Source organism: Pristiophorus japonicus, chromosome 1, assembly GCF_044704955.1.
Source record: "Pristiophorus japonicus isolate sPriJap1 chromosome 1, sPriJap1.hap1, whole genome shotgun sequence".
Taxonomy (NCBI): Eukaryota; Metazoa; Chordata; class Chondrichthyes; family Pristiophoridae; genus Pristiophorus; species Pristiophorus japonicus.
In genome coordinates, this window is record NC_091977.1 from 490495358 (window position 1) to 490567446 (window position 72089).

The following is a 72089-nucleotide window of genomic DNA, read 5'->3' on the forward strand; positions in this document are numbered from 1 at the left end:
TTGCAAATCAACTAACCCATTTACTGAGCCTTGTCGCTTTCCTCATACCCATTTGCTTCTAATCGCGGCACTGTGACTCAATAAGATTTGTTACAGTCCAATTTGCTAAGAAGAAGAAGGCCTTGAGGTATATATTTAAAAGTATTGAAGGGATTGGTGCTAGTGAAGTCATTAACTTTCTTTCGGAGATATATATGTATGTTCACGTTGGGGGAGGGAGTGGGCGAGAGATGGATAAAATTCAGCCACTTAACCAGCCTTACTTATTGCGCCAGCTCTTGTGGTTAATGTGCTCCTTGCACACCCCATAAGGACGGTGAGGAGAGTTCAGTAGCTTCATCAGCAGCAACCAGCCTGCGTCAAATCCTTAATAAACCGTAACAGGATGTAAGTAACACCATTACCCTTCAATCCATGTAGCTGCATCTCTCAGTAGCTACCAGATCCGAAAGAGAAATTACAGCTCATATTTTTTTCACTCGAAGTAATTCCCTGATATCTTGCTCTTTAATCTGGGTAGTATCTAAATACAAACTACCTGATCAGCACATAGAGCACATGTAGTGAAGGCACGAAGGAAAAAATAATAGATATCATTCTTAATAGGATCTATATAATTATATATTTTTTCTCTAAAAGCAATAATTATATCACTACCAGCAGCTGTCGGTTCACCGTATTTGAGAAGATCAGAAACTCAGACAATTTTTTTTGGGGGGGTGAAGTTTTGGTGTTCGTTGAGGAGAGGAATATTAGTGCTGAGGAATGGAATTGTTTTCCCATCTCGGGCACTCTGTGTCAGCAGCCACTTAACCGGTTTTACTCCCAGTTATTGAAAATGCTTCTTTAGGTACAACATTCTGGAAATGTGAGGCAGGTCTATCAGCATCTGAAAGAAGTAAGGCAGACAAAACTTTTCAATAGGGCACCTTTGTTGTGAATTTGTAACATTTTATCTTTTAATTTCAGATTTCCAGTACCTTTCTTTTTTAAGGCAACTTATCATTTTATCTGTTAGTTATTCAAATTTTATTCTATTTTTTAACCCCCTTCGATCTGTTTTTCATAATTCACTAACAGCTATTCCATTTATATTACATCAAGGCTAAGACATTTTAGATTTTTAATATTATCTCGTTAATTAAATGTTTCACATAGAATGTCACAAATTGTGAAATAGGTTCAGATTTCACAGAGTGCCATCTAATATTGGGCATTATTATATTGGGTACTGACATAGTTTACACCAGGCTGTTTCAGGTTATATTGAGTATGAAATATATTGGGTACTAGTTATATTGGGAACTTGGTTATGTTGGCTACTGGGTTATTTAGTTACTGGGTTATATTAGACACCAGATTATTATATACCAAATTACATTGGATATCAGGTTATATTGGGTACCAGATTATATTTTATACCAGGTTATATTGGGTATTGGCTTCTTTGGATTTAAACAAATTTGTATTTATATAGTGCTTTCACAATTGCAAGACATCCCAAAGCACTTTACAATCAATGAGGTACTTTTGCAATGTAGGCACTTTTGTAATATTGGAAATGCGGCAGCCAAACTGCGCACAGCAAATTCCCACAAACAGCAATTAAATAAATGACCAGATTATCTGCTTCAGTGATGTTGGTTGAGGGATAAATCTTGGCCATGACACGAGGAATGTTCCCCTGCTCTTCTTTGACATAGTGCCATGGGATCTTTTACATCCACTTTAAGGGCAGAAAACGCATCGGTTTCACATTTCATTTGAAGGACGTCACCTCCGACAGTGTAGCATTCCATCAGTGAATTGAAGTGTCAGTTTAGATTATGATTTAGAATTGTGATATAACTCCCACTCGTGGACTACTGCTTCACCTAGTGGACTACTGATGTACTGCAACTACTGATGTAAATAATAAAGGATCATGTGGCATGCTCAGATGACATGATCTAAATTCTGTTTAGAGCCATCTTGTACAGTGTATTTGTTAGTGATGTAGTAAGAATATATCATATTGGTGATGAAGATAGGTTTTCTGGATTCCCTAGCTGAAATTTATTTTGGTGGATGCTCTTGCCAACCAACAGAGAGACTCTGAGAGGTTCTTTGTTTTGCAGAACAGCTAAAACTCCAAGGCAAAAGTTAAGCACACTTGGCTGAATTGTTGACATTGCCAGAGTCCAGATGGCCATGCCTATGGGAATAATAGGGTGCTTGGGTGAATTCCATCGTGACCGAGAAACTTTCAGGCATATGTGGAGCGGCTAGAAATATTTTTCACCGCGAATAGTACCGTCGAAATGCCCGATGATGAAAACTGTAACCAGGTGGTTTTAGAAAGGAAAAGGGCTATTTTCTTGACTGAAGCAGGCCCCGAGGTGTATGAAACCTTGAAAAATGTGCTTGTTCCTGTCACGCTGAAGACACGCCATTGACAGAAAGAACAGCACTACATGGCCTTCTTCAACCTCACAAAAGCCTTCGAAACTGTCAACCGTGAGGGATTATGAAGCGTCCTTTTCAGATTCGGCTGCGCTCAAAAGTTTTTCACCATTCTCCGCCTGCTCTACGATGACATGCAAGCCATGATCCTGACCAATGGATCCATCTCAGACCCCTTCCATGTTCGAACTCGGGTCAAGCAAGGCACCAACGCTCTTCTCGATCTTCCTTGCTGCAATTCTCTATCTCACCCTCGGCAAGCTCCCCGCTGGAGTGGAGCTAAATTACAGGACAAACAGGAATCTGTTCAACCTCCACTACGTCCAGGCCAGATCCAAGGTCGTCCCATCTTTGGTCATTGAACTACAGTACGCAGACGATGCCTGCGTCAGCACACACTCGGAGACCGAACTCCAAGCCATCGTCAACACTTTACCGAGGCATACGAGAGCATGGGCCTTACACTAAACATCCATAAGACAAAGGTCCTCTACCAACCTGACCCCACCACACAGCACTGCCCCCTGGTTATCAAAATCCACAACAAGGCCCAGGACAACATGAACCATTTTCCATACCTCGGGAGCCTACTGTCAACAAGGACAGACATCAATGACGAGGTCCAACACCGCTTTCAGTGTGCCAGTGCAGCCTTCGGTCGCCTGAGGAAGAGAGTGTTTGAAGACCAGGACCTCAAACGGGCACAATCTCATGATCGACAGAGCAGTGGTGATACCTGCCCTCCTATGTGGCTCAGATACATGAACTATGTACAGCAGGCACCTCAAAACACTGGAGAAGTAACACTAACGCTGTCTCCGCAAGATCCTGCAAATAAATTGGCAGGATAGGCGCACCAATATCAGTGTCCTTGCTCAGGCCAATATCCCGAACATCGAAGCACTGATCACGCTCGATCAGCTCTGCTAGATGGGCCACATCAACCACATGCCTGACACGAGACTCCCAAAACAAGCACTCTACTCGGATCTCCGACACGGCAAGCAAGCCCCAGGTGGGCATAGGAAACGCTACAAGGACACCCTCAAAGCCTCCTTGAAAAAATGTAAATCTCCACTGACACCTGGGAATCTCTGGCCCAAGACCACCCAAGGGCAGGAAAAGCATCCGGGAAGGCGCTGAACACCTCGAATCTCTTTGCCGAGAGCAAGCTAAAGCCAAGCGTCGTTAGTGGAAGGAGCTTATGGCAACCCAAGCACCCCACCCACTTCTTCCTTCAACCATGGTTTGCACGACCTGTCACAGAGACTGTAGGTCCCGCATTGAACATAAGAACATAAGAACATAAGAAATAGGAGCAGGAGTAGGCCATATGGCCCCTCGAGCCTGCTCCACCATTTAATATGATCATGGCTGATCTGATCATGGACTCAGCTCCACTTCCCTGCCAGCCACCCCATAACTCCTTATTCCCTTATCGATTAAGAAACTATCTCTGCCTTAAATTTATTCAAGACCCAGCTTCCACAGCTCTCTGAGGCAGTAAATTCCACAGATTTTCAACCCTCTGAGAGAAGAAATTCTCTCCTCATCTCAGTTTTAAATGGGCGGCCCCTTATTCTAAGATTATGCCCCCTAGTTCTAGTCTCCCCTATCAGTGGAAACATCCTCTCTGCATCCACCTTGTCAAGCCTCCTCATAATCTAATATGTTTCAATAAGATCACCTCTCATTCTTCTGAATTCCAATGAGTAGGGACCCAACCTACTCAACCTTTCCTCATAAGTCAACCCCCTCATCTCTGGAATCAACCTAGTGAACCTTCTCTGAACCGCCTCCAAAGCAAGTTTATCCTTTCTTAAATATGGAAGCCAAAACTGCACGCAGTATTCCAGGTGTGGCCTCACCAATACCTTGTATAGCTGTAGTAAGACTTCCCTGTTTTTATACTCCATCCCCTTTGCACTAAAGGCCAAGGTTCCATTGGCCTCCCTGATCACTTGATGTACTTGCATGCTAACCTTTTGGGTTTTATGCACCAGGACCTCTAGGCCCTGCTGTACTGCAGCACTTTGCATTTTTTCTCCATGTAAATAATAACTTGCTCTTTGATTTTTTTCTTTCCAACATTATACTCCATCTACCAAATTTTTGCCCACTCATTTAGCCTATTTATGTCCTTTTGCAGATTTTTTGTGTCCTACTCACATATTGCTTTTCCTCCCATCTTTTTATCATCAGCAAACTTGGCTACATTACACTCTGTCCCTTCATCCAATTCGTTAATATAGATTTAAAATAGTTGGGGTCCCAACATTGATCCCTGCTACACTCCAGCATTTTGGATACTGTTGGGGGAGATGACTTACCAGGGGAAGGCACCAGCAGCCAGGTTTATGGCACCATGGGTGGCTCTGCTGCACAGAAGGGCGGGAAAAAGAGTGGGAGAGCTATAGTGATAGGGGACTCTATTGTAAGGGGAATAGATAGGCGTTTCTGCGGCCACGACCACGACTCCAGGATGGTATGTTGCCTCCCTGGTGCAAGGTTCAAAGATGTCTCGGAGCGGCTGCAGAGCATTCTGGAGAGGGAGGGTGAACAGCCAGTTGTCGTGGTACATGTGGTACCAACGATATAGGTAAGAAGCGGGAAGAGGTCCGACAAGCTGAATTTAGGGAGCTAGGAGTTAAATTAAAAAGTAGAACCTCAAAGGTAGTAATCTCTGGATTGCTACCAGTGCCACGTGCTAATCAGAGTAGAGGGAGCAGGATAGTTAGAATAAATACATGGCTTGAGTAGTGGTGCAAGAGGGAGGGATTCAAATTCCTGGGACATTGGAACCAGTTCTGGGGGAAGTGGGACCTGTACAAAAGGGACGGTCTGCACTTGGGCAGGACTGGAACTGATGACCTGGGGGTAACATTTGCTAATGCAGTTCGGGAGTGTTTAAACTAACATGGCAGGGGGATGGGAACCTATGCAGCGAGACAGGGCGAAGTAATATGGAGTCAGAAACAGATGATAGAAAGGTAAAAAGCAATAGTGGAAGGCCGAGTAAACAAAGGCAAGAAACAAAAAGGGCCACACTACATCATAATTCTAAAAGGACAAAGGGTGTTAAAAAGACAAGCCTGAAGGCTTTGTGTCTTAATGCAAGAAGTATCCATAATAAGGTGGATGAATTAACTGTGCAAATAGATGTTAACAGCTATGATGTGATTGGGATTACAGAGACGTGGCTCCAGGATGATTAGGGCTGGGAACTCAACATCCAAAGGTATTCAACATTCAGGAAGGATAGAATAAAAGGAAAAGGAGGTGGGGTAGCATTGCTGATTAAAGAGGAGATTAATGCAATAGTTAGGAAGGACATTAGCTTGGATGATGTGGAATCTATATGGGTAGAGCTGCAGAACAACAAAGGGCAAAAAACGTTAGTGGGGGTTGTGTACAGACCTCCAAACAGTAGTAGTGATGTTGGGGAGGGCATCAAACAGGAAATTAGGGATGCATGCAATAAAGGGGCAGCAGTTATCATGGGTGACTTTAATATGCATAGAGATTGGGAAGCAATACGGTGGAGGAGGATTTCCTGGAGTGCATAAGGCATGGTTTTCTTGACCAATATGTCGAGGAACCAACGAGGGTGGAAGCTATTTTAGACTGGGTGTTGTGTAATGAGAGAGGATTAATTAGCAATCTCGTTGTGCGAGGCTCCTTGGGGAAGAGTAACCATAATATGGTGGAATTCTACATTAGGATGGAGAATGAAACAGTTAATTCAGAGACCATGGTCCAGAACTTAAAGAAGGGTAACTTTGAAGGTATGAGGCATGAATTGGCTAGGATAGATTGGCGAATGATACTTAAGGGGTTGACAGTGGATGGGCAATGGCAGACATTTAGAGAATGGAAGGATGAACGACTACAATTGTACAACCCTGTCTGGCATAAAAATAAAAAAGGGAAGGTGGCTCAACCGTGGCTATCAAGGGAAATCAGGGATAGTATTAAAGCCAAGGAAGTGGCATACAAATTGGCCAGAAATAGCAGTGAACCCGGGGACTGGGAGACATTTAGAACTCAACAGAGAAGGACAAAGGGTTTGATTAGGGCAGGGAAAATAGAGTACGAGAGGAAGCTTGCAGGGAATATTAAGACGGACTGCAAAAGCTTCTATAGATATGTAAAGAGAAAAAGGTTAGTAAAGACAAACGTAGGTCTCCTGCAGTCAGAATCAGGGGAAGTCATAACGGGGAACAAAGAAATGGCAGACCAATTGAACAAGTACTTTGGTTCGGTATTCATTAAGGAGGACACAAACAACCTTCCGGATATAAAAGGGGTCAGAGGGTCTAGTAAGAAGGAGGAACTGAGGGAAATCCTTATTAGTCGGGAAATTGTGTTGGGGAAATTGATGGGATTGAAGGCCGATAAATCCCCAGGGCCTGATGGGCTGCATCCCAGAGTACTTAAGGAGGTGGCCTTGGAAATAGTGGATGCATTGACAGTCATTTTCCAACATTCCATTGACTCTGGATCAGTTCCTATGGAGTGGAGGATAGCCAATGTAACCCCACTTTTTAAAAAAGGAGGAAGAGAGAAAACAGGGAATTATAGACCGGTCAGCCTGACATTGGTAGTGGGTAAAATGATGGAATCAATTATCAAGGATGTCATAGCAGCGCATTTGGAAAGAGGTGACATGATAGGTCCAAGTCAGCATGGATTTGTGAAAGGGAAATCATGCTTGACAAATCTTCTGGAATTTTTTGAGGATGTTTCCAATAGAGTGGACAAGGGGGAACCAGTTGATGTGGTGTATTTGGACTTTCAGAAGGCTTTTGACAAGGTCCCACACAAGAGATTAATGTGCAAAGTTAAAGCTCATGGGATTGGGGGTAGTGTGCTGACGTGGATTGAGAACTGGTTAGCAGACAGGAAGCAAAGAGTCGGAGTAAATGGGTAGTTTTCAGAATGGCAGGCAGTGACTAGTGGAGTACCGCAAGGTCCTGTGCTGGGGTCCCATCTGCTTACATTGTACATTAATGATTTAGACGAGGGGATTAAATGTAGTATATCCAAATTTGCGGATGACACTAAGTTGGGTGGCAGTGTGAGCTGCGAGGAGGATGCTATGAGGCTGCAGAGTGACTTGGATAGGTTAGGTGAGTGGGCAATGCATGGCAGATGAAGTATAATGTGGATAAATGTGAGATTATCAACTTTGGTGGTAAAAACAGAGAGACAGACTATTATCTGAATGGTGACAGATTAGAAAAAGGGGAGGTGCAACGAGATCTGGGTGTCACGGTCCATCAGTCATTGAAGGTTGGCATGCAGGTACAGCAGGCGGTTAAGAAAGCAAATGGCATGTTGGCCTTCATAGCGAGGTGATTTGAGTACAGGGGCAGGGAGGTGTGACTACAGTTGTACAGAGCCTTGGTGAGGCCACACCTGGAGTACTGTGTACAGTTTTGGTCTCCTAACTTGAGGAAGGACATTCTTGCTATTGAGGGACTGCAGCGAAGGTTCACCAGACTGATTCCCGGGATGGCGGGACTGACATATCAAGAAAGACTGCATCAACTGGGCTTGTATTCACTGGAGTTCAGAAGAATGAGAGGGGATCTCATAAAAACGTTTAAAATTCTGACGGGTTTAGACAGGTTAGATGCAGAAAGAATGTTCCCAATGTTGGGGAAGTCCAGAACCAGGGGTCACAGTCTAAGGATAAGGGGTAAGCCATTTAGGACCGAGATGAGGAGAAACTTCTTCACCCAGAGAGTGGGGAACCTGTAGAATTCTCTACCACAGGAAGTTGTTGAGGCCAATTCACTAAATATATTCAAAAAGGAGTTAGATGCAGTCCTTACTACTAGGGAGATCAAGAGGTATGGTGAGAAAGCCGGAATGGAGTACTGAATTTGCATGTTCAGCCATGAACTCATTGAATGGCGGTGCAGGCTCGAAGGGCCGAATGGCCTATTTCTGCACCTATTTTCTGTTTCAAGGGTTCTATGTTACTGATTGCCAACCCGAGAATGAACCATTCATCCTGACTTTCTGTTTTCTGCTAGTTAGCCAATCTTCTACCTGTGCTAATATATCACCCCCAACTCCATGAACTTTTATCTTGTGCAGTAACCTTTTATGTGGCAACTTTGGACTCTTCAGTCACCTAAGAACTCATTTCTAGTGTGGAAGCAAGTCAGCCTCGACTCCGAGGGACTGCCTATGATGATGATGACAATCCTGAGCCCCTGGAAGTTGCTGAAAGTTATTTTTTTGGAATACAAGATCAATTAATTGATGAGTGTATCAGTGAGTACATTATAGCTTTCAAAAAGCTATCCATTCACTGCGATTTCGGAAACTTTCAGGACTGAGCATTGTTTGTGGGATGCAAAATGAAGAAATCAGAAGAAAATTGTTGGCAATCCTTTGTTAGGTATGTAAACCTGTAAATACCATGTCCAACCATGCCCTGGAGTCCCAAGTGATCCCACAATCCCTTGGGAGCATCTGTATATAAGGAGTCCTCACAGACTGCAGAGGCACTCTGAGATCTGTAATAAAGGACTACGGCCAGACCTTACTTTGAACTTGCAATATCTAGTCTGACTCTTTATTCAAGACTTAACATCCCTAACTTGGCTTTTGATTTAGTTTGTCAGACAGCTATGTCAATGGATATGGCTGACCAATACTCCCGAGAATTTTGTGCCATTTTCAATCGTCAGACAACTGAGGTGAATCATCTGCAGGTTACAAGTTAGAGGAAGTTGGGCCCCAAGGCCTCAGGAACCAGCCAAGATAACATTACATTGAAATTGTGCTATCAGTGCCTGGGACAACACATCGCTCAAATCTGTCCATAAGCTGGACATTTTGTGAAGGCATGCTTAGACCTTAAAGGGGAGGATGCACTACCACTGCCGCCATGTTTTTTTTTTGTTGGCCAACTACTATATCAACCCGAAAATTATGCCCCTGGGTTCGGCCGGGCCACCAACAGGCAACCTGGCATGCCCTCTTGGGTGGCAGGCTGCTGGCCTGGCCGAAACCCTCCTTGGTGGCCCAGTGGACCGAAGTTTTAAAATCACGAAGGCTCTCCCCTTTAAGTGAAGGGGAGAGCCGTGGTGATGCGGTGCCGTGATTACGTCATTGCGGTGGTCATTCCGCACCACGCCCAACTTCCGCCCCTCAGGTGTTGCCTCCGCCGCGTATCCAACCCTCTAGTTTCGTCACCGCCCCCATTAAGAACGACTTTCGATCCGCATTAAAAAAAACAACAAAGAGCGGAATTTCACTCAAGAGGCAACCTCAACCACAGCTGTGGTAAAAACCAGTGAATCGGGGTGCGTGCGCCCCCTTTTGGGCGGGGAGCAATTTTGACCCCATATCTTTTTTTGTGTGTAACTACTGCTCCACCTCGTGTACTACTGATGTACTGCAACTACTGATGTAAATAATAAAGGATTATGTGGCAAGGTCACATGATGACAGTTTTATGTCGGAGTTATCTTATAGAGTGTGTTTGTTCGTGATGTTGTAAGAATATATCACAAGAATGGGTTTTCTGGCTACAGTCCCCAACATTTATATCGTCCCTGCTTCACGTGCATTCGCCTATATCGGGCAAGTAGGACTTGCCATTACCACAGGAGTCAATTACAAACGCTCTGCTTGTAACATATATGTGTTCAATAAGTTCTTCGCACCTCATTAATCCCCTATATTTACCGATTTAAACATTGTTGTTTTGAAATCTTGGAGTTGGGAGGTCTGCTTGGGAAATGGCTCTGCTTATCGGCCCTTTTTCTTGGTAATTGGACTTCAGTTGATTGGGCACTAAAGTCACTCAATGCTTTCTTTGTTGCCATTGGCTGTTGCGTAGCCACTGCAACTCAGTGACTTACAAATGCTCCAATAAGAGAAACTGTGATGAAATCCAAGTGGCAAAATCCTCAAACAGTGACATATATGTACACTGTGGAGGCCCCGATCTGCGAGAGAACATCAGCGGCAGGTCGGGACCATAAAAGGAGCGACGTGCGGCCCAGGGAGCAGCGTGGAGGTCACTACGAGGTACAGCGTGAGCTGGTGCAGGAGGGCAACGGCAGCGAAGAGTGACGTCAGTAAGGTCCAGGTTGGTGATTGGAGTGTGGGCAGATGCAGCAGGAGCGGCGATAGGGGCGAAGGAGCTGTGAGAAACTGTGGAGGGATGTGATTGGGGCCCAGGTGAGGCGTGAGTTCGGGGCCCAGAAGTGGTAAGGGCCCAGGGGCAGCACGGGCCAGCACACACTGCGATATGTGTGTGCACTAGGACCGTGTAGCAGAGCAGGTCTCCAGTTGTCTTGGGTAATCCTTGCCACTGGACCAAGACCTAGCTCTGTCAAGCCCGTGTGGTGGCTGGTATGCATCGGCCACCACATGTTCAAAAAAATCCATGCACAGGCATCTTCCACCCTTTAGGATGTAGTTCGGGTTCTTCATTCGAAACACCTGTGAACTCATCCTTTTTTTTTTGGCGTGGAAGCAAATCATCCTCATTTCGAGGGGCTTCCTATGATGAAGATATGTACACAATGGTAAGGAGTGGTGACTGAACTTGGTTATATGTTCAACCAACCTATTATATGGTTTTACTGTCCACCACATATAGCGGGCAAATTCGTTAACACCAATGGGCCCACCACAATGGTGAGGAGTGTATTGGGTTGTATTGGGTAAAGGGTTATACTAGAGAAGATGTTACTTCAGATATCAGATTATATTTGGTATCAATCTATATTGGGCACTGGTTATATTGCATACTGGGTTATGTTGGGTAGCAGGTTATATTAGCTGCTAATTATATTGGGTAGTATAATATATACTGTATCCAACATAACCTGGTATCCAATATAACCTGATACCCAATGCAGTTAGTAACCCAGTTAACCTGGCATCCAATATAACCCAGATGGTGGGCTATATCAAAATTCTCTGTCTAGCTCCCATTCCCACTCCAGTCTCCTAATGGGTAAACGCAAATGATTTGAAGCTTTATTGGTCAGGAAGTTACAGGTTTGTTGCTTGGTCTGTGCTGTGTCAGCTGATTTTGGCTGAGGTCATGGTGGGGTTGCTGCAAATGGCTTGAATGATCCTGGACCAGGGACTAGGAGCGGGAAAAAAAGTCAACTGCGGTTCCCACTCCTGCTCACCATCCAGTGCATTGCGAGAAAGCGAGGACATTGGCTGAGGACTAGCCTGCCAACTGTCACACGTGAAGAATGTCTACTTAGACATGGCGCTGAAGGACTAAAGGCTTCATGGAGAACGTCAGAGAATCAACATTACTCTGCGCAGCATACTGCAACAGTTAAATGCTCAGCAGAAAATGTAAAGCATCACTGGTCTTATATATTAAGCACAGTGTAGCCTCATCTTGGACCAGCAGTACTGAAGCAGGACACCTTATTATCATTGTCCTTAATATTGATGAAAATTATCCAGAAATATTTTGGATGCTAGAGGTCAGTGCTGCGGTCTCATTAACTGGATTACCTCAGAGTAGAAGCCAAAATATTGAACAAACTACAATTCAGCAAGTTCCAGGTTCAATGTGTTAATCTTTTCTTCCTTCCTCTCCTAAAGTTGTCACTTATCTGTGCTCGAGTACAGTTCTATGGGCCCCACCAATACTTCCACCAGCTGCCTATTCTTTATGTGGGAGTCCAACAATGAGCATTGGCAAGCTATTTGATTGTGGAGGAAACTACAACCGAGCACATTTCTGTCCACATCTGCCACTCACTGGCTGGGCCCACCTGATTTCTCGCCTGCTCCTGCACAGGGATGCTGAGACCAATTTTAGTGTTCTCTTTTTATTTCTCAAAATAAACAACAAATTATAAGAAGACAGTGCTGCGTGAAATAAAAAGGTTCAAAAATCAACAGTACAGAGGGACTGGATGATGCAGTGGGTCAGATGGTATACTTTCACCTGAGGGACATGGATTTCAAGACAGGTACTTGAGTTTTGCAACTTTGAAAGAGGAAATTGAGTGAGACTCATAAAGGTGCATTTTTACACTATAGGAATGTAATTGGTGGCAGATCTGCAGATCTCCTGCCATCAGTTGTGCTTCTAAATGTAAATAAGCCAAGGTTCAGAAAATGGATGAGTGTTTGATTGGATTCAGGCCATTGGTTTCAGCAAGGTAAACTCAGGGAACCAGTTTGAACTTCTGTCAGGATGGCCCTCAATGTGTTTCTAAATTCCTGGTGTGGTAGGATGTGATGTCCAAGGGCAGATTTACTGTAACAGTCCTGAGAACTTCATTAAGCCCTCCTATGGTGTCGAGGAAGTGCTTCTGATTCAGGTGGCAGTACTTTCACCTCTGAGGCAGAAGGTTGTGGGTTCAAGTCCCATTCCAGAGACTTGAGCACAAAATCTAGGCTGAAACTCCAGTGCAGCACTGAGGGGGGTGCTATCTTTCAGATGAGTCATTAAACTGAGGCCCTATCTGTCCTCTCAGGTGGACTTAAAAGACCCCTTTGCATTATTTTGAAGAAGAGCAGGGGAGTTCTCCTCAGTGACCTGGCCAATATTTATCCCTTAAACAACATCATTAAAACAGATTGTCTGATCATTTATCTCATTGTTGTTTGTGGGATCTTGCTCCGGGAAAATTCACTGCTGCATTTCCTACATTACAACAGTGACTACACTTCTGTAGAAGTACCTCCTTGGTTGCAAAACACTTTGGGGCATCCTGAGGTTGCAAAAGGCGCTTTAAAAATACAATTCGTTCCTTTCTTTCTTTCCATTTCCTTTTCCCTTTCCTTTTTCCTTTCCCTTTTTCCCTAGTCCCCTTTCCTTCCCAGGGTGCCTGTAACTGTTGGGTGCCAGAGGTGGTGAAATTGTTAGCAGTGCTACTTGGGTCGGCCGACCTCTTGGCCCAAATGTAAAAGCCAAAAAGCAGTTTCCACTGAAGGAGAGAAAGAGAGTCCGATCCGACTGTAAAATCACAAATGAAACCTGGTAGAGCTACACACGCACCAGATTCTCCATTGCAAGTTACTTCAATGTAGAGTTTGCAACTGGGCATACACAAATCTCATGTTATGCTGATAGGATTAGATGAAATAAGGTGGGAGGAAGCTCACGTGGAGCATAAACCAGTTGAGCCAAATGCTGTAAATTCTATGTAATTTGTCCTGCAGTGTAACCAGGAATAGACCCAGCAGCAGTAGTGTTATACTAACACTGGAAGTCAGCTGGCTGAAAGTGCCTCACTTGAATTTGGGCTCTTAGCAAATTGGTGTGAGCCCACAACACAAAACTGCCTATAATTCAACAGTAAATGGCACTAAATTGTTAACTTTAGTATAGGGGTATGGTAGCACACTAGTTATGCTACTGGACTAATGATCCAGAGACATGAGTTCAAATTCCACCATGGCAGCTGGGAATTTAAATTCCATTAATTAAATCAATCTGGAATTAAAAAAGCTAGCATGGATACTACAGTTTGTCATAAAAACCCATCTGGTTCACTATGGTCCTTTAGTGGAAGAAGATCTGGCCTATATGTGACTCCAGATCCACAAGGTGATTGACTCTGAAATGGCCTAGCAAACCACTTATTCAAGAAGATGGCAATTAGGGATGGGCAATAAATGCTGGTCTTGCCAACAATGCTTGCATCCAAGGAACAAAAAATTACAAGGGGCACTGAAGAAGGGGCATATTTCCTTTGTGTGATACTAAACATTATTTTGAACCCTTTTCTTATATATTTAGATATAGTTCACAGAAATAAATCTTCCTTGTTTGGGAATGTTCCACAAGTACTGTAAGTGGTGCTTTTTCAGGTTGAGGCGCAGTAAAAGCAGCTTTATTTTGGCATGTAACATGGTGAGATTGATTGGTGCTCACTTTGGGTCTTCAAAATGAGAAGTTATTATATTCCCAGGAACGAAAGATATAAAGAAAGAAAAGATAGAAAGAAAAGAAAGAAACCAAGAAAGAAAGAAAGAAACCAAGAAACCACCGGCTGCTATAGCAGAGCACCTCATTTGTTTGTAGGACCCTGTAAGTTAAAGTCGGCAACATCAGGAAAAGGTTGAATTTCAAGCAGTTAAGTAAACCCCTTGATTTAAATGTTTCACCTGGTGAGTAGGGTTAAAATTAATCCACCCCCTGACTCATCTCTCTGGCTCATATTTGAGTACAGCCAATCACCCCAGGTCCATATTTGCATGTCGCTGTCAGTTGCTATTGTCTCTGAGGCAATTTTTTGCTCCATTGCCCTTTGGAGGAGTCCCTGTTTGTATAACACTGGAACAAGTGATTATGGGAGACTCGTAATTCACCACATAGATATTATCTTCCAGCAAAGTATCTTTGCAAACTGCTTCAGATGCACTTATAGTGACCAATACAAATAGTTTAATGAGTTGGAGATCTTTAAAAATGTAATTCATTTGATTATGTGTAATACACTCAGGCGCCAAAATGAAATTAGTGGGAATGTATTAATTGCATGATGGAGATTAATAGACAGACAGATAATGCTGGTAAACCAGTTACAAGAAACCATAATTTATGATTTGCGTTGCCACATAGTCGATTTGAGTTTCATTCCGATATGCAGCTGCTGATTTGCTGGCATTGCTTTTTCATAAGCAAGCGAACAAAGCAACATTTGGGAAACTGAAGGTGCAAAGCAAAAGGGACACCTCTTGACAGGACCCCCTTTCAAAGGGGGATCCCCGGCTTTCCCTATAGCTCAGCAAGCTTATTCCATAAGCAGCTGACTCATACATATAAATATAAAACAGTCACTAATAAATCCAATAAGGAATTCAGGAGAAACGTCTTTATCCAGAAAATGGTAAGAATGTGGAACTCACTACCACCTGGAGTAATTGAGGCAAACAGCATAGGTGCATTTAAGAGGAAGCTAGATAAGAACATGAGGAAGAACGGAATATAAGGTTATGCTGACAGGGTTAGATAAAGTAGGATGGGAGGAGGCTCATGTGGAGCATAAACACTGGCATAGACCAGTTGGGCTGAATGGCCTTTGTGTGTGCTGTAATTTCTAAGTAATTCTATGTACGATTGGATGGGTCCAAGATTCAACACTTGGAAAGTGCTGAGTTAGCTGATCTCAGTGGAATGACAATAAGGGTGCTGCAATAGACCTTAGTGTTTCTGGGTTGGGTGAGGGGGAAAATTACATATGAACATACGAACAATGACAGAGAGGTAAAGACCATCTGGTCCATTGAGCCTGACCCACACAATTGTGATACCTTGTGATCACAACATATACACAACAGATACACTCCATCCACCCGAATTGAGCATGGTTCAGCTCCTAATCACTATCAGAGATCCTCTACTGGGAGTGTGTGTGCCTGCACATCAGAAGAGGTCAAGATTATACTCCGCTGTAACCTGCTCCCTAAACAAATTCGAATAGATTGTCAGCACACACCATCAAGGGTCACATTTGCGCACAATACAAGAGAGAGTTGCCTCATCCAAGAGCCAGAAGCCAATGAGGAAAAGAAAGGAAAAGAAGAGATACTATTCTGGAGAAGAAACTATAATATCCAGTGGGTGCCCAGTATGTATCCTCCATTTACCCTTTTTAAAAATTAAGAAAGCAAAAGGGCCTACATGGCCCACAGCGCAGAACATCACCAAGAATGAAAGAGCAGGCAAGGTAGATGAGGTAAACTGAGGAAGCAAAAGGCTGAATGAAGGGCAGGAAACAGTAAAGTCTGAGGGAAGAGTCAGACAATCACCTCAGTACATCTTGTGGGATTTAACAGTGTGTATGAAAGGAGGCAGTGTTCTGCACCAGATAATCTAAGATCTACCAGTTATTCATGTGGAAAATTCTGCCCCTCTCCCCAGGACGGGAAGAGCTGGCCTCATGCCCAACTTACAGTGGCCAGTGGAAGGATACGCAATGCAATGTGTAAGGGATATAGAATTGTAGCAGGCAAAGAGCAGACAGATAGGTGGTCACAGCAAAATGCTGAAGGTAGTGAACTAATCAGTATTAGGAGGGCCTGAGGAATAATTGCCTATTGTATGTAACATTTGCTTATGTAGGTATAGCACACTTATAACGCATTAAAACTGTATGGTTAACCTTAGTAACACTTAACAAAACAGCAGAAGTCAGCAGTTACAATTTTGATTAGAAGTCTCTGAGGAAGAGATAATAAACCCAGTATTTTGAAACAGTTACTTCAGGCGTCATATAGACTATGGCAAAGTGCAAATCACGGAACAAACACAATTAACATATGATGGGAGATGGACAATTGCATGTACCACTCAGAGCCAGTCTGATAAGAGTCAACAAATCAATGTAACTCCGCTGATAGCAATAGAGCTATCGATGATTTTGTAGGAGGGTAGCTCCTCTCCAAAACCTGTATAAATTATTCTTGAAACCTCTTGTATTTTGAAGGTTTCACAATTGAACTTTCCCTTGCAATTGCTCGAAATAAAGCCGGTTGAACCTAAGGTTTCGTTTGTTTGATTCGTGGTCGTTATATGGAGGGCGAAGGGTGAGGTGTCGACTACCTATACCAGGTAGTCCACCCCGAGGGAGAGAAGTCTTCCTTTTACCCCAATCTAAAGGGCAGATGTCGATTACCTATACCAGGTAGTCCCCCACGAGGGAAAGAAGTCTTCCTTTTACCCCAACAAATGCATAATATTGACTAGAAGGGAAATCACACCGGAGGGAGGCTTATGGAAACTCAACAGCTGCTGCACCACTGACAGTGCAAGTGGAGTTAGAGCTCACTATGACTGATAATCCCTGCTCTAAGTGAGTCATAGCTCCTGTCATCAGGAATATTTAGAGCAAGCACTTTGCAGCTGGACTTGTTTCTGTATTGACAGCATGGCGGAGGAAAGAAAGCGATGTAAAAAAAAAATCACTACACTCTAGTTGGGATTGGTGAGGGGGCAGTGCTGGGGAATTTCCCCTGTCCGTGAAAATGTAACAATTCATGCAACTTTGCTTAGCCAGTCACTGCCTCAGGGTTCGCTGCTGTGCATGCAGACTTGCACGTGGTATATTGTGTAAATATTATGTATTATGTACTACCAACAACACAGCCCATGTTCTAACTGTGCGGGTAACAGGGGAAGCGGTCTTAATTTCATGAATGCCAAACATTATTGCAACAGCCAGAGGTAACAAATGCCTCTCCCACATAAATCCATTTCTTACACAAATACCATGCTACTCTTGATACATTTGGAATATATGTGGATTATCCACTATGACCACCCTTACTGTTGCTCTTCATGTTGCATACACTGCACAAAATATTTGGACTGAACTATTCACAGGGATTTATAAAGTTCAGCAGTGCCACTTGATGGTAGGAAAGCAGTACTACATAGGCTACAAAAACCTTTTCTAAAATAATCTGCCTGGAATTTCTGGGGTGGGGTGGGGTGATGTTTGAATCATCTCTGGCAGAAGATTGGCAGAACCCTGGGGAAACAGCGTCAATGGCTAAAAACGACTGTTCATCCAGAGTGTCCGCCAAAGTCATGGTGGGAGATCAGAGGTTCCCTGGAGAAATTCTCTCTCATTCTTCTTTCCTGCCCCCTTAAGGAGAAGGTAATGAATTACTCCTGGCTGTTCAGTTGATAAATTTACTGAGTGATCTAGTGCTGAGCTATGTACATCAGATTTAATCTTACATCTTTGCTGCGATAACTGATCTCAGTTGAGGTGGTGGTGAGGTAGTAGATGTCAGATGGGGTGATGGTGAGGTAACAGATCTCAGATGGGGTGTTGGTAGGAGTGGAGTGCTACAACTTGTTATATATGTAAACCTGTGCAACCACCAGAGGGCTCATCCCCTGGAGTCCCAAGGGATCTCACAATCCCTTGGGAGCACCTGTACTTAAGGAGGCCTCACAGGCTGGAAAGGAACTCTGGAGACCTGTAATAAAAGACTAAGGTCACACTTTACTTTGAGCTCACAGTATCTGGTCAGACTCTTTATTCATCCATAACAACTGGCGACGAGATACAGATGACGAACCCAACGATGCAGGGAACAGTGGTCATCCTGGAGAAATTTTCAGAGGGAGATGATTGGGAAACCTTTGTGGAGTGACTCGACCAATACTTTGTGGGCAACGAGCTGGAAGGAGAAGCGAACGCTGCCAAATGAAGGGCAATTCTCCTCAGCGTTTTCAGGGCACCAACGTATTGGCCTCATGAAAAATCTGCTTGCTCCAGCGAAACCCACAGAGAAATCCTACGATGATTTGTGCACACTGGGCTGGGAGCATCTGAACCTGAAGGAAAGCATTCTGAAGGCGAGGTACCAGTTCTACATGTAGGCCAGGAAGTGGCGAGCTATGTCGCTGAGCTAAGACGCCTTGCAGGACATTGCAAATTTGAAGGACATTTGGAGCACATGTGCAGGGACTTCTTTGTATTTGGCATTGGCCATGAAGTGATACTTCGCAAACTTTTGACTGTAGAGATCCCAACCTTGAGTAAAGCCACAGCGATAGCCCAGGTGTTCATTGCCACCAATGACAATACCAAGCAAATCTCTCAGCACACAAGTGCTGCTACAAGTACTGTGAACAAAGTAATGTTGTTTTTGAATTGCAATGTACAGGGCAGGCCTCACATGCCTGCAGCTGCACATCCGCAGATGTCTCAAAGTCCACCATCAAGGGTGATGAATGCTAGGCCTTGTTGGCACTGCGGGGGTGATCATCATTTCCATTCATGCCGCTTCAAAGGATACGTTTTCAAGGACTGTGAAACAATGGGACATCTCCAATGTATGTGCTCGCGAGCTGCAAACCCTGCTAATCCTGCAAACCACCATGTTGCAGATGAGGACAGATCCAGGGCAGATCACGATGAACCAGAGCCTCAGACCAAGGAGGCAGAGATATATAGGGTGCACACATTTACGACAAAGTGTCCTCAGATAATGCTGAAGGTTGAATTAAATGGACTCCCGGTGTCAATGGAGCTGGACACAGGTGCGAGCCAGTCCATTATGAGCAAAAAGACTTTCGATAAATTGTGGTGTAGCAAGGCCTCAAGGCCAGTCCTGACTCCCATTCGCACTAAACTGCAAACTTACACAAAGGAACTGATTCCCTTAATTGGCAGTGCAACTGTAAAGGTCTCCTACGATGGAGAGGTGCACTCTGGGTGGTACCGGGTGATGGTCCCACGCTGCTCGGCAGGAGCTGGCTGGGAAAGGTATGTTGGAACAGGGACGACATCCGACGCTCTCATTCCCCTCGCTGTTCGAATTAGGCATCGGGAAGTTCCAAGCAGCAAAAGTGCAGATCCACCTAACTCCAGGGGCGCGATCCATCCATCACAAGGCGAGAGCAGTACCGTACATTATGAGAGAGAGGGTGGGGATCGAGCTGGACTGGCTGCAACGAGAGGGCATCATTTCGCTGATCGAATTCAATGAGTGGGCCAGTCCGATTGTTCCAGTCCTCAAGGGAGACGGCACCATCAGAATCTGTGGTGATTACAAAGTAATTATCAATCGTTTCTCCCTGCAGGATCAATACCCACTACCAAAGACAGACGACCTTTTTGCGACGCTGGCGGGAGGAAAGACGTTCACGAAGCTGGACCTGACCTCGGCCTACATGACGCAGGAGCTGGAGGAATCATCGAAGGGCCTCACCTGCATCAACACGCACAAAGGTCTCTTCATTTACAACAGATGCTCATTTGGGATTCGATCAGCCGATATTCCAGAGAAACATGGAAAGCTTACTGAAGTCGATCCCGCGCACGGTGGTCTTCCAGGACGATGTCTTGGTTACAGGTCAGGACACCGTTGAGCATCTGCAGAACCTGGAGGAGGTTCTTAGTTGGTACAACTGCGTGGGACTCAGATTAAAATACTTGAAGTGCATTTTCCTGGTGCCTGAAGTGGAGTTCCTGGGGCGAAGAATCGCAGCGGACGGCATCAAGCCCACCGCTTCGAAGACAGAGGCAATCAAGAATGCACCGAGGCCACAGAACGTGATGGAGCTGCGGTCGTTTCTGGGACTCCTGAACTACTGTGGCAACTTCTTACCGGGTCTCAGCACACTGTTCGAACGACTGCATGCCTTACTGCGTAAAGGAGACGAATGGGTTTGGGGTAAAAGCCAAGAAACTGCCTTTGTAAAAGCTTGAAAACTGTTATGCTCAAACAAATTGCTTGTGTTGTATGATCCATGTAAGTTTTTGGTACTAGCATGTGATGCATCGTCATACGGTGTCGGGTGTGTATTCCAACAATCTGGAAAATTGCAACCGGTTGCTTATGCATCCAAAAGTCTGTCTAAGGCTGAGAGAGCCTACAGCATGATCGAAAAAGAAGCGTTAGCGTGTGTTTATGGGGTAAAGAAAATGCATCAATATCTGTTTGGGCTCAAATTTGAATTGGAAACTGACCATAAGCCACTGATATCCCTTTTTTCTGAAAGTAAGAGGATAAACACGAATGCATCGGCCCGCATCCAGAGATGGGCGCTCACGTTGTCCACATACATCCGCCACAAGCCAGGCACAGAAAACTGTGCTAATGCTCTCAGTTGGCTGCCATTGCCTACCACGGGGGTGGAAATGGCACAGCCCGCAGATTTAGTCATGGTAATGGAAGCATTCGAGAGTAAGCAATCACCCATTACCAGCCGACAGATTAGAACCTGGACGAGCCAGGACCCCTTACTGTCCTTAGTAAAAAAACTGTGCTTCCAGTGTCCCATTAGAAATGCAGGAAGAGATAAAGCCGTACCAGCGGCGCAAAGATGAAATGTCTATACAGGCAGACTGCCTTCTGTGTGGTAATCGGGTAGTGGTACCCAAAAAGGGCAGGGCCACCTTCATTAGTGATCTCCACAGTACCCACCCAGGCATTGTAATGATGAAAGCGATAGCCAGATCCCACGTGTGGTGGCCCGGTATCGATGCAGACTTAGAGTGCTGCTTTCACAAATGTAACACATGTTCACAGTTAAGCAACGCACCCAGGGAGGCGCCACTAAGTTTATGGTCTTGGTCCGCCAAACCATGGTCTAGGGTCCATGTCGACTGTGCAGGCCCGTTCTTGGGTAAAATGTTCCTAGTGGTTATAGATGCATACTTCAAATGGATTGAATGTGAGATAATGTTAGCAAGCATGTCCGCTGCCACCACTGAAAGCCTGCGGGCCATGTTTGCCACGGACGGCCTGCCTGATGTCTTTGTGAGCGACAACGGGCCGTGTTTCAATCATTGCTGAGTTCAAAGAATTCATGACCTGCAAGGGGATCAAACATGTTACATCTGCCCTGTTCAAACCAGCATCCAATGGTCAGGCAGAGAAAGCAGTGCAAACAATCAAGCAGAGCTTGAAAAGGGTAACTGAAGGCTCACTGCAGACTTGCCTATCCCGAGTCCTGCTTAGTTACCCCACTCGCTCACTGGGAATCCACCCGCTGAACTGCTCATGAAAAGGGCACTTAAGACAAGGCTCTCGTTAGTCCACCCTGATCTACGTAAACAGGTAGAGAGCAGGCGGCTTCAACAAAGTGCATATCATGATAGCGCAAATGTGTCACGCGAAATTGAAATTAATGATCCTGTATTTGTGTTGAACTATGGACAAGGTCCCAAGTGGCTTCCCGGCACTGTTGTGGCCAAAGAGGGGAGTAGGGTGTTTTGGGTCAAATTTTCAAATGGACTCACCTACAGGAAACATTTGGACCAAACCAAACTCAGATTCACGGACGATCCAGAGCAATTCACATTGGACCCTACCTTTTTTGACATCCCAACACACACACCAGTTGCAACCGACACAGCGGTTGACCACGAAGCAGAACCCATCACCCGCAGCAGCCCAGCAAGACTCATCACACCAGGCAGTCCAGCAAGGCCAGCTGTACAGCAGCCCAGCGAGGGCCCAACAAATGACTCACCAAAACCAGCATTTGCGCTGAGACAATCCACCAGGAATGAAGGGCCCCAGATCGACTCACCTTGTAAATAGTTATACTATTGACTTTGCGGGGGAGTGTAGTTACATATGTAAACCTGTAAATACCTTGTGTAACCACCAGAGGGCTCAACCCCTGGAGTCCCAAGGGATCTCACAATCCCTTGGGAGCACCTGTACTTAAGGAGGCCTCACAGGCTGGAGAGGCACTCTGGAGACCTGTAATAAAAGACAAAGGTCACACTTTACTTTGAGCTCACAGTATCTGGTCAGACTCTTTATTCATACATAACACAACTGACCTCATTATTCCTGCTGTTGTGAGGAGGAAAGAAATCAGCCAGGATATCCGCTCCTGATTACAATCCAGTGACCGCTTCAGGAATGAGTATGTGTATGGATGACTGCCGAAAACAGCATTAAATTTGGATGTGATGCCCCATGTGTTGAATAACCCACAGTCACTCAGGCTCACACATGATGAATGGCCACTTTGGATATCTGCTGGCACCAGTGAAACTGTATGGATTCATCGTTGGAAGGAGCGCTGAAGAAAAATTGTGTTAAAATAAAGACACACCATCAAAAATTCAAAATACATTTGTCTCGATGTTCAACATCTGGCCAAGATTAGCACGGTACCACAGGGAAGGGCGAAAAAGTAGCTTGGAGCTGAGAGGCCATTCTGTCTGAAGGAGACATCTTGTCAGTCCTGTGGAGCGAAACATGCTCTGCAGTAAAGGATGCAGCAACATCACAAGATAGAGATAAGATGCTGATGCTGTCAGCAACACAAAGCAGAGAGATGAGGCTTTCCTGAGGGAGGCTGTGTAAGCTGCAGTCTTTCACATTTATTGACCGGTTTACATGTTACAGTGCAGGATGAAACACAGCTGCTGCTGGATGCATTGACAATGTTTATGTCGATATTATGTTGGTTAATCGAGAAGAACTTTCATTATATAGTGCTTTTTATAACCTTATGATGTCCCAAAGCACTTCACAGCATTGGGTAATATTGGGTCCTGTGGTAATATATACCAGATTATATTGGGTACCAGGTTATATTGCGTAGCATGTTACAGAAGATAGCAGATTATATTGGGGACCAGGTTATATTGGATATTTGGATATTAAAAAGAAAGACTTGAAAGAACTTGCATTTATATAGCACCTTTCACAATCTCAAGGTGTCCCAAAACACTTTACAACTAATTAATTACTTTTGATGTGTAGCCACTTTTGTAATGAAGGAAACATAGCAGCCAATTGGCATACGGCAACATACCACGAACAGAAATGTGATAATTACCAGATAATCTGTTTTGGTGATGTTGGTTGAGGGATAATTATTGACCAGGACACTAGGGAGAACTCTCTTACTCTTCGAAATAGCACTATGGGACCTTTTATGTCCATTTAAGAGAGCAGATGGGGGTCTCGGTTTAATGTCTCATCTGAAAGACGCTACTTCCGACAATGCAGCATTCCCTCAGTACTGCACTGGTGTGTCAGCCGAGATAGAAACATAGAAACATAGAAAATAGGTGCAGGAGTAGGCCATTTGGCCCTTCGAGCCTGCACCACCATTCAATAAGATCATGCCTGATCATTCCCACAGTACCCCTTTCCTGCTTTCTCTCCATACCCCTTGATCCCCCTAGTCGTCAGAACCATATCTAACTCCCTCTTGAATATATTCAATGAACTGGCATCAACACTCTCTGCTGCAGGGAATTCCACAGGTTAACAATTCTCTGAGTGAAGAAGTTTCTCCTCATCTCAGTCCGAAATGGCCTACCTCTTATCCTAAGATTGTGTCGCCTGGTTCTGGACTTCCCCAACAACGGGAACATTCTTCCCGCATCTAACTTGTCCAGTCCTGTCAGAATTTTTAATGTTTCTATGAGATCCCCTCTCATCCTTCTAAATTCCAGTGTATAAAGGCCCAGTTGACCCAGTCTCTCCTCATATGTCAGTCCAGCCATCCCTGGAATCAGTCTGGTGAACCTTCGCTGCACTCCCTCAATAGCAAGAACATCCTTCCTCAGATTAGGAGACCAAAACTGAACACAATATTCCAGGTGAGGCTTCACCAAGGCCCTGTACAACTGCAGTAAGACCTCCCTGCTCCTACACTCAAATCCCCTCGCTATGAAGGCCATCATACCATTTGCCTTGTTTACCGCCTGCAGTACCTGCATGCCAACTTTCAATGACTGATGAACCATGACACACAGGTCTCATTGCACCTCCCCTTTTCCTAATCTGCCGCCATCCAGATAATATTCTGCCTTCGTGTTTTTGCCCCCAAAGTGGATAACCTCACATTTATCCACATTATACTGCATCTGCCATGCATTTGCCCACTCACCTAACCTGTCCAAGTCACCCTGCAGCCTCTGAGGGTCCTCCTCACAGCTCACACCGCCACCCAGTTTAGTGTCATCTGTAAACTTTACACTCAATTCCTTCATCTAAATCATTAATATATATTGTAAAGAGCTGGTGTCCCAGCACTGAGCCCTGCGGCACCCCACTAGTCACTGCCTGCCATTCTGAAAAGGATCCGTTTATCCTGACTCTCTGCTTCCTGTCTGCCAACCAGTTCTCTATCCACGTCAGTACATTATCCCCAACACCATGTGTTTTGATTTTGCACACCAATCTCTTGTCAAAAGCCTTTTGAAAGTCCAAATACACCACATCCACTGGTTCTCCCTTGTCCACTATACTATTTACATCCTCAAAAAATTCCAGAAGATTTGTCAAGCAAGATTTCCCTTTCATAAATCCATGGTGACTTGAACCGATCCTGTCACTGCTTTCCAGATGCGCTGCTATTTCATCCTTAATAATTGATTCCAATATTTTCCCCACTATTGATGTCAGGCTAACTGGTCTATAATTACCTGTTTTCTCTCTCCCTCTCTTTTTAAAAAGTGGAGTTACATTAGCTAACCTCCAGTCCATAGGAACTGATCCAGAATCGATAGACTGTTGGAAAATGATCACCAATGCATCCACTATTTCTATGGCCACTTCCTTAAGTACTCTGGGATGCAGACTATCAGGCCCTGGGGATTTATCGGCATTCAATCCCATCAATTTCCCTAACAAAATTTCCCGCCTAATAAGGATATCCTTCAGTTCCTCCTTCTCACTAGACCCTCGGTCCCCTCGTACTTCCGGAAGATTATTTGTGTCTTCCTTCATGAAGCCAGAACCAAAGTATTTGTTCAATTGGTCTGCCATTTCTTTGTTCCCCATTATGAATTCACCCGATTCTGACTGCAAGGGACCTACATTAGTCTTCACTAATCTTTTTCTCTTCACATATCTATAAAAGCTTTTGCAGTCAGTTTTTATGTTCCCGGCAAGCTTCTTCTCGTACTCTATTTTCCCCCTTTTAATTAAACCCTTTGTCCTCCTCTGCTGAATTCTAAATTTCTCCCAGTACTCAGGTTTGCTGCTTTTTCTGGTCAATTTATATGCCTCTTCCTTGGATTTAACACTATCCTTAATTTCCTTTGTTAGCCACGGTTGAGCCACCTTCCCCATTTTATTTTTACACCAGACAGGGATGTACAATTGTTGAAGTTCATCCACATGATCTTTAAATGGTTGCCATTGCCTATCCACCGTCAACCCTTTAAGTATCATTTGCCAGTCAATTCTGGCCAATTCACGCCTCATACCATCAAAGTTACCTTTCCTTAAGTTCAGGACCCTAGTCTCTGAATTAACTGTGTCACTCTCCATCTTAATAAAGAATTCTACCATATTATGGTCACTCTTCCCCAAGGGGCCTCGCATAACAAGATTGCGAATTAGTCCTTTCTCATTGCACATCACCCAGTCGAGGATGGCCAGCTCTCTAGTTGGTTCGTCGAAATATTGGTCTCGAAAACCATCCCTAATACACTCCAGGAAATCCTCCTCCACCGCATTGCTACCAGTTTGGTTAGCCCAATCAATATGTAGATTAAAGTCACCCATGATAACTGCTGTACCTTTATTGCACGCATCCCTTATTTCTTGTTTGCTGCTGTCCCCAACCTCACTACGACTGTTTAGTGGTCTGTACACAACTCCCACTAGCATTTTCTGCCATTTGGTATTCCGCAGCTCCACCCATACCGATTCCACATCATCCAAGCTAATGTCCTTCCTTACTATTGCATTAATTTCCTCTTTAACCAGCAATGCCACCCCACCTTATTTTCCTTTCTGTCTATTGTTCCTAAATGTTGAATACCCCTGGATATTGAGTTTCCAGCCTTGGTCACCCTGGAGCCATGTCTCCGTGATGCCAATTACATCATAACCGTTAACTGCTATCTGCACAGTTAACTCATCCACCTTATGCCGAATACTCCTCGCATTGAGGCACAGAGCCTTCAGAATTTTGCTGTAATGTGGCCCTTTTTGCTTTTGGCCTTAGGTTTCTCTGCCCTCCACTTTTACTTTTCTTCTTCCTATCTTTTGCTTCTGCCCCCATTCTACTTCCCTTTGTCTCCCTGCATAGGTTCCCATCCCCCTGCCATATTAGTTTAACTCTTCCCCAACAGCACTAGCAAACACTCCCTCTCGGACATTGGTTCTGGTCATGCCCAGGTGCAGACCGTCCGGTTTGTACTGGTCCCACCTCCCCCAGAACCGGTTCCAATGTCCCAGGAATTTGAATCCCTCCCTTCTGCACCACTCCTCAAGCCACGTATTCATCTGATCTATCCAGTGATTCCTACTCTGACTAGCACGTGGCACTGGTAGCAAGCCTGAGATTACTACTTTTGAGGTCCTACTTTTTAATTTAGCTCCTAGCTCCCTAAATACGTCTCGTAGGACCTCATCCCATTTTTTACCTATATCGTTGGTACCTATATGCACCACGACAACTGGCTGTTCACGCTCCCTTTTCAAAATGTCCTGCACCCGCTCCGAGACATCCTTGACCCTTATACCAGGGAGGCAACATACCATCCTGGAGTCTCGGTTGCGGCCGCAGAAACGTCTATCTATGCCCCTTACAATAGAAACCCCTACCACAATTTCCCTCCCACTCTTTTTCCTGCCCTCCTGTGCAGCAGAGCCACCCACGATGCCATGAACTTGGCTGCTGCTGCCCTCCCCTGATGAGTCATCCCCCTCAACAGTACCCAAAGCGGTGTATCTGTTTTGCAGGGGGATGACCTCAGGGGACCCCTGCACTACCTTCTTTGCACTGCTCTTTCTGTTGGTCACCCATTCTCTATCTGTCTATGTAACCTTTACCTGCGGAGAGACAAACTCACTAAACGTGCTATTCACGTCATTCTCAGCATCGTGGATGCTCCAGAGTAAATCCACCCGGAGCTCCAGTGCCGCAATGCGGTCTGTCAGGAGCTACAGGTGGATGCACTTCCCACACATGTAGTCGTCAGGGACACTGGAAGCGTCCCTGAGTTCGTACATATTACAGGAGGAGCATAACATGTGTCCGAGCTCTCCTGCCATGACTTAACCGCTAGATTAACTTAATTTGGCAACAACAATGCTGAAAGGTTACTTACTGATAAGGAAAAGAAAAAGAAAAACTACTTACCAATCACCAGCCTATCACTTACCCCGTTTGCTGTGATGTCACCTTTCGATTTCTTTCTATTTCTTTTTTGCCTTCTCTCCCTTCTGTAGCTGCAACAGCTGGCCTCTTGTAGGCCTCAGTGATCTCCCGCTCTGCTCCCGACTCAATGCTGCTGCTCCCCGGACTGACAGGCCTCTTGTAGGCCTCAGTGATCTCCCGCTCTGCTCCCGACTCGATGCTGCTGCTCCCCGGACTGACAGGCCTCTTGTAGGCCTCAGTGATCTCCCGCTCTGCTCCCGACTCGACGCTGCTGCTCCCCGGACTGACAGGCCTCTTGTAGGCCTCAGTGATCTCCCGCTCTGCTCCCGACTCGACGCTGCTGCTCCCCGGACTGACAGGCCTCTTGTAGGCCTCAGCGATCTCCCGCTCTGCTCCCAACTCGACGCTGCTGCTCCCCGGACTGACAGGCCTCTTGTAGGCCTCAGCGATCTCCCGCTCTGCTCCCAACTCGACGCTGCTGCTCCCCGGGCTGACAGGCCTCTTGTAGGCCTCAGCGATCTCCCGCTCTGCTCCCAACTCGATGCTGCTGCTCCTCGGACTGACAGGCCTCTTGTAGGCCTCAGCGATCTCCCGCTCTGCTCCAACTCGATGCTGCTGCTCCTCGGACTGACAGGCCTCTTGTAGGCCTCAGCGATCTCCCGCTCTGCTCCAACTCGATGCTGCTGCTCCTCGGACTGACAGGCCTCTTGTAGGTCTCAGCGATCTCCCGCTCTGCTCCAACTCGATGCTGCTGCTCCTCGGACTGACAGGCCTCTTGTAGGCCTCAGCGATCTCCCGCTCTGCTCCAACTCGATGCTGCTGCTCCCCGGACTGACAGGCCTCTTGTAGACCTCAGTGATCTCCTGCTCTGTTCCCGACTCGACGCTGCTGCTCCCTGGACTGACGGGCCTCTTGTCGGCCTCAGCGATCTCCCGCTCTGCTCCCGACTCGACGCTGCTGCTCCCCAGACTGATGGGCCTCTTGTAGGCCTCAGCGATCTCCCGCTCTGCTCCCAACTCGATGCTGCTGCTCCCCGGACTGACAGACATCTTGTAGGCCTCAGCAATCTCCCGCTCTGCTCCCGACTCAACGCTGCTGCTCCCCGGACTGACAGGCCTCTTGTAGGCCTCAGCGATCTCCCGCTCCGCCACCCGACTCAACGCTGCTGCTCCCCGGATTTTGTGCTCAAATCTCTATAGTGGGGCTTGAACCCCCAACTTATGATTCTGAGCTGGCACAAGCAACGCCCTATCTTCTCCTTCACTTCTTACAACCTTGGTAGCATGCTGCAATTTGGGCCTTCTCCCTTTGCTTACTTTACTCAATAAATAATGTGTTGGAATTGTGGACAACCACAGGAATACAAGCACAGTTATACTTGAGGTTTACTCACCTGACAAAGAGTACAGAGTTTTCCTGGGATAATGGTTGTCGGCCTGATAAAATGGGACTAATCCATTGACCTAGTCCAGTAGTTAGTAATGTCAATGGGGGAGTCAGTGACAAAGTGCTACTGTTCACAGGTTCACATCAAGCAAAATTGGGTGGGTACAAAACATTCCCTGCACAGTGAGAGAGAAGCCTTGTGGAGTTTATATTAAAAATTGTACTTCACGAGCAATGACTGTGGTCTCAGCGGGTAATTTGTTATTCTGTCAGCCACACTTCAATTCTGAAATAGCAGACTAAAGAATTATAATTCTTCAGCAGAGTAGCATGCCATCAAGACCGCTTTGAGAGCAGCATTAGTACAGTAGTCCAATTAAAGGAGCCTCACTATTGCAGTCTCACTATCAAGTGCCTTTTATAGAAAGAGTCTCAACATTAGGATCTCTTTTAAAGCGGATATCACCTGCAGAAACTTTGTAAAAGAAGGCAGTTTCACTATGAGACCCTCTTATAAAGGGAGTGTTTTAATATGAAAATCTTTTTAAGAGGAAACTATGCCATCAAAATCCCTTTTAAAGTGATGTTTAACCTGATATGTACTGTGATAGAAAGAAACCATTACCATAACACATCATGGACAAGAATACTTCATGCTTGTTAGAAAATAATCTCATTATTAGAACCTCTTTTAGAGATAGTGCCTCACCATAAGCTCCTCTTTCACCATCAGAGCCATTAAAGGCAGACTCGCTATCAGGGTCCTTTAATAGAGACACTCACAAAAAGCAGCACTTTTCAAAAGGGGAGCAGGGGTTGGTGGGAGGGGGCCTCTCACTATGAGGTTTCCCTTAAAAGGTGGTGCACTTTCAATATATTTTAAGTTTTTCACTCTTCCTCTTCTGAAGATGATACCACTCCAAGGTGGCAGATATTTTTGTAGTATTTTAACCAAAGGGACCTGACAGTATGACAGTATTGATGGACTATTTTACCACAAACAGCATCGCAGCTCAACTTCATCCTGTTCCCACCAGGCGTTTACCCAAGTGCACTCAGCCCATCAGCTGCTGAAACTCTCATCCATGCTTTTGTCACCTCCAGACTCGACTATTCCAATGCTCTCTTGGCTGGCTTTCCATCTTTCACCCTCCATAAACTTGAGCTCATCCAAAACTCTTCTGCCCGTACCCTAACTTGCCCCAGGTTATTTTCATCCAGCTCTTCTCTTCTCTTCTCTTAGGCAGTCCCTCGGAGTCGAGGATGACCTCTTTCCACACTAACATGAGTTCTAAGGTGGCTGATGAGTCCAATGCGGGATCTACAGACTCTGCCACAGGTGGGACAGGTGGTGATTGAAGGGACGGGTGGGTGGGGTGCTTGATTTGTCGTATGCTCTTTCTGCTGTTGGTACTTGACTTCAGCGTGCTCCCGACGAAGAGCCTCAAAGTGTTCAGCGCCTTCCCGAATGCTTCTTTTCCTCTTTGAGCGGTCTTGGGCCAGGGATTCCCAAGGGTCGGTGGGGATGTTTCACCCCTGTGCTTGCTGACCCACGTTGGCTTCCAGTCCAGCTAAGCCTCGATTTTAAAATTTTCTTCAAAGTTCTTCATGGCCTCACCCCTCCCTAGTCCTACAACTCTCCGGGAACTCTGTATTCCTCCAACTCTGGCCTCGTGCATTCTCCACTTCCTTCACATCACCATTGGTGGCCGTGCCTTCAGCCGTCTAGGCCTTAAGTGTGGTGTCCTGACACCTTACTATAGAATCACACGAGGCATGTACTGCAGACAAAGTCACTACATGACCTGAACCTTTATTCCCAGGTCCAAGAAGTGCTGACCCTGCATGGGACCTCCCTTTATATACCTAGATGACCAGGTGAGGAGTGTCTCCCACAAGTTCACCCCCTGTGGTCAAGGGGTGCATTACTCAGGTATATACAGTGTATAGTGTTGTTACATAAAGGTTACAGTTATGTGAAGGTTACAAACATGACATTAAGCTTTAGAATTCCCTTTCTAAACCTCTCCCCATCTCCACCTCTTCTCCTTTAAGATGCTCTTTAAAACCTACCTCTTTGACTAAAGTTTTGGTCACTTGGCCTAATGTCTCCTTCTTTGGCTTGGTGATGCTGTTAGGAATGTTGTTGGGGCCTATAACCTTTACTGTGTGCTTAGCCATTTCTTGATATCACATGGAATGAATTTAATTTGCTGAAGACTGGCTTCTGTGATGGTGGGGACTTCAGGAAAAGGCCGAGATGGATCATCCACTTGGTACTTCTGGCTGAAAATGGTTGCAGATGCTTCAGCCTTGTCTTTTGCACTTGCGTGCTGGACTCTGCCATCATTGAAAACAGGGATGTTCATGGAGTCGCCTCTTCCTGTTAGCTGTTTAAGTGTCCATGGCCATTCACAACTGGATGTGGCAGAACTGTAGAACTTTCATCTGATCCATTGGCTGTGTGATTGCTTAGCTCTGTCTATAGCATGCTCCTTCTGCTGTTCTGCATGCATGTAGTCCTGTGTTATAACTTCAACAGTTTGGCACCTCATTTCTAGATACGCCTGGTGCTTCTCCTGACAAGCTCTTCGGCACTCTTCATTGAACCATTGTTGTACCCCTGGCTTGATGGTAATGGTAGCGTGAGGAATATGCTGGGCCATGAAAATGCAGATTATGGTGGAATACAATTCTGCTGCTGCTAATGGGTCACAGCAACTCATGGATGCCCAGTTTTGAGCTGCTAGATCTGTTCAGAATTTATCCCATTTAGCACGGTGGTTGTGCCTCACAACACAACGGAGGGTGTCCTCAGTGTGAAGACAGGACTTCGCCTCCACAAGGACTGTGCGATAGTCACTCCTACCAATACTGACATGGACAGATGCATGTGCAACAGGTAGATTGGTGAGGACATGCTCAAATAGGTTTTATCCTCGTGTTGGTGTTTCACCACCTGCCGCAGGCCAGGTCTGGCAGCTATATACGTCAGGACTCAGCCAGCTCGGTCAGTATTGGTGCTACCCAGTCATTCTTGAAGTCCCCCACCTAGAGTACTTTCTGTGCCCTTGCTACCCTCAGTGCTTCTTTCAAGTGGTGTTCAACATGGAGGAGTACTGATTCATCAGCTGAGGGAGGGCAGTAGGTGGTAATCATTAGGAGGTTTCCTTGCCCATGTTTGACTTGTCTCGTGATGGACAGGATGCACAAGCTTGCAAATTAGGGATATAAACACCCAAAATCAGGGGAAATGTTTAAAAACAGGAGCTGCTTATATATAACTATATAAATATTCAAATTATCTAATATATTCATCTTTAATGCTATTATTCATATATTTTCACATTTCCAAATACAAATTATAGGAACTTCTGTCTGGCACGTGCTTAATTGGCTGTTATACCTCAGTCAGAGTAGTTAATGGCCCAGAATTCACTTTTTCCCTCACCTTTCATGTCAAACATTTTTTCAGCCGCAAATTGCTGGAAGTGTGAGCTGATAATGGTGTAGCGAGGGCAATGGCGCATCTGGGACCTTGGTAAATGAGGAAGCCAATGGTATATCTCCCTGACCGATGAGATTTAAGGATTGAGAAAGAAACAGAGGAATGATGGAGAAGGAAAAGGGTGAATTTGAGTCAAATCAGTACAGAAAGTTTCTCCTCATCTCAGTCCTAAATGGCTTACCCCATATCCTTAGACTGTGTTCCCTGGTTCTGGACTTCCCCAACATTGGGAATATTCTTCCTGCATCTAACCTGTCCAAACCCATCAGAATGTTATATGCTTCTATGAGATCCCCTCTCATTCTTCTAAATTCCAGTGAATACAAGCCTAGTCGATGCAGTCTTTCTTCATATGTCAGTCCTGCCATCCCGGGAATCAGTCTGGTGAACCTTCGCTACACTCCCTCAATAGCAAGAATGTCCTTCCTCAGATTAGGAGACCAAAACTGAACACAATATTCCAGGTGAGGCCTCACCAAGGCCCTGTACAACTGCAGTAAGACCTCCCTGCTCCGATACTCAAATCCCCTAGCTATGAAGGCCAACATACCATTTGCTTTCTTCACCGCCTGCTGCACTTGCATGCCAACTTTCAATGACTGATGTACCATGACACCCGGGTCTCGTTGCACCTCCTCTTTTCCTAATCTGCTGTCATTCAGATAATATTCTGCCTTCGTGTTTTTGCCACCAAAGTGGATAACCTCACATTTATCCACATTATACTGCATCTGCCATGCATTTGCCCACTCCCCTAACCTGTCCAAGTCACCCTGCAGCCTCTTAGCGTCCTCCTCACAGCTCACACCACCACCCAGCTTAGTGTCATCTGCAAACTTGGAGATATTACATCAGTACAGAGAGTTGTTAACCTGTAGAATTCTCTACTGCAGAGAGTTATTGATGCCAGTTCATTGAATATATTCAAGCGGCAGTTAGATATGGCCCTTACGGCTAAAGGGATCAAGGGGTATGGAGAGAAAGCAGGAAAGGGCTACTGAGGTGAATGATCAGCTATGATCTTATTGAATGGTGGTGCAGGCTCGAAGGGCCAAATGGCCTATTCCTGCACATATTTTCTATTTCTATGTTTCTATGAAAGAGATATAGAGGGAAAAAAAGAATGGATTAAGGTAGCGAAAAAGAGACAAAAGGAAAATGTAAGAAAAAAATTAATTTAAAATTATACTTTTTAAAAATCTCTAGGAACAATTTACTACTGGCAGGAATGAGACTCCACAGTTTCAATTGTTCCATTTCTGGTCTGAAAAGGTTGAGTGGCATTAAAGGAACATAAATCTCATCCTTAAAAGGGTCCTTACACTGTTAAGTAGCAGCCCTAAATTTCTACAACAAGTTTAATTGATAATTAATGCGCAAATGTTGCAATTTCTTGAAACTCACAAGGAGGTTGACAGTGAGCTCCTGTTTTCACAAGGTTAACAGTGGAGCAGTGTAAATCGTTCAGCAATTTATGGCGATTCGTAACTCACGTGGTATCTCTTCCTCACCACAAGTTGGTGGATGACTTATACATTAGTAATAGCATTCATATCAAACTGGCCATTATTTTGCCAGCAAATTCTGGCCCAATGACTTAGGTTAATCTCTAAGACCGAAGTGTGAAAAAAAACAAATCAGGCAGATTTCAAACTGCTTATATTACCCAACTTTTTCAAGTCTTGAAGCAAGTCGTACTTACAGGTACTTACCAAGAATTGATACAGACATATAAAATGGTGTCCAATTAAATTGGCGAATTGAGAGAGATGTACCATTGTTTTTCCTCCATTTTTATGCATTGGGAGAAAAGTGCTGCAGTAAGATCAGCTCTTGAAATCTCTCACAGTGCACCCACCCCTCCTCAATGCTGGGGACATCAGTCTGATTCTTTGAAGTCACTGCTCTGTTATCAACCTTCACTCAACATCCAGGGGTATTCAACATTCAGGAAAGATAGAATAAAAGAAAAAGGAGGTGGGGTAGCATTGCTGGTTAAGGAGCAAATTAAGGCAATAGTTCGGAAGGACATTAGCTTGGATGATGTGGAATCTATATGGGTAGAGCTGCAGAATACCAAAGGACAAAAAACGTTAGTGGGAGTTGTGTACAGACCTCCAAACAGTAGTAGTGATGTTGGGGAGGGCATCAAACATGAAATTAGGGGTGCGTGCAATAAAGGTGCAGCAGTTATAATGGGTGACTTTAATATGCACATAGATTGGGTTAACCAAACTGGAAGCAATACGGTAGAGGAGGATTTCCTGGAGTGCATAAGGGATGGTTTTTTAGACCAATATGTCGAGGAACCAACTAGGGGGGAGGCCATCTTAGACTGGGTGTTGTGTAATGAGAGAGGATTAATTAGCAATCTCGTTGTGCGAGGCTCCTTGGGGAAGAGTGACCACAATATGGTGGAATTCTGCATTAGGATGGAGAATGAAACAGTTAATTCAGAGACCATGGTCCAGAACTTAAAGAAGGGTAACTTTGAAGGTATGAGGCGTGAATTGGCTAGGATAGATTGGCGAATGATACTAAAGGGGTTGACTGTGGATGGGCAATGGCAGACATTTAGAGACTGCATGGATGAACTACAACAATTGTACATTCCTGTCTGTCGTAAAAATAAAAAAGGGAAGGTGGCTCAACCGTGGCTATCAAGGGAAATCAGGGATAGCATTAAAGCCAAGGAAGTGGCATACAAATTGGCCAGAAATAGCAGAGAACCCGGGGACTGGGAGAAATTTAGAACTCAGCAGAGGAGGACAAAGGGTTTGATTAGGGCAGGGAAAATGGAGTACGAGAAGAAGCTTACAGGGAACATTAAGACGGATTGCAAAAGTTTCTATAGATATGTAAAGAGAAAAAGGTTAGTAAAACAAACGTAGGTCCCCTGCAGTCAGAATCAGGGGAAGTCATAACGGGGAACAAAGAAATGGCGGACCAATTGAACAAGTACTTTGGTTCGGTATTCACTGAGGAGGACACAAACAACCTTCCGGATATAAAAGGGGTCGGAGGGTCTAGTAAGGAGGAGGAACTGAGGGAAATCCTTATTAGTTGGGAAATTGTGTTGGGGAAATTGATGGGATTGAAGGCCGATAAATCCCCAGGGCCTGATGGACTGCATCCCAGAGTACTTAAGGAGGTGGCCTTGGAAATAGTGGATGCATTGACAGTCATTTTCCAACATTCCATTGACTCTGGATCAGTTCCTATGGAGTGGAGGGTAGCCAATGTAACCCCACTTTTTAAAAAAGGAGGGAGAGAGAAAACAGGGAATTACAGACCGGTCAGCCTGACATCGGTAGTGGGTAAAATGATGGAATCAATTATTAAGGATGTCATCGCAGTGCATTTGGAAAGAGGTAATATGATAGGTCCAAGTCAGCATGGATTTGTGAAAGGGAAATCATGCTTGACAAATCTTCTGGAATTTTTTGAGGATGTTTCCAGTAGAGTGGACAAGGGAGAACCAGTTGATGTGGTATATTTGGACTTTCAGAAGGCTTTTACAAGGTCCCACACAAGAGATTAATGTGCAAAGTTAAAGCACATGGGATTGGGGGTAGTGTGCTGACATGGATTGAGAACTGGTTGTCAGACAGGAAGCAAAGAGTAGGAGTAAATGGGGACTTTTCAGAATGGCAGGCAGTGACTAGTGGGGTACCGCAAGGTTCTGTGCTGGGGCCCCAGCTGTTTACACTGTACATTAATGATTTAGACGAGGGGATTAAATGTAGTATCTCCAAATTTGCGGATGACACTAAGTTGGGTGGCAGTGTGAGCTGCAAGGAGGATTCTATGAGGCTGCAGAGCGACTTGGATAGGTTAGGTGAGTGGGCAAATGCATGGCAGATGAAGTATAATGTGGATAAATGTGAGGTTATCCACTTTGGTGGTAAAAACAGAGAGACAGACTATTATCTGAATGGTGACAGATTAGGAAAAGGGCAGGTGCAAAGAGACCTGGGTGTCATGGTACATCAGTCATTGAAGGTTGGCATGCAGGTACAGCAGGCGGTTAAGAAAGCAAATGGCATGTTGGCCTTCATAGCGAGGGGATTTGAGTACAAGGGCAGGGAGGTGTTGCTACAATTGTACAGGGCCTTGGTGAGGCCACACCTGGAGTATTGTGTACAGTTTTGGTCTCCTAACCTGAGGAAGGACATTCTTGCTATTGAGGGAGTGCAGCGAAGGTTCACCAGACTGATTCGCGGGATGGCGGGACTGACCTATCAAGAAAGACTGGATCAACTGGGCTTGTATTCACTGGAGTTCAGAAGAATGAGAGGTGACCTCATAGAAACGTTTAAAATTCTGACGGGGTTAGACAGGTTAGATGCAGGAAGAATGTTCCCAATGTTGGGGAAGTCCAGAACCAGGGGACACAGTCTAAGGATAAGGGCTAAGCCATTTAGGACCGAGATGAGGAGGAATTTCTTCACCCAGAGAGTGGTGAACCTGTGGAATTCTCTACCACAGAAAGTTGTTGAGGCCAATTCACTAAATATATTCAAAAAGGAGTTAGATGAAGTCCTTACTACTAGGGGAATCAAGGGGTATGGTGAGAAAGCAGGAATGGGGTACTGAAGTTGCATGTTCAGCCATGAACTCATTGAATGGCGGTGCAGGCTAGAAGGGCCGAATGGCCTACTCCTGCACCTATTTTCTATGTTTCTATGTTTCTATGTTTCTATGTTTCAGCATTCACTGTTACCTGAATAATACTCTCTAATGCATTTCATTCCTGCAGTCATAATTCATTCCTCCACTCATTTGGTTTAAAATAACATTTTGGTGTGATCCTGTGCTCAAACCCAAAGGCTGTAAAATTTGGCACCTTAGAGTCCACTGCTAAGGCTGGTTTCGGAGAATAACTACCAGCCATCTTGATTTTGCCCGCTTCTGGCGTGGAATGTAACAGCCGCCATTTTGGGCAGGTCGGCAGCTTGCCTGTTGCTTCGCTAGAAAAACGGGAAGTAGTCAGAGCGTGACATCAATCAGTGTGCAATGCTGAATTGACGCATGGCCTGCTATTTTGGACGCACCATTCCTTTCAACGCCTTTTCCAAAGCACGCACAGTTGACTGTGCTTTCAGCTGCAGACCTCCCACTCGCAATTCTTCAAGGGATACACGCAACTTTAAAAATATTTGTTCATGGGACGTAGGCGTCACTGGCAAGGCCAGCATTTATTGCCCATTCCTAATTGCCCTTGAAAAGGTGCTGGTGAGGCGCCTTCTTGAACCACTGCAGCCCTTGTGGTGAATGTACTCCAACAGTGCTGTTTGGGAGTGAGTTCCAGGATTTTGACCCTACGACGATGTCGGAACGATACTTCCAACTTTGAAGTAAATTTAGATTTTTGCTTTGTACTGATTCCAGACATTTCACTTGAGTAGTGGCTTGGTGTAAGACATTTAAAAGTTGTTAAAGTGTGCAGGGAGTGCAGGGAGTGCTGCTGGATGTTTGCTTGGCACTTAACGGAAGGCCTTTAAGAACACCTCTTGCTCCCAATCCTGGGGCTCTAGTTACAGTACCCCTTGGGCTGCAGTATGACTTCGAGATGGAGCAGAGGCTGCAAAGAGGACAAGCTGCTTGCAGAGGGAGGAGGGGGAGGAAGAGGAAGAAGCGGAGGAGGAGAAAAAAGTAGAGGAGGAAGCAGAAACAAGGAGGCAACCCAGACAGCCCCTGTCTGGCCGGGTTATCTGGGATCAAAGCATCCACCTGTGGTACCAGTGAACACAAGCTCAATTTCCCTTTCAACATTTGTCCTATACCTACATTCCATCTGTTATTGACAAATTATAGCATCTTCTTGGCCACAAAGCTGAAATAAAATCCACCACAAAGCAAACTTTCCAATCCAACTTTATCCACATATACATCCAATATTACATCAAAAAATCAACTATGCATTCCCTTATGTGGGCCTTTGTCTATCTTAGTACTCCTATACGGTGCTACCCAGGGGCTTCAGCATGGCTGATGGAAGGCTTCTCACTTTCAGTGGGGGACACTGCAGATGAACTTGCAGGAGGACCTCGAGGAGCTGGTGGCTGGGACTGTGAAATTGAGAACCCTCTTCTTGTTCAATCACTGGCTGAGCAGACTGGATTTCTTGGATGCCTGAAATGCGGAAGGCACAAGGGTAGGGTTGTGGTACATGGAGGGTGGAAAGCAAATGGTGCATGCTTACACCATGTGTAGCTTGTCAATCAGAAGATATCGTGGAGTGAGGTGGAAGTGGGATGTGAAAAGTAGGATAACATATGAGGTTACCGGCATCTTGTATTATTTCAACCCCGCTGGTGGCCAAGGGCTCAGCCATGTCCTTGCCAAGAATGGCTAGCACCGTCTCTTCCAACTGGGTGAATTGAAGCTAGGAATGCGAGGTGTGCCTCGTGTTCGATACAGTTCGTTGGTAAGTGAGTGAGGATTGAGCAGCGTGTGCACCTAGTGGTGCAGTTGGTTGAAGACGGCTTTTTAAGATTCATTCACTGACCTTGACCAATCGTCTGCGGTCATGAAACTTATTTGGACATTGGAACCATGTCCTGGGGGCAACAGTGCTGGCAGTGACAGCCTCAGCGATCTGGTCACACATCTTCTTTCTGGAGGGCTTCCTGGCACCCTGTGATGTTCACCACCTGCACAAATATCTTGAGTGCTGCATCCGTGACACTGGGTGTCCTTTCTCTGGCCTGTTGAGCTGTTTGGATTAGTGCTGAAGCACTTTTAGCATTTTTACCATTAGAAGGCAGCTCACCTTTAAGAGATGCAGACTGCCTTTAAGAGCAGCAGGCTAACTTTAAATAAAGCTAGCCTCGTGTGAACAGCATGAACTTTGGGCCTCTGCTCAGCGCACAGCCTGTGAGCAGTGCAGTCAATACTGGACTGTGTACTATAATCATGTAAAGTAGAAGGCAGCACAAATTTTACCTGCTGCCTGAACTCTTTTCAATGGGCGTGGCAGATTGTACATTGTGGTGCCCGCGTCTATTTTTCAGCTTTATCCAATGTCACTCCCAAAATGTTCCTCTTAACGACACTGTTTGGACCTCCTGTGTTTTTTCCAGCATTTTCTGTTTTTATTTCAGATATCTTGCTTTCCCAGTTTTGGTTTTTGTAATATAGCTCCACCTAGTAGACTACTGCTCCACCTAGTGGACTGCTGTGGTAATGCAACAACTGATGCAAATATAATAAAAGCATTATGTGACAAGGTCACATGACAAGTTCCTGTAGAACCAACTTGTGTATGTGTGTGTTTGTGATGTCGTAAAGAATATATCACATTAGCGATGAAGATAGGATAATCGGATTCCCTAGATGAAATTTGTGTTGATGGATGATTCCAGCCAGACAACAGAAAGACTTTGAGTGATTCTTCGTTTTGCAGCACAGTTAAAAATCCAAGGTAAATTTCAAGCACACTGTTGACATTGCCAGAGTCCAGATGGCCACGCCTATGGGAAAAATAGGGCGCTTGGGTGAGTTCCATCACGTCCAAGAGACTTTCGGAGCGGCTAGAAATGTTTTTCACTACAAATAGTATCGTCAAAGTCCCCGATGTGAAAACTGTAATCAGTTGATGTTAGAAAGAAAACGGGCTATTTTCTTCACTGAAGCAGGCCCCGAGGTATATGAAAAACTGAAAAATGTGCTTGTTCCCGTCAAGCCAAAGGACATGCCGCTGATACAGAAAACAGTACTACAGTCCTGAGCCTCTGGAAATTGCTGAAAGTTATCATTTTGGAATATGAGATCAATTCATTGACAAGGCTATCAGTGAGTGCATTATAACATTAAAAAAGCTATCCATTCACTGTCAATTCAGAAACTTTCAGGACCGAGCATTGCATGACCACCTTGTGGAATGAAAATGGAAGCAATCAGAAAAACATTGTTGACAACCCCTAACTTGACTTTTGATTCAGCTTGTCAGACAGCTATGTTGATGGAAATGGCCGACCAATATTCCCGAGAATTTCGTACCATTTCCAGTCATCAGACAAGCGAGGTGAATCACCTGCAGGTTACAAGTAAATGACAGTTGGGCGCCAAGGCCTGAGCAAATGGCCAAGGTAACAGTGAAATGAAGTTAATAGGTAGAAATTAGAATGAGATTTTTTGCGTGGAAACGAAAGTTGTATCAAAAGAGGACTTCATCAAGAAATAGCCAAAGATGTTCCGTGAAACAAGCGATCCGATCCAAGACTTCAAGGCGCGTGTCAGAGAAGAGAAGGACGCTAGACCAGTTTACTGCAAACCACGTTCTGTACCATAGGCAGTCAAAGAGAAAGTTGAGCAAGAACTCAAAAGACGAGAAACTGAGAATATTATCTCTAAGCTAGGTCTAAGTAATTGGGCTACACCGATTGTTGTTGTACCTAAGTCAGATGGTAAGGTAAGGTTGTGTGGTGATTATAAAGTAACCGTCTACCCAATACATTACCAAATGTAGAAGATTTGTTCACAACGCTGACAGGGGGTCAGACCTTCTCAAAGTTAGATCTCACAAATGCCTACTTACAACTTGAGCTAGATGAGGAGTCCAAGTCATGCTTGACTATAAATACTCATCTATGCCTATATCAATTTAATAGGCTACCATTTGATGTGTCTTCTGCCCCACCATATTCAAAGGAGTGATGAACAGATTTTGCAAGGCATTTAAGAGGTAGTATGTTATTTCGATGACACACTCATTTCAGCACCAAACAGGCACATCCATAATATCGTATTGAATGAAGTGCTCAAACGGCTCGAAAAGCACAGAGTGCGAGTGACTGCTTAGAAGTTTGAGTAATTTCAAAATTCAGTGAAGTACTTAGGGCACAGAGTAGACAAAGATGGTTTACATCCAACCACGGGAAGGCTGCATGCAATCAGAAATGCACCCACTCCCAAGAATGTCACTGAACTTCGATCAATTTTGGGTGTTTTGAAATATTATGGGAAATTCCTGCCAAATTTGGCTACAGTGTTAAATCCACTGAATGAGCTGTTGAAAAAAATAAGTCCATTGGAAGTGATCAAAAGAGTGCGATGCAGCATTCAAGGAGTGTAAAAGCCAGTTGGTAGAGAGTACTATGTTGGTTCATTATGACGTATCTAAGGAGATCAAACAAGCATGTGATGCCTCTCTGTATGGAGTTGGGGCAGTGATCTCTCATGTAATACATAGTGGGGAGGAAAGACCAATTGCTTTTGCTTCATGGACTCTCGGTGCCAGTGAGCGTAATTATGCGCAAATTGAAAGGGAAGTTTTGGCATTAATTTTTGGGGTCAAGAAGTTCCACAAATACTTGCATGGGCATATGTTTACCATCATTACGGACCATAAGCCCCTGACAGCAATCCTCCATCCAAAGTCCCCAGTTCCAATCTTAGCTACAGCCCGAATGCAGAGATGGGCTTTGATTTTGTCAGTATATATGTATGACATGGAGTAGAGATGATCAACTTATCACAGTAATGCTGATACTATGTCCAGGTTGCCATTCCCCATCACAAGTTACACCAAATATGGAAGAAGTGTTCTATTTTTCAAACATTGATGAACTACCAGTCACAGCTGAAGAGATTGGTAGATCACCAAACATGACCGAGTTGTTTCAAAGGTGTATGAATACATATCAAATTGATAGCCAAACCAGGTATCAGAGAAAGACATTCATCCATACTTCGTTCGTAGGAATGAAATATCAGTGGATAAAAATTGTATCATGTGCATTAAACATAGAAACATAGAAACATAGAAAATAGGTGCAGGAGCAGGCCATTCGGCCCTTTGAGCTTGCACCACCATTCAATATGATCATGGCAGATCATGCAACTTCAGTACCCCACTCCTGCCTTCTCTCCATACCCCTGATCTCTTTAGCCATAAGGGCCACATTTAACTCCCTTTTGAATATATCCAATGAACTGGACTCAACAACTTTCTGTGGTAGAGAATTCCATAGGTTCACAATTCTCTGGGTGAAAGGTTTCTCCTCATCTCAGTCCTAGATGGCTTACTCCTTATCCTTAGACTGTGACCCCTGGTTCTGGACTTCCCCAACATCGGGAACATTCTTCCTACATCTAACCTGTCCAATCCCGTCAGAATTTTATATGCTTCAATGAGATCCTCTCTCATTCTTCTAAATTCCAGTGATTTTAAGCCTAGTCGATCAAGTCTTTCTTCATATGTCAGTCCTGCCATCTCGGGAATCAGTGTGGTGAACCTTCGCTGCACTCCCTCAATAGCAAGAATGTCCTTCCTCAGATTAGGAGACTAAAACTGCACAAAATACTCAAGGTGTGGTCTCACCAAGGCCTTGTACAACTGCAGCAAGACCTCCCTGCTCCTATACTCAAATCCTCTCGCTATGAAGGCCAACATGCCATTTGATTTCTTTACTGCCTGCTGTACCTGCATGTCTACTTTCAATGACTGATGTACCATGACACCCAGGTCTCGTTGCACCTCCCCTTTTACTAATCTGTCACCATTCAGATAATATACTGCCTTCCTGTTTTGCCACCAAAGTAGATAACCTCATAGAAACAAAGACATAGAAAATAGATGCAGGAGTAGGCCATTTGGCTCTTCGAGCACCACCATTCAATAAGATCATGGCTGATCATTCCCAGTACCCCTTTCCTGCTTTCTCTCCATACCCCTTGATTCCCTTAGCCGTAAGGGCCATATCTAACTCCCTCTTGAATATATCCAATGAACTGGCATCAACAACTCTCTGCGGCAGGGAATTCCACAGGTTAACAACTCTCTGAGTGAAGAAGTTTCTCCTCATCTCAGTCCAAAATGGCCTACCCCTTATCCTAAAACTGTGTCCCCTGGTTCTGGACTTCCCCAACATCGGGAACATTCTACCCGCATCTAACCTGTCCCGTCCCGTCAGAATCTTATATGTTTCTATGAGATCCCCTCTCATCCTTCTAAACTCCAATGTATAAAGGCCCAGTTGATCCAGTCTCTCCTCATATGTCAGTCCAGCCATCCAGGGAATCAGTCTGGTGAACCTTCGCTGCTCTCCCTCAATAGCAAGAACATCCTTCCTCAGATTAGGAGAACAAAACTGAACACAATATTCCAGGTGAGGCCTCACCAAGGCCCTGTATAACTGCAGTAAGATCTCCCTGCTCCTCTACTCAAATCCCCTAGCTATGAAGGCCAACATACCATTTACCTTCTTCACTGTCTGCTGTACCTGTATGCTGTACCTCACATTTATCCACATTATACTGCATCTGCCATGCATTTGCCCACTCACCTAACCTGTCCACGTCACCCTGCAGCCTCGTAGCATCCTCCTCACAGCTCACACTGCCACCCAGCTTAGTGTCATCTGCAAACTTGGAGATATTACATTCAATTTCTTCGTCTAAATCATTAATATATATTGTAAATAGCTGGGGTCCCACTAGTGCGGTACCGCACTAGTCACTGCCTGCCATTCTGAAAATGACCCGTTTATTCCTACTCTTTGCATCCTGTCTGCCAACCAGTTCTCTATTCATGTAAATACATTACCCCCAATCCCATGTGCCTTAATTTTGCACACTAATCTCTTGTGTGGGACCTTCTCAAAAGCCTCTTGAAAGTCCAAATACACCACATCCACTGATTCTCCCTTATCCACTCTACTAGTTACATCCTCAAAGAATTCTAGAAGATTTGTCAAGCATGATTTCCGTTTCCTAAATCCATGCTGACTTGGACTGATCCTGTCACTGCTTTCCAAATGTGCTGCTATTACATCTTTAATAATTGATTCCAGCATTTTCCCCACTACCAATGTCAGGCTAACCAGTCTATAATTCTGTGTTTTCTCTCTCCATCCTTGTTTAAAAAGTGGGGTTACATTAGCGACCCTCCAATCCATAGGAACTGATCCAGAGTCCATGGAATGTTGGAAAATGATCACCAATGCATCCACTATTTCTAGGGCCACTTTCTTAAGTACTCTGGGATGCAGACTATCAGGCCATGGGGATTTATCGGCCTTCAATCCCATTTATTTCGCTAACACCATTTCCTGACTAATCAGGATTTCTCTCAGTTCCCTCAGTTCCACCTTCTCACTGGTCCCTCGGTCCCCTAGTACTTTCGGGAGGTTATTTGTGTCTTCCTTAGTGAAGTATTTGTTCAATTGGTCTGCCATTTCCTTGTTCCCCATTATGAATTCACCTGATTCTGACTGCAAGGGACCTACATTAGTCTTCACTAATCTTTTTCTCTTCACATATCTATAGAAGCTTTTGCAGTCAGTTTTTATGTTCCCTGCAAGCTTACTCTCATACTCTATTTTTCCCCTCCTAATTAAATCCTTAGTCCTCCTCTGCTGAATTCTAAATTTCTCCCAGTCCTCAGGTTTGCTGCTTTTTCTGGCCAATTTATATGCCTCTTTCTTGGATTTAACACTATTTCTAATTTCCTTTGTTAGCCACAGTTAAACCACCTTCCCCATTTTTATGCCAGAATTGTTGAAGTTCATCCGTGTGATCTTTAAATGTCTGCCATTGCCTATCTACCGTCAACCCTTTAACTATCATTTGCCAGTCTATCCTAGCCAATTCACGCCCCATACCATCGAAGTTACTTTTCTTTAAGTTCAGGACCCTAGTCTCTGAATTAACTGTGTCACCCTCCATCTTATTGAAGAATTTTACCATATTATGGTCACTCTTCCCCAAGGGACCTCACATAACAAGGTTGCTAATTAATCCTCTCTCATTACACAAGACCCAGTCTAGGATGGCCTGCTCTCTAGTTGGTTCCTCAACATATTGGTCTAGAAAACCATCCCTTATACACACCAGGAAATCCTCTTCCACAGTATTGCTACCAGTTTGGTTAGCCCAATCTATATGTAGATTAAAGTCACCCATGATAACTGCTGTATTTTTATTGCACGCATCCACAATTTCCTGTTTGATGCCATCCCCAACCTCAATACTACTGTTTGCTGGTCTGTACACAACTCCCACTAATGTTTACTGCCCTTTGGTGTTTTGCAGCTCTACCCATATAGATTCCACATCATCCAAGCTAATGTCCTTCCTTACTATTGCGTTAATCTCCTCTTTAACCACTAAGGCTACCCCACCTGCTTTTCCTTTCTGTCTATCCTTCCTGAATATTGAATACCCCTGGATGTTGAGTTCCCAGCCTTGGTCATCCTGGAGCCATGTATCCATAATCCCAATTACATCATATCCGTTAACAGCTATCTGCGCAGTTAATTCATCGACCTTATTACGAATGCAAGAATAGTTATTACAAATAAGTTCAGGTCCAAATTGTTAGGAGATCTTCATGACCTGCATCTGGGAATGTGCTTGACCAAGAGTTTTGCACGCAGTTACTTATGGTGGCCAGGTTTAGATGAAGATATAGAGTACATTGTTCATCAGTGTACAACTTGTCAATTGGTAAGCAAAAAAACCACGATCAGCACCAATTAAAACCACGGAAATAAGAACGTAAGAAATAGGAACAGGAGTAGGCCATTTGGCCCCTTGAGCCTGCTCCGCCATTCAATACGATCATGGCTGATCTGATCATGGGCTCAGCTCCACTTCCCTTCCCGCTCCCCATAACCCTTTACTCTCTTATTGTTCAAAAGTCTGTCTATCTCCGCCTTAAATATATTCAATGACCCAGCCTCCACAGCTCTTTGGAGCAGATAATTCCATAGTTTTACATACCTCTGAGAGAAGAAATTTCTCCTCAACTCAGTTTTAAATGGGTGACCCATTATTCTAAGACTGTGTCCCCTAATTTTCATTTCCCCTATGAGTGGAAATATCCTCTCTACATCCACCTTGTTGAGCCTCCTCATTATCTTATAAGTTTCAATAAGATCACCTCTCATTCTTCTAAATTGTAATGAGTATAGGCCCAACCTACTCAACCTATATTCATAAGTCAACCCCCTCATCTCCGGAATCTATCTAGTGAACCTTCTCTGAACAGCCTCCAATGTAAGCATATCCTTTCTTTAATACAGAGACCAAAATTGTACACAGTACTCCAGGTGTGGCCTCACCAATACCCTGTACAGTTGTAGCAGGACTTCTCTGCTTTTATACTCTACCCCCCCCCTTGCAATAAAGGCCAACATTCCATTTGCTGATTACTTGCTGTACCTGCATACTAACTTTTTGTGTTTCATGCACAAGGACCCCCAGGTCTCTCTGTACTGCAGCACTTTGCAATTTTTCTCCATTTAAATTATAATTTGCTTTTCTATTATTTCTGCCAAAATGGATAACCTCACATTTCCCAATTTATACTCCATCTGCCAAATTTTTGCCCACTCACTTAATGGCCTCCCAGGGTGTTGCAAAGGTTACATATAGATTTTGCTGAGCTGGAAGGACAATAATATTCATTGTGATTGATAGCAATTCAAAGTGGGTAGAGGTATTTCTGATGCAGAAAGTAACAAGTAAACACTAGATAATTTGCGAAGATTGTTTTCTTCATATGGTCTCCCAGAAGAAATTGTGTCTGATAATGGGTCGCAGTTTTGTTCAGAAGAATTTGCACAGTTCATGAGCAGAAATGGTGTGAAACATATCCAGGTTTCACCATACCACCCTGCTTCAAATGCTGCAGCCATGTGCACAGTACAAATTGTAAAACATGCTCTCATCAAGCAAATGTTGGATCTCAATCCAAACAAATGGCAGTTGTCATTGGACCACAAACTAGCAAATTTTCTAATTACTTATCGTAATACTTCTCATACAACTACTGGTAGAACATCAACAGAGTATTTTCTCAAACATCAGTCATGAACCAGATTCTCGTTGTTAAAGTCAAACCTGGCACAGTCAGTAGAAAATAAACAATTAAGGGATCAATGGTATGGAGAGAAAACAGGAAAGAGGTACTGAGGTGAATGATCAGCAATGACCTTATTGAATGGTGATGCAGGCTCGAAGGGCCAAATGGCCTACTCCTGCAACTATTTTCTATGTTTCTATGTTTCTAAGACAGAAAGAGAATCTTGCTGGAGGTAGAGTAAGAGAGAGGTGTGAAATTGAATCAGAAGTTGAGAGTGAAGAACCATCGCCATGAATGTTTAAAGTGGTTACCAAGAAGAATAGTGAAGGTATGTGTTCCTTCACATATTTGGTCAAGATGTTTGATCATGGACAGGTTAGATTTATTCACATTGATCATATTTTACCTACAGATATGGAAGGAGCTAAAAGTTTGAATGATTCGATTATTTCTGATGTGTTAGATAGTCTTATTACCAGAAAATTCTACATCAGATATACTAGAAACAAGTCCAAAAGAAAGTCACAATTTAAATCTGAGTCCAAGACAGGCAGCCAAACAGTCTGAAGTTGTCGAGTCCAAATGTGTTGCCCTTGGAGAAAAACTCTCCTCAGGCTCAGCCTAGAATGAGTCTATGTTCGACACCAAGTTTGGAAAGTCCTGTTCAGGAGCAAAGGTATCTTCTTCGAGACAGAAAACCAGTGGTTAAGTTTGATTTGTGAATATGGCAAAATAAGTTCCTGAGGTTAAAATTCCGGTTGGAGGATTCCTTCGGATGAATCCCTCCAACTCGAAATTTTTTTGCAACAGTACCTGGTGGTCCCTGAGATGCCTTCGATTCTGGTCGGAGGCCTTCATTCGATGTGTTGCGTATGGCGAGAGGACTTCCCCATATGTGTGAAAAAGCTGGAGTCACATGGTCCTGGACCACCAATCACTCTGCAGTATTCTCACTGATAATAATGGGAACTCCGTTTTTACGAGTTCCCATTATTATCAATGAGCCTAAACCCCTAAAACAAGAAATACAACATAATAAATAAGTAAAACACCTCACATATTTAAAATTAATTGAAATTAAAGTTAATAAGTTTTAGAAAAAAACACATTTTTTTGAATTTTTTTTAATATGTTTTAATACGGTTTAAAGTAAACTTACCTAAATGGCCAGAGTTTTTAACATAAAAATGTGTTTTTAAATTTAATTTTTATATGATTTAAAACTCTTACGCTGATAAAAGTAGGCTATGTGCCTGCTTTCACCAGGCGTAAGAGTTTGAAGGACATTCGCTAGGCATAAGTTGGGCATAGAGCCCAATCTCACTCGCGCGAATGTCCTTCTCACGGGGATGCGGAGGATCTGTCAAGACAAATCTTAACAGATTGGAAAAGCCAGTTTTCACCGCATGTGCATTACGTCCCGAAAATCGGCTTTTGCGAGGCCTCACCGGGTCCATCTGCACTTCCTACGGACCCGGTGAGGCCAGAAGTTTAGCCTCCATATCTTTTGTTGTGCATAACCATGCAAGTTATTTATGAAGATTATTTTGTTATGATTACTTTGTCATTAAGGAGGGAGAAGTATAATATAGCTCCACCCAGTGGACTACTGCTCCACCTAATGGACTACTGTGGTAATGCAACTGCAGATGTAAATATAATAAAAGCATCATGTGACAAGGTCACATGACATGTTCCTGCAGAGCTATCTTGTGTATATGTGTGTTTGTGATATCGTAAAGAATATATAACAGTTTTTATTTCTACATTGTATTTTCCTGAAGACAGTATCCTTTCTGAGACCAAGAAACGCACTCCGCAGTAGAAACTATTCAATTTCAGTGATTTAGTTTCACTGTGAGCCGCTGGCACAATGAAATTTGTAATACTTTGAATGGTGGTCCCAACATCAAGGCCAAGCTTCTTAAAAGGGAACAGTTGCTGATACTGGACATACTTTCCATGTAATTTTTCAGTCAGTTTTTGTCTGGAGAAACGTTTGTTGAAACATTGAGTGCTAGGGACATAATTGAAGGAAATACGTTCAATGAGTTCCAGAGAAAAAGGGAGATACATTTACTTCTATAGTAGCTCCCGCAATGCCTCAATGGCATGAATAGCTCAGCTGTAAAACATTTTTAAAAATGTATTCCTGTGATGTGGGCATTGCTGGCAAGGCTGGCATTTATTGCCCATCCCTTGTTGCCCCGAGAAGGTGGTGATGAGCCACATTCTTGAACTACTGCAGTCCGTGTGGTGAATCAGCTTTCACGGTGATGTTATGTGGGGAGTTCTAGGATTTTGACCCAGTGACAATGAAGGAATGTAGATAATTATCCAAGTCGGGACGATGTGTGACTTGGAGAGGAACTTCAAGGTGATGGTGTTCCCATGCACCTGCTGCCCTTGTCCTTCTAGATGGTGGCAGGTTCGGGAGGTGCTGCAAAGAAGCCTTGGCTAGTTACTGCAATACATCCTGTAGATAGTACACACTGCAGCATTGTGTGTGCCCGTGGTGGAAGGAGTGGATGTTTGGGCTGGTGGATGGGGAGCCAATCAAGTGGGAGCTTCACCCATCCAGGCAAGTGGAGAATATTCCATCACACTTCTAACTTATACTTTGTAGGTGGTAGTGAGACTTTAGGGAGTCAGGAAAGTGCCAGGTTCAATCCTTGCTCTATACTAAGTTAGCTAATCTCTACCTGAGTTTTGGTTGGGAGTGCTTCATTTGGCCTCGGTTCCCATAATCTAGAGAGGGAAGATTCAGCCTGGACTTTTGTATTGTATTGAAAGTGCTCACATGTGGCTGTTGTCTGAGTCAAATGATCTGTTGACTCAGTGTCAAGGATCATATATAAAGATTGGCCACTTGGGCAAGGCACCAGAGGGTGAATGGTAGAAGTAGAGCTATAACCCAATGAAGAATCAATGAGAAGAGCTGAGCAGAGAAAGTTGGCAAGAAAGATCTTACATCAGTGAACAGCCATTAACCCTCAGCTCCAGATCCAACTATGTACATTAATTCTCCTGTACTGATGGATTCGGTAATTGCTCCCAATTGGGGAGCACTTAGTGTTTAAAAAGAATACTTACAGCAGCTTCTAAGATTGCTTCATTGGTAAATGCACCACATGGTATAGCAATGGTATTGAACTCATACAGATCAAGTTTAATCTCTAGTTTTGCTTAGTTAGCTAGGGCAGCATCAGAAGCCCTACAGTTGGCTTCAGTGTTACTGCGTTAGGTAGGGGCAAAATCAATCAGGGTGCGTGGAAAGTGTGCATATGAAGATTGTGGGTGAGGACATGATCGGGTACAGCTGCGATGAGCGCGAGGTGGAATAACCTGCCGACACTCACTGCCTAAGCTGATAAAATAAAGAATTGTGAGATATTAGAGGGCTGCCAGATGCTCACAAAGCCCTTCACAAATCCGCACCCTCATGAGAGAAAGGGAGAAAATTAGAGGGTGGCAAAGACCCACAGCTGCAATAAAAGGGAAGTTCACAGTGGACCATAAAAACAGGTCAATGTGGGGCTTTAACTGAAGGAAATGAAGGTCCGCAGGCAGGATCAGTTAACAAGTTCTAGTCATTAGGCAGTGAATAATGATGACTTTAATGTTAAAATGGCAAGAGCCAGTCACAAATCTGCACTTCCTGATGCGTGGCCCAATGCTGGTGTGTCTCATTTGATATGAATATTGTTTAATTATACAGACTCTAATGGCTTCAGGGGCATCTCACCCAGTATGGGGACAGCCATTAAAAAATATATCGAGCTCCTCGAGACTCTATAACCATTAATCATTCCCAACTACCTGTGTCCTCGTGACTCGGTGAACCTGCCAATCTTCTATCTTCTGGCACAGCTGCATAGTTTCTGCTCCTAACAGCACATTTCCATCGTGCAGACAGCAACGACTGTGAATCTACAGACTCATCAAGTGTAAAATCTAATCCAGACATCACAGAATTTAAAAGACTTTGTAATCCCCTATTACTGTGCGGGGTTTGCATCAAGCCATGCTGGTCAGGTATGATTTAAGGGTACACGTGTACTGCAAGTTTAGACCGGATGTGAGGCGATAACAGGTAATTGTCCTGCGACACTGCTGTAAACGAGATACACAGTTCAATTGTTGGCTTGACTCCTTGAGCTATTGCCAACACAGGCTCATGAGGTCAATCGCTTCCGCTCTAGTTTTACTCCCACAGTGGCAGCAGGATCCAGTTACCCTTCAGCTGATTGAGGCAGATCAGCTGTCCCAGAGACAAAGGTTCACCCCTCCCCCACACTGCTACTCCTAACTAGGTAGGTCCAGGGAGCCTATCCCCTCACCCATATATGGAAAGTGATGCATGGACCTCACCTCAATCATAAGGGGGGAACTAAGGTTAGATGAGTGGTTCCTGGGGATCTCATTTGCCCACCACAAGAGAGGCTACTCACACCTCTACACAATTCCCAGAACCCCCTCAACCAGTGGGGAAGGCACTGAGAAGACCTTTGATGAGTTAGAGTTTGATGTTTATATAACTCTGGCGATAGAGGAGACCTCGCTGTGCACCTTAGTAAAGTTGATTAAGTAATTGTGGTGTGTTGTATGCTTCACAATATCTCCCTAAAAAGAAGCACTTTACTGAATTGGAAGCAGGAAGATGAAGAGGAGGAGGGAGCACACAATCAACCAGCAGCTAATGCTCCAAGGGAAACTAGTTCATCAGGTATTTCTAGTGACTAACGGAGATTTTCAAAATTAGGAAAGCTTTAGGGAGCGTAAAGACTGAATAATTGTTTCCACTGGTTGGTGAATCGGTAACAAGGAGTTTTGGCAGAAGATTACCTCTATATTGAATGAAGGACGAAGTTAGAAGAAATGTTTTCAAACAGAGGATTATCAGAAAATGGCTATTGAGGCAGAGCAGACATAGAATCATAGAATGGTTACAGCACAGAAGGAGGCTTTCGACCTGTCGAGACTGTGCCATCTCTCTGCAAGAACACTTCAGCTAGTCTTATTTCCCCGCCCTTTCCACATAGCCCTGCATCTTTTTTTCCATCAGTTACTTATCCAATTCCCTTTTGAAAGCCATGATTGAATCTGCCTCCACCAACCTTTCAGACAGTGCAATCCAGATCCTAACTACTTGCTGCATTGCTGCATAAAAAAGATTTTCCTGAAGTTGCCTTTGGTTCTTCCACCGATTGAGGTCGAAACAGTGTTTTATAAAGATTCATCATAACTTCTAATATAAAAGCAAAATACTGCGGATGCTAGAAACTGAAATAAAAGCAGAAAATGCTGGAAATACTCAGCAGGTCAGGCAGCATCTGTGGAGAAAGAAACAATTAACGTTTCAGGTCGATGACCCTTCATCAGTATTTCCAGCATTTCCTGTTTTTACGTAAGAACATAAGAACATAAGAAATAGGAGCAGGAGTAGGCCATACGGTCCCTCGAACCTGTTCCGCCATTTAATACGATCATGGCTGATCCGATTATGGACTCAGGTCCACTTCCCTGCCCGCTCCCCATAACCCCTTATTCCCTTATCGTTTAAGCAACTGTCTATTTCTGTCTTAAATTTATTCAATGTCCCTGCTCTCTGAAGCAGCAAATTCCACAGATTTACAACTCTCTGAGAGAAGAAATTTCTCCTCATCTCAGTTTTAAATCGGCGGCTCCTTATTCTAAGATTATGCGCTCTAGTTCTAGTCTCCCCTATCAGTGGAAACATCCTCTCTGCATCCACCTTGTCAAGCCCCCTCATAATCTTATACGTTTAGATAAGATCACCTCACATTTTTCTGAATTCCAATGAATCGAGGCCCAACGTACTCAACCTTTCCTCAGGAAATTAGGGGTGCATGCAATAAAGGTGCAGCAGTTATAATGGGTGACTTTAATATGCACATAGATTGGGCTAACCAAACTGGAAGCAATACGGTGGAGGAAGATTTCCTGGAGTGCATAAGGGATGGTTTTCTAGGCCAATATGTCGAGGAACCAACTAGGGAGGAGGCCATCTTAGACTGGGTGTTGTGTAATGAGAGAGGATTAATTAGCAATCTCATTGTGCGAGGCCCCCTGGGGAAGAGTGACCATAATATGGTGGAATTCTGCATTAGGATGGAGAATGAAACAGTTAATTCAGAGACCATGGTCCAGAACATAAAGAAGGGTAACTTTGACGGTATGAGGCGTGAATTGGCTAGGATAGATTGGCGAATGATACTTAAGGGGTTGACTGTGGATGGGCAATGGCAGACATTTAGAGACCGCATGGATGAACTACAACAATTGTACATTCCTGTCTGGCGTAAAAATAAAAAAGGGAAGGTGGCTCAACCGTGGCTATCAAGGGAAATCAGTGATAGTATTAAAGCCAAGGAAGTGGCATACAAATTGGCCAGAAATAGCAGTGAACCCGGGGACTGGGAGAAATTTAGAACTCAGCAGAGGAGGACAAAGGGTTTGATTAGGGCAGGGAAAATGGAGTACAAGAAGAAGCTTACAGGGAACATTAAGACGGATTGCAAAAGTTTCTATAGATATGTAAAGAGAAAAAGGTTAGTAAAGACAAACATAGGTCCCCTGCAGTCAGAATCAGGGGAAGTCACAACGGGGAACAAAGAAATAGCAGACCAATTGAACAAGTACTTTGGTTCGGTATTCACTAAGGAGGACACAAACAACCTTCCGGATATAAAAGGGGTCAAAGGGTCTAGTAAGGAGGAGGAACTGAGGGAAATCCTTATTAGTCGGGAAATTGTGTTGGGGAAATTGATGGAATTGAAGGCCGATAAATCCCCAGGGCCTGATGGACTGCATCCCAGAGTACTTAAGGAGGTGGCCTTGGAAATAGTGGATGCATTGACAGTCATTTTCCAACATTCCATTGACTCTGGATCAGTTCCTATGGAGTGGAGGGTAGCCAATGTAACCCCACTTTTTAAAAAAGGAGGGAGAGAGAAAAAAGGGAATTATCGACCGGTCAGCCTGACCTCAGTAGTGGGTAAAATGATGGAATCAATTATTAAGGATGTCATAGCAGCGCATTTGGAAAGAGGTGACATGATAGGTCCAAGTCAGCATGGATTTTTGAAAGGGAAATCATGCCTGACAAATCTTCTGGAATTTTTTGAGGATGTTTTCAGTAGAGTGGACAAGGGAGAACCAGTTGATGTGGTATATTTGGACTTTCAGAAAGCTTTCGACAAGGTCTCGCAAAAGAGATTAATGTGCAAAGTTAAAGCACATGGGATTGGGGGTAGTATGCTGACATGGATTGAGAACTGGTTGTCAGACAGGAAGCAAAGAGTAGGAGTAAATGGGTACTTTTCAGAATGGCAGGCAGTGACTAGTGGGGTACCGCAAGGTTCTGTGCTGGTGCCCCAGCTGTTTACACTGTACATTAATGATTTAGACGAGGGGATTAAATGTAGTATCTCCAAATTTGCGGATGACACTAAGTTGGGTGGCAGTGTGAGCTGCGAGGAGGATGCTACGAGGCTGCAGAGCGACTTAGATAGGTTAGGTGAGTGGGCAAATGCATGGCAGATGAAGTATAATGTGGATAAATGTGAGGTTATCCACTTTGGTGGTAAAAACAGAGAGACAGACTATTATCTGAATGGTGACAGATTAGGAAAAGGGGAGGTGCAAAGAGACCTGGGTGTCATGGTACATCAGTCATTGAAGGTTGGCATGCAGGTGCAGCAGGCGGTTAAGAAAGCAAATGGCATGTTGGCCTTCATAGCAAGGGGATTTGAGTACAGGGGCAGGGAGGTGTTGCTACAGTTGTACAGGGCCTTGGTGAGGCCACACCTGGAGTATTGTGTACAGTTTTGGTCTCCTAACTTGAGGAAGGACATTCTTGCTATTGAGGGAGTGCAGCGAAGGTTCACCAGACTGATTCCCGTGATGGCGGGACTGACCTATCAAGAAAGACTGCATCAACTGGGCTTGTATTCACTGGAGTTCAGAAGAATGAGAGGTGACCTCATAGAAATGTTTAAAATTCTGATGGGTTCAGACAGGTTAGATGCAGGAAGAATGTTCCCAATGTTGGGGAAGTCCAGAACCAGGGGTCACAGTCTAAGGATAAGGGGTATGCCAATTAGGACCGAGATGAGGAGGAATTTCTTCACCCAGAGAGTGGTGAACCTGTGGAATTCTCTACCACAGAAAGTTGTTGAGGCCAATTCACTAAATATATTCAAAAAGGAGTTAGATGAAGTCCTTACTACTAGGGGGATCAAGGTGTATGGCGAGAAAGCAGGAATGGGGTACTGAAGTTGCATGTTCAGCCATGAACTCATTGAATGGCGGTGCAGGCTAGAAGGGCCGAACCCTCACCCTAACCCTAACCCTAACCCTACTCCGGCACCTATTTTCTATGTTTCTAGGTTTCTATAAGTCAACCGGAATCAACCTAGTGAACCTTCTCTGAACTGCCTCCAAAACAAGTATATCCTTTCGTAAATATGGAAACCACATTTAAACTTGCTCTTTAATTTTTTTCTGCCAAAGTGCATGACCTCACGCTTTCCAACATTATACTCCATCTGCCAAATTTTTGCCCACTCACTTAGCCTGTCTATGTCCTTTTGCAGATTTTTTATGTCCTCCTCACACATTGCCTTTCCTCCCTTCTTTGTATCATCAGCAAACTTGGCTACGTTACACTCGGTCCCTTCTTCCAAGTCGTTAATATAGATTGTAAATAGTTCATCACAAATACATCATCGTAAGTTCCTTCCGTTTGCACTCTATGCCTCAATTTATGAAGCCTAGGATTCCGTATGCCTGTTTAATCGCTTTCCCAACCTGTCCTGGCACCTTCAACGAATTGTGCACATATACCCCCAGGTCTCTCTGTTCGTGCACCCCCTTTTAGAATTGTACACTTTGGTTTATATTGCCTCTCCTCGTTCTTCATACAAAAATGTATCACTTCACACTTTTCTGTGTTAAATTTCATCTGCCATATGTCCACCCATTCCACCAGCCTGTCTATGTCTCCTTGAAGTCTATCCTCCTCACTGTTCACTGTTCACCAGACTTCCAGGTTTTGTGTTATCTGTAAATTTTGAAATCTATGTCGTTAATATATATGAAGAAAAGCACTGGTCCTAGTACCGATCCCTGGGGAACACCACAGGGAATTAAGAGTTATAGGGAGCGGGCGGGTAAGTGGAGCTGAGTCCACGGCCAGATCAGCCATGATCTTTTTGAATGGCGGAGCAGGTTCGAGGGGCTAGATGGCCTACTCCTGTTCCTAATTCTTATGTTCTTATGTTCTTATACCTTCCTCCAGTCCGAAAAACAACCGTTTACCACTACTCTCTGTTTCCTGTCGCTTAGCCAATTTCGTATCCATGCTGTCACTGTCCCTTTTATTCCATGGGCTTCAACTTTTCTGGCAAACCTATTATGCGGCACTTTATCAAACACCTTTTGGAAATCCATCAACCGCATTGCCCTCGTCAACTCTCTCTGTTACCTGATCAAAAAACTTAATCAAGTTAGTTAAACCTGACTTGCCTGTAACAAACCCTGCTGCCCTTTTTTGAGCCAGATCTCCGTTATCGCCATGACATCATATATTTGGGACTGCTGTTCACCAGCCTTATTTACCACACTTTGTGCATTCACACACATGCACTGTAAACCTCTCTTAGACCTTGTTGTATTCTCTCTTCATCTGACCCCACCTAATACTGTACTATTTCTTACTCTAGTGCTATCTGTCTCTCCCAATCCTTTGTGCACCTTGTTTCTCCTTTCTAATGCTGCATCCTGGTACCCATCCCCCTGCCAAATTAGTTTAAACCCTCCTCAACAGCAATAGCAAACCCATCCGTGAGTACATTGATCCCAGTTCTGTTGAGGTGCAACTGGTCCGGCCTGTACAGGTCCCACCTCCCCCAGAACTGGTCCCAATGTCTCAGGAATCTAAAACCCTCCCTCCTGCACTATCTCGCCAAACATTCACCTTCTCTATCCCCCTTTTTCTATTCTCACTAGCTCATGGCACCGGGAGTAATCCAGAGATTACTACCTTTGAGGTCCTGCTTTTGAATCTCTTTCCTAGCTCCCTAAAATCTGCACGTAGGTCCTCATCTCTCTTTCTAACTATGTTGTTAATACCGATATGATCCACGACCTCTGGCTTTTCACCCTCCCATCATTTAAAAGGAAAAATCTATTATGGGGAAAGACATGGAACTGGTATGACATAGGGTGAATTTTTCTCTTCATTGTGTCGAAGAAATTAATATTCTGCAGAAGCAGTGAAGAAGGGAAAGGGGCAGCGGCAAATTACATCAGGTCTTTGGCCTCAATGCATTTGCCCATGGTGTCCTGAGGTTTTCCTGGTTGACATCACCGGGCCTGTGACGAGTGTTACCATTTGAATGAAGTGGGGGGAAGCATTCCTAATATTCTGCTTCAGTTTCCTCATTGATCATCTATTGAATGCCCTGAAGGTGGCATTTAAAGAAAACTGGAGCAAGGGCCTGTACAGTTCTTTAGCCTTCCCCACGAAAATGTTAAAGCCTCAGACCCTTCTGGCCCTTAGGACTACAGCTGTGCCCCTCATTTTGTTTGGTGCAAGAATCATCCAGGGGATGGGCCTGCACTAACAAGGTGTCCAAGCCCCCTGGCCAGTCTCACCAAGTGGAGCTCAGTGAACGTGAGTTGGTGAACGAACCTTGTATTAGGTGCACCACTGCCAATACTCCCAAAAGGGAAGCCTTGGAATCAATTTTTTATCAAGGCATTGTGATACTCAGCCTCCAAAAGCTGGTTTCAGTTCTGGCAATGCCTTGAGGCTCCTATTGGATAAACCAGAGTCAAATAATGGCCTCATTTTACTCTACTACAGTACACAGAGGCTTAGAACAGTGACCTTCATCATGAGGAATGGCACATCACTGTTGATGCCTGTAGCTGAGAGATTACTTACTGGAACTATGCCTGTGTTAAGTTTCAATTTTAAAACATTTTGACAAAACCTAGGTGAAGGGTTGAGGCCCACAGTATGGGCTGCATCAAGGTTGAAAACAGTTCAGAAGAGGATAAGGTAAATGATTAAATGAGGTAAATGAATAGTGATGAGGTGACACCAAGGCTATATTTAAATATAGCTCAAGAACAACAAGTATCGGGGGCGGATGGAATCCCCGCTGAGGCACTAAAGTATGGCGGAGAGGCACTACTGGCATGAATGCATGACCTCATCTCTCTCATCAGGAAGGAGGAGAGCATGCTGGGAGATCTCAGAGATGTAGTAATCATGACCATCTTTAAAAAAGGGGACAAGTCTGACTGCGGCAACTACAGAGGAATCTCCCTGTTATCAGCCACTGGGAAGGTCATCGCTAGAATCCTCCTCAACCGTCTTCTCCCTGTGGCTGAGGAGCTCCTCCCGGAGTCACAGTGTGGATTCCGTCCACTACTGGGTACAACGGACATGATCTCTATGGCGCGACAACTGCAAGAGAAATGCAGGGAACAGCACCAACCCTTGTACATGGCTTTCTTTGACCATACAAAAGCCTTTGACACTGTTAACCGTGAGGGACTATGGAGCATACTCCTCCGTTTCGGCTGTCCCCAAAAGTTTGTTGCCATCCTCCACCTGCTCCATGACAACATGCAAACCGTGATCCTGACCAACGGATCCACCACAGACCAAATCCACGTCTGGACCGGGGTCAAGCAAGGCTACAGCATCGCATCAACCCTCTTCTCGATCTTCCTCACTGCAATGCCCCACCTCACACTCAACAAGCTCCCCGCTGGAGTGGAACTAAACTACAGAACCAGTGGGAACCTGTTCAACCTTCGTTGCCTCCAGGCTAGATCCAAGACAGTCCTATCCTCTGTCGTCGAGCTACAGTATGCGGACAACGCTTGCGTCTGCGCACATTCAGAGGCTGAACTCCAAGTCATCGTCAACATCTTTGTTGTGTATGTATAATATAAGTATATACCCTGTGCACTCAATGTACAGTTATAAGACCACTGAATGTATCTTCATACTGTAAACACTATACCTGTACCACCAGAGAGTGCAACTGGTGGAGACTTAGGGGTCACCTGTACACTGCAGGTAACCAAGTATAAAAGGGAGCTCACCATATTGTACCCTCATTCAGGAGCTACAATAAATGGACTAAGGTCACAACAGTTCAAGTACAATACCTTACCTCGTGGAGTCATTACTAGAGTGCTTACAGACACAATAACTGCCGACGAGATTACGAATTTCCACGCAAAAAATGGCTAACCTTGACAACTTTCAACAATTCGCTGATGGGGAAGATTGGGACGCTTTTGTGGAAAGGCTCGAACGCTTCTTCATTGCGAACGACCTGGCGGTAGACACACCGACCTCGCTGCCTGATAACCGCAGAGCTATCCTGCTCAGCAGTTGTAGACCTACCGTCTATGGCCTTGTCAGGGACTTGCTAGCCCTAGAGAAGACGACAACCAAAATGTATGCAGAGCTCATAATGATGATACAGGAATAGCTCAAACCTAAAGAGAGCATCCTCACAGCCAGACACGAATTCTACACACACCGGCGGCCCAAATGCCAAGAAATCGCAAAATATGCTGCAGACCTCAGACGATTGGCTGCACCGTGTGATTTTGGCGACCACCTCACCGAAGCACTGAGGGGCAACTTTGTTATTGGAATCGGCCACGAGGGCCTCCTCCACAGGCTGCTTTCTGCGGACACCACGGTCACCCTGCAGAAGGCAATTAACATCAGCCAGGCGTTCATGGCCTCAGCCTGTGATTCCAAGCGGATGATGACTCACCCCCAGGACTCTAACCCGACAAGTACCGGGAACCGAGGCAAGGCTGCTACCCCGAGTCCCACAAACCTGAGTCCGCCACATGGGGCCAACCGGCCAGCCCCATGCTGGTGCTGTGGAGGGAATCACAGGGCCTACCAGTGCCGCTGCAAAGACTAATCTTGCAAAGGCTGGAACGCGAAAGGCCACTTCCAGCGAATGTGCAAGAGAAATTTTATTCACCGAGTCGTTGAAGAGTTGGCCGATCATCCAGCGCTGATGAAGATGAAGAGAGAGTCCAGGAGGCAGCTCAGCCCAATGAAGAGGTGTACAGGGTGTTTGCCTGCTCCACCGAGAGTTCTCCATTGGAAATGGAAGTAGAAATCAATGGTGTTCCAGTCTCGATGGAGGTCGACACAGGAGCGAGCCAATCGCTGATGAATCAGGCGGCCTTTGAGAAACTCTGGGACCACCTAAAATGATCCTGATCCATGTGAAGCTGCTCACCTACACAAATGACACCATCCCAGTTGTTGGCAGCGTGGATGTCCAGGTGTCCCATGGCAGTGCGATGCACAAGCTACCTTTGTGGATTGTTGCTGGTGATGGTCCAACGCTGCTAGGAAGAAGATGGATGAAACAAATCCAAATCTGTTGGAGCCGGAAAAACCTCCAAGGCCCGCTGATCGACATCCTATGCGGCCCCAAATTTGGATCCACCACAGCACCTGAAAATCCAACCGTCCAACTCGACTGAGTGGCGACGACACAGACCGTTCAACCCAACTGCGAGATGATCCAGCCCAAATGACCAGACCTCACCTTCCAGGCTCCAGTGGCAGGACTCCGGAGGAAGAAGATCGGCGCAGAAGGTAACCTCCCTGTTTCCGTGGTAGAACCTGGGAAGAAAAGGATCGCCGCAGCCTACCTCGTGGAGAGAAAGAAGATGGCGCCCGCACCACGAGGTGAAGCACCTGAAATAAAGATGGTGGCAGCCAGACCACGAGGGGCAGCGTTGAGGGAGCAACACGTGATGTCGAGCAGCGAACTGGATTGGGGTAAAGATTGCAAGGCCCTCTTAAAAGAGACCGGCAACCCATCACAATTAAAGGGACAGTTCCACTCTTTGTACAGCGATGCCGGTAATACACATGTAAAAGATGTAATTCACAAATACAAGTATCTAAATGTAACTTTGAACAGCGATGCCGGTAGTATACATGGAAAAGGTGTAATTGACAAATGTGAATATGTAAAGACAACTAACAATGTCAAGTCGGGTGATTGCGATCGGAGTCAATGTATTATGACTGTAAATGAAGAAATGATGTGCGATGCCGTGTTCTACATATATGCCGACAAAACCAAGGGCAACCTCCTGTCAGAAACACCCAGGTCCAGTGGGCTACCTGATCATGTAGCCGGCACCTCCAGGACCAATGTGATATCCCGGGGAGTGTGGCCACACACATAGGGAGCATACCAACTGCAGGGCTAGCGATCAGTGGGCAGCAAAGACATACTACTGGCACTCTGCCCCAGATTGGCTCTACCTCTCTGGCCACCAGGGCCTGTACCGGGAGCAAGAGGCTAGCACCCTCCAGCCCTCCCAACGGGACCTGGGATGACCAAACTCCCAATACTGCTGAAGGGCGGCAGGGAGATACTGCAGCCGTCAAAGGAGGACAGGGAGGCCACACATTCCTGTGGCTCTGCCCAGCACTAGGCAACGGCAAAGGCCCTGAGACTCAGCCAGGTGAGCGATCCGAGCCCACCCAGCTGGCAGGGGGCGCTGCGCCACCATCAGACAACCTGGACACAATCCGGTTACTCTGGAACTAACATCCTCATCCACTTGCACCTACACAACCCAGGGGCAAGACTGTGATACCACGTATGTACCTTACCTGTAAAATGTACTTGTTCCACTACTGCTGAACCCAAACAGTGATGTAACTAATCCTATTTCCTTTGTTTTCTCTGTACATGTATGCACATACAGGTGTTGAGCCACACACATGGTCTATGTATGGGGGTGGAAAATAGATGTAGGTAGCCATGGACACACATGGATCACACCCAGAACCCATTCAACCCCCACTTCAACCTCCAACCGTCCACTGCTAACCATTTCCCAATGTTGTGGCAATAAGGACTTGGGGATCTACAGGGAGAGAGCCATTCTCAAGCACAGACAAGGTGCAAGGGCTTGGGCATTCAAGTCTAGGGCCAGAGCACACCGTGCAAAGGCCAGTGCACAAGACTTAGGGGGGAGTGAAGTTGTGTATGTATAATATAAGTATAATGGCTCCAAGTTTCCACACGCGGCAAAACAGGCGCCCCTCCGAGCTGGGCGCCGTTTTTCGTGCCGAAAACGGCGCTTGAAAAAAACCGCGCTATTCTCGAGTGCTTTGCAGCTCGATGTCAGCTTGGCGCGGCGCCCAGGGGGCGGAGCCTACCACTCGCGCCGATTTTGTAAGTAAGAGGGGGCGGGTACCATTTAAATGAGTTTTTTCGGGCCGGCAACCCTGCGCGTGCGCGTTGGAGCATTCGCGCACGCGCAGTGTGAAGGAAACATTGGCACTCGGCCATTTTTGTAGTTCTTTGCAGCTGTTCATTTTTTATCATTTTTTAATAAAAGCACATTGCCCTTCCATGATCAGCACTGAGGCTTCTTGCAGCAGTGAGAAGGCTGCAGGAAGCCTCAGAAGTTGAGGCAGCCGTTTCTCGACGGGCCCGACCGACAGCAGTGGGGCCTCCCCCTCCTGCCGTCGGGAATGGCTGCCTCAACTTCTGAGGCTTCCTGCAGCCTCCTCCCTGCCTGCCCCCCGCTGCGGTCGTCGGGCCCTTACTGCATCCTCCCCCCCACCATGCCGTCGGGAACATAGAAACATAGAAACATAGAAAATAGGTGCAGGAGTAGGCCATTCGGCCCTTCTAGCCTGCACCGCCATTCAATGAGTTCATGGCTGAACATTCAACTTCAGTACCCCATTCCTGCTTTCTCACCATACCCCTTGATCCCCCTAGCAGTAAGGACCTCATCTAACTCCTTTTTGAATATATTTAGTGAATTGGCCTCAACAACTTTCTGTGGTAGAGAATTCCACAGGTTCACCACTCTCTGGGTGAAGAAGTTCCTCCGCATCTCGGTCCTAAATGGCTTACCCCTTATCCTTAGACTGTGACCCCTGGTTCTGGACTTCCCCAACATTGGGAACATTCTTCCTGCATCTAACCTGTCTAACCCCGTCAGAATTTTATATGTTTCTATGAGGTCCCCTCTCATTCTTCTGAACTCCAGTGAATACAAGCCCAGTTGATCCAGTCTTTCTTGATAGGTCAGTCCCGCCATCCCGGGAATCAGTCTGGTGAACCTTCACTGCACTCCCTCAATAGCAAAAATGTCCTTCCTCAGGTTAGGAGACCAAAACTGTACACAATACTCCAGGTGTGGCCTCACCAATGCCCTGTACAACTGTAGCAACACCTCCCTGCCCCTGTACTCAAATCCCCTTGCTATGAAGGCCAACATGCCATTTGCTTTCTTAACCGCCTGCTGCACCTGCATGCCAACCTTCAATGACTGATGTACCATGACACCCAGGTCTCTTTGCACCTCCCCTTTTCCTAATCTGTCACCATTCAGATAATAGTCTGTCTCTCTGTTTTTACCACCAAAGTGGATAACCTCACATTTATCCACATTATACTTCATCTGCCATGCATTTGCCCACTCACCTAACCTATCCAAGTCGCTCTGCAGCCTCACAGCATCCTCCTCGCAGCTCACACTGCCACCCAACTTAGTGTCATCCGCAAATTTGGAGATACTACATTTAATCCCCTCATCTAAATCATTAATGTACAGTGTAAACAGCTGGGGCCCCAGCACAGAACCTTGCGGTACCCCACTAGTCACTGCCTGCCATTCTGAAAAGTACCCATTTACTCCTACTCTTTGCTTCCTGTCTGACAACCAGTTCTCAATCCATGTCAGTACACTACCCCCAATCCCATGTGCTCTAACTTTGCACATCAATCTCTTGTGTGGGACCTTGTCGAACGCCTTCTGAAAGTCCAAATATACCACATCAACTGGTTCTCCCTTATCCACTCTACTGGAAACATCCTCAAAAAATTCCAGAAGATTTGTCAAGCATGATTTCCCTTTCACAAATCCATGCTGACTTGGACCTATCATGTCACCTCTTTCCAAATGCACTGCTATGACATCCTTAATAATTGATTCCATCATTTTACCCACTACCGATGTCAGGCTGACCGGTCTATAATTCCCTGTTTTCTCTCTCCCTCCTTTTTTAAAAAGTGGGGTTACATTGGCTACCCTCCACTCCATAGGAACTGATCCAGAGTCAATGGAATGTTGGAAAATGACTGTCAACGCATCCACTATTTCCAAGGCCACCTCCTTAAGTACTCTGGGATGCAGTCCATCAGGCCCTGGGGATTTATCGGCCTTCAATCCCATCAATTTCCCCAACACAATTTCCCGGCTAATAAGAATTTCCCTCAGTTCCTCCTCCTTACTAGACCCCCCGACCCCTTTTATAACCGGAAGGTTGTTCGTGTCCTCCTTCGTGAATACCGAACCAAAGTACTTGTTCAATTGGTCCGCCATTTCTTTGTTCCCCGTTATGACTTCCCCTGATTCTGACTGCAGGGGACCTACATTTGTCTTTACTAACCTTTTTCTCTTTACATATCTATAGAAACTTTTGCAATCCGTCTTAATGTTCCCTGCAAGCTTCTTCTCATACTCCATTTTCCCTGCCCTAATCAAACCCTTTGTCCTCCTCTACTGAGTTCTAAATTTCTCCCAGTCCCCAGGTTCGCTGCTATTTCTGGCCAATTTGTATGCCACTTCCTTGGCTTTACTACTATCCCTGATTTCCCTTGATAGCCACGGTTGAGCCACCTTCCCTTTTTTATTTCTATGCCAGACAGGAATGTACAATTGTTGTAGTTCATCCATGCGGTCTCTAAATGTCTGCCATTGCCCATCCACAGTCAACCCCTTAAGTATCATTCGCCAATCCATCTCAGCCAATTCACGCCTCATACCTTCAAAGTTAGCCTTCTTTAAGTTCTGGACCATGGTCTCTGAATTAACTGTTTCATTCTCCATCCTAATGCAGAATTCCACCATATTATGGTCACTCTTCCCCAAGGGGCCTCGCACAACGAGATTGCTAATTAATCCTTTCTCATTACACAACACCCAGTCTAAGATGGCCTCCCCCCTAGTTGGTTCCTCGACATATTGGTCTAAAAAACCATCCCTTATGCACTCCAGAAAATCCTCCTCCACCGTATTGCTTCCAGTTTGGTTAGCCCAATCTATGTGCATATTAAAGTCACCCATTATAACTGCTGCACCTTTATTGCACGCACCCCTAATTTCCTGTTTGATGCCCTCCCCAACATCACTACTACTGTTTGGAGGTCTGTACACAACTCCCACTAACGTTTTTTGCCCTTTGGTGTTCTGCAGCTCTACCCATATAGATTCCACATCATCCAAGCTAATGTCCTTCCTAACTATTGCCTTAATCTCCTCCTTAACCAGCAATGCTGCCCCACCTCCTTTTCCTTTTATTCTATCCTTCCTGAATGTTGAATACCCCTGGATGTTGAGTTCCCAGCCCTGCTCATCCTGGAGCCACGTCTCCGTAATCCCAATCACATCATATTTGTTAACATCTATTTGCACAGTTAATTCATCCACCTTATTGCGGATACTCCTTGCATTAAGACACAAAGCCTTTAGGCTTGTTTTTTTAACACCCTCTGTCCTTTTAGAATTTTGCTGTACAATGGCCCTTTTTGTTCTTTGCCTTGGGTTTCTCTGCCCTCCACTTTTCCTCATCTCCTTTCTGTCTTTTGTTTTTGCCTCCTTTTTGTTTCCCTCTATCTCCCTGCATTGGTTCCCATCCCCCTGCCATATTAGTTTAACTCCTCCCCAACAGCACTAGCAAACACTCCCCCGAGGACATTGGTTCCGATTCTGCCCAGGTGCAGACCGTCCGGATTGTACTGGTCCCACCTCCCCCAGAACCGGTTCCAATGCCCCAGGAATTTGAATCCCTCCCTGCTGCACCATTGCTCAAGCCACGTATTCATCTGAGCTATCCTGCGATTCCTACTCTGACTAGCACGTGGCACTGGTAGCAATCCCGAGATTACTACTTTTGAGGTCCTACTTTTTAATTTAGCTCCTATCTCCTTAAATTCATTTCGTAGGAACTCATCCCTTTTTTTTACCTATGTCATTGGTACCAACGTGCACCACGACAACTGGCTGTTCTCCCTCCCTTTTTAGAATGTCCTCCACCCGCTCCGAGACATCCTTGACCCTTGCACCAGGGAGGCAACATACCATCCTGGAGTCTCGGTTGCGGCCGCAGAAACGCCTATCTATTCCCTTTACAATTGAATCCCCTATCACTATCGCTCTTCCACTCTTTTTCCTGCCCTCCTGTGCAACAGAGCCAGCCACAGTGCCATGAACTTGGCTGCTGCTGCCCTCCCCTGATGAGTCATCCCCCTCAACAGTACTCAAAGCGGTGTATCTGTTTTGCAGGGGGATGACCACAGGGGACCCCTGCACTACCTTCCTTGCACTACTCTTCCTGCTGGTCTTCCATTCCCTCGCTGGCTGTGGACCCTTCTCCTGCAGTAAGACCAACTCGCTACACGTGATACTCACGTCATTCTCAGCATCGTGGATGCTCCAGAGTGAATCCACCTTCAGCTCCAACTCCGCAACGCGGACCGTCAGTAGCCGGAGGTGGACACACTTCCCGCACATGTAGTCGTCAGGGACACTGGTGTTGTCCCCGTGTTCCCACATGGTACAGGAGGAGCATATCACGTGACCGAGCTGTCCTGCCATGACTTAACCCTTAGATACACTTAAATTGCCGACAACAATGTTAAAAGTTACTGACTAATAAAGAAAAAGAAAAACTACTCACCAATCAGCAGCCAATCACTTACCACGTTGGCTGTGACGTCACCTTTTGATTTCTTTCTACTTCTTTTTTGCCTTCTCCCTGCCTCCCCCCCCCCGCTGCGGTCGGTCGGGCCCTTACTGCCTCCTCCCCCCCCCCCATGCCGTCGGGAACGGCTGCCTCAACTTGTGAGGTTTCCTGCAGCCTTCTCCCTGCCTGAAGCACTTTCACACAAGTAGGAAGATGGTTTATTTAATCTTTTCTTTGCTTATAAATTTTTATTCAGGTTGGAATTATTTGTATAATATTTGTATAAGTATAAATAAGGATTGATTGTAGAATTTAATGACTTCCCTTCCCCCCCCGCCGCCCCCACTTCGTTCCCGACGCCTAATTTGTAACCTGCGCCTGATTTTTTAATGTGTAGACAAGGTTTTTTCAGGCCTACAAAAATCTTCATTTGCTCCATTCTAAGTTAGTTTGGAGTACGTTTTCACTGTGGAAACTTTGAAATCAGGCGTCAGTGGCCGGACACGCCCCCTTTTGAAAAAAAAATTCTGTTCAAAAGTGAAACTGTTCTAACTGACGAGAACTGCAGAAAACTTAAATGTGGAGAATTGCGATTTCTAAGATACTCCGTTCTCCACCAGTTGCTCCTAAAAATCAGGAGCAAATCATGTGGAAACTTGGGGCCATACCTTGTACACTCAACATAAGACCACTGAATGTATCTTCACACTGTATACACTATACCTGTACCACTAGGGGTCACCTGTACACTGCAGGTAACCAAGTATAAAAGGGAGCTCACCATACTGTACCCTCATTCAGGAGCTGCAATAAATGGACTAAGGTCACAACAGCTCAAGTACAATACCTTACCTTGTGGAGTCATTACTAGAGTGCTTATAGACACAGTAATCTTCACCGAGGCATATGAAAGCATGAGCCTTACACTAAACATCCGTAAGACAAAAGTCCTCCACCAACCTGACCCCACCACACAGCACTGCCCCCCCCGGTCATCAAGATCCACGGCTCAGCCCTGGACAACGTGGACCACTTTCCATACCTCGGGAGCCTATTATCAGCAAAGGCAGACATTGATGACGAGGTTTAACACTGCCTCCAGAGCACCAGCACAGCCTTCGGCTGCCTGAGGAAGAGAGTGTTCGAAGATCAGGCCCTCAAATCTAGCACCAAGCTTATGGTCTACAGGGCTCCTGTATGGCTCAGAGGCGTGGATCACATACACCAACGATGTCTCCGCAAGATCCTGCAAATCCCCCAGGAGGACATATGCACCAACGTTAGTGTCCTCGATCAGGCTGACATCCCCAGCATCGAAACATTGACCACACTCGACCAGCTCCGTTGGGCAGGCCGCATTGTTCGCATGCCTGACACAAGACTTCCAAAGCAAGCGCTCTACTCGGAACTCCTACATGGCAAGCGAGCCTCAGGTCGGCAGAGGAAATGTTTCAAGGACACCCTCAAAGCCTCCTTAATAAAATGCAACATCGCCACTGACACCTGGGAGTCCCAGGTCAAAGACTGCCCTAAGTGGAGGAAGAGCATCCAGAGGGGCGCTGAGCCCCTCGAGTCTCGTCGCCGAGAGCATGCAGAAAGCAAGCGCAGGCAGCGGAAAGAGAGTGCGGCAAACCAGACTCCCCACCCACCCTTTCCCTCAATGACTGTGATCCAACTGTGACAGAGATTGTAATTCCCATATTGGAATGTTCAGTCACCTAAGAACTCACTTTTAGAGTGGAAGCAAGTCTTCCTCGAATTCGAGGAACTGCCTATGATGATTTAAATAGACTGTAGGCAGAAGTGGCCAAACTGTTTTCCATTTGCACTGTATAGGTGAATACCATAGACCCTTAGAGGCAACTTATAGGCCTCGAAATTCGTCCCGGACGATGGCGCAAAACAGATTGTATCGGATCAGCCGCTCATTATATGCAGAGCCTGATATTCAGTTCCATTGACTGCAAAAAGTGAATATCAGGCACTGCGTATAACGGGCAGCCGATCCGATACCACCAGTTTTGCAACACCGCCTGAGACGAATTTCTAGCCCTAAATCCCTATTCTCATTAACTTGCATATATCTCAAGTTTTTTCCACTAACCGATTGTGTGTTCTCATGTGGAATGTATTCACTATAGGCAGCAGCACTAAGAACAGCCATTCCCAAACCTACTGTCCCATGAAATTAAAAGAAGACTAAATAGTGAGTAAGAAATATCGCAGAACTCAGTTATGTCGGCTTCATGGGTCAAACTGCAGGACCCCAAAACCCAAGAAACGGCTCATGGACTACAGTATGGAACACCCCCACAGTAAAATAAAGATCTTCAAAGTAACTCTAAGTTTGAAGCATAGGGCTTTAACTTCCATTATGTGTTTTATTTTGGTAAGCTACTGAACACATTGGTGTTGAATAGCTGTCTGGGCTGTTATAATACCATCATTAGCCATTTAAAATAAACAGGTTAACAACTCTATTAAAGTAGCACAGACAGCAATTTAACACAAATTAACCAGTACCCTAAAAATAACACACAGGAGAAGTTAAACCCCAAAAGGAAGCGATAGCAGGAAATGGAGTGCAAGAATAAAGGACATTACAAAAGCACCAACGATTTTTAGTACTGCAGTATTTGAATTCAGCCGCTGTGATAGTTTGGATGTTCACTCGGTCGTAACTCATCCAGATAGCAAGCAAATGAAGCAAAATGACTTTTGTTCTAATGCTGCGCCAACCTTGTATATCAGAAGCTGTCTCTGAGGGACCTCAAAATGTTGATTTTGAAATGATTATTACTTTTTAGTGTTTTGTTTGTTCATTTACTGACGCTTCATCCTGGAGAGTTCCATTGATTCGTGGCTTGCCAAGGAAGAATGGAAGCTATTATTAGTTTGATTTTTCTTCAGGCTTTCTCTGTTGACTTCATGGTAGGGTGTCTATTTTGCCCTTTTCTATTCCTGTTAACCCTTTGAGGCCTTTGATAATATTTCCTTTTCTCTCTGATTTTCCCCCCTCCTGTCCTGAAGGTATTAACTCCTACTGGGGTTTCAACAGCCAACTAGATCTTGCCCAAATGGCCATTCTTCATGCATTATCCCAGTGTTGTTCAATCATGCTATTCGAACAGGGGAGCCATCTCAATCAATAATTTGTTCTCATCTCACACGCACGTAAGAACATAAGGACATAAGAAATAACAGCAGGAGCAGGCCATTTGGCTCATCGAGTCTGTTCAGCTATTCAATAAGATTATGGCTGATCATCTACCTCAGCTCTACCTTCCGGCACTATCCCCATATCCCTTGATTTCCTTAATATCCACAAATCGATCAATCTCTGTCTTAAATATACTCAATGACTGAGCATCCAGAACCCTCTGGGGTAGAGAATTCCAAAAATTCACAATCCTCATCTCAGTCCTACATGGATGACCCTTATTCTGAGACTGTGGCCCCTAGTTCTAGACTCCCCAGCTGGGGAAACATCCTCCCACCATCTACCCTGTCAAGCCCTGAAAAAATGTTATGTTTCAATGAGATTATCTCTCATTCTTCTACATTGTAGGGAATATAGATCTACCCTACTCCATTTATCCTCATAGAATAATCCCCCCATCGCAGGAATCAGTCTGATGAACCTTCGTTGCACTCCCTCTAAGGCAAGTATATCCTTCTTTCGGTAAGGAGACCAAAACTGTACACAGTTACTCCAGGTGTGGTCTCACCAAGGCCCTATATAATTTTTACTCATATTCTAATCCTTTTGAAATAAAGGCCAGCAAATACATTTGCCTTCCTAATTGCTTGCTGCAGCTGCATGTTAACTTTCAGTACAAAGATACCCAGGTCCCTCTGAACACCAACGTTTCCCAATCTCTCACCATTTAAAATATCGGCTTTTCTATTTTTCCTACCAAAGTGGATAACTTCTCAATTCTCCACATTATATTCCATCTGCCATGTCCTTATCCACTCCTTAACCTGTCTATATCCCTTTGCAGCCTCTTTAATCCTCCTAACAAATTACTTTCCCACCTCGTTTTGTATCATCAGCAAAATTGGATATATTACACTCCGTCCTCTTATTTAAGTCATTGATATAGATTGTAAACAGCTGAGGCCCAAGCACTGATCCTTGCGGTACCCCACTAGTTTTAGGTTGCCAGCCCGAAAATGACCCATTTATTCTCACTCTCTGTCCGTTAACCAATCCTCAATCCATGCTGATATAGTTCCCCATCCAATGAGTTCTAATTTTGTGTAACAACCTCTTGTGTGGCGCCTTATAGAATGCTTTTTGAAAATCCAAAAGCACTATATCCACTGGTTCCCCCTTATCTACCGTGCTAGTTACAACCTCAAAAAACTCTTATTAGATTTGTCAAACATGATTTCTTTTTCATGTTGACTCTGCCCAATCATATTATGATTTTCTAAATCCCTATTACTACGTCCCTAATAATAGATTACAACATTTTCCCTACTACTACGCACGCACACACATGCACTCACACACCTAACAGGAGTCACTGGATATGGTTCCAGA